The sequence below is a fragment of the Garra rufa genome, chromosome 3 (assembly GCF_049309525.1).
Source record: "Garra rufa chromosome 3, GarRuf1.0, whole genome shotgun sequence".
NCBI classification, from domain to species: Eukaryota; Metazoa; Chordata; class Actinopteri; order Cypriniformes; family Cyprinidae; genus Garra; species Garra rufa.
The window spans coordinates 67813549-67885637 of record NC_133363.1 but is presented as its reverse complement, the minus strand read 5'-3'; the positions used below and the strand labels follow the sequence as shown (position 1 = coordinate 67885637).

General features: G+C 38.7%; 1 protein-coding gene across 1 annotated transcript; it reads right to left on the bottom strand.

Moving 5' to 3' along the window:
* Positions 1–33206: 33206 nt before the first annotated feature.
* Positions 33207–69428, bottom strand: LOC141331478 (transducin-like enhancer protein 3-B). The gene is made up of 21 exons (XM_073836541.1): positions 69090–69428; positions 68416–68618; positions 67610–67710; positions 67306–67369; positions 64039–64083; positions 57841–57903; positions 57652–57756; positions 51871–52075; positions 51688–51704; positions 44447–44566; positions 43689–43739; positions 43449–43601; positions 42905–43037; positions 42603–42781; positions 42051–42127; positions 41509–41758; positions 40479–40726; positions 38717–38864; positions 37355–37505; positions 36939–37015; positions 33207–34807 (listed from the first exon to the last, which is right to left on the bottom strand). Exons 2-21 carry the CDS (start codon positions 68437–68439, stop codon positions 34700–34702), a joined length of 2319 nt encoding a protein of 772 aa, XP_073692642.1. The 5' UTR covers positions 68440–68618; positions 69090–69428; the 3' UTR covers positions 33207–34699.
* Positions 69429–72089: the final 2661 nt, after the last annotated feature.

The following is a 72089-nucleotide window of genomic DNA, read 5'->3' as shown; positions in this document are numbered from 1 at the left end:
CAGTCAGCTGCACTATAAACCCGGGTAGCCTGAGTCTCACCTACGCAAATGTTGCTATGAGTTATTATTATTTATGTATTTATTTATTTAGCGAGAAAAAGCCTGATTTTCACTTTGCTTGGCTGGCTTCACCAATGTTGTGGCTAATTAGAGCAACACCAAAATTCAGTCATAATAGAAAAGCTAGCAGGTATACGCCCTAAAACTCAAAGTATAGATTGTTTGCACTTTCGTCACGATTTGGTCATTTACCTGCATACGTGCACATACTAGCAATACTCAGATGTAAACAGCATGGATTACATGGTTAATGTACTACTGAATATGTTTCTCTGCTAATTTATGCTTTCTAAACCACGGTAAAAAAAAAAAAAACATGTGGAAGCTGCTAAATATAGAGAAGGACTTTGTAAGCAGGAAAGGGTGCAATATTTTGACAAACTAAAGTTAACAGGTGGTAAAGATATGTATGAGCAGTATTAATTAAGATATTAGTGTAATATTTCACCTACCTGCCTGGAAATAATAAGAACAAACACAAATGTTGTCAAGACTCTTGCCTTGGAAATCCTGGTTCAGTTTGGCCACAAACACCTTTTGTTCCTCAGGTTTTTGCACTCATCTACTTGATTTGTTATAACTTTTGGCAGTCTGTAGTTCTCCAAATGTTTTTCCCACTTAGTACAGCCCAAAACATGACAATAATTGACCATTTTCAGCAGCAATAATTAGCTAAATTTGCGAGTTTCGTTCGGTTCAGTAGCATTATTTACAGTCAGTGCAGCCAATATGGCCGATTGATGACTTGTCGTGAAACACTCTATACTTTGGTTTTTATACATATATGCAAAGCTATGTAGATATATGAAACAACATTTATGAGATAGATCACATCAGATTTTGTTTCTGATTTATTTGAAATGTGTGTGATAAGCAATATCTGAGATTTCAGAATTTCCCTAGTCAAGCAGATAGAACTTTGTCTTGGATGCCTAAAATACCATTCTGGATATGTAAAAATTTGAAAGCTTTGATTTTGACAGATAAAATTTTCTAGTGTGCATGTGTTGAGCACCTGTGTTTGTACAATAAAATATAGAATATACACTTGCTATCGTTCACTTCGAAACTAATGTATACTTTGGCCTTAAAGAGCAGGGTTTTTGAAAAATATCCTTTTTGCCGTTTGTAATGTAGCTATACTTCAATGTAAACAGTCTGCAAAGTTAATCAAAACTGTGCATGATAAATAAGGATACTGTTATTTAAAAGAAAGAGTCGACTCTGAATCACCTTAATGAGTCGTCATATTTTCAAAAAACGATTCACTTGCATTGTATATGGAAAGACCAATCACAACAGACTTCCCCAGCTGACCAATCAGAGCAGAGTCTGCTTTTAGAAGAGAGGGGGTTACAGACCCTAAGCTCAGAACTGCTTTGAACAAATTGTTTCAAAATCATTGCAAAATAATTCTAATATTAAATGTATATCTGACCTTAAGATGCATTTAAACCTGTAGGGGACTCCAACACAATATTAGGACACTGTAAAATACCATATGACCTGCTCTTTACCTATCAGCTAGCTAACTAAGCAGCTTGCAAAATACCTATACCCCAAAAATGTGGCACATTACAGCACTCCATGAACAAGTGCACAATGCAAACATACACATGGACCAAAACACAGCAGTGGACAGGATATTCTGGATTATATGAAACATAACCTGCATAATTGTGGTGTTAAATTAGACATAACACATTCCCCTTAACAACCTGCCCCAAACAACCCATAACACAGTGAATGCCAAATCCACTGCTTTTCCATCTCATTTAACAATGCCTTGTCAAATTCACACACACACACACACACACACACACACACACACACACACACACACACACACACACACACACACACATATATACAATGTTAAAACACAAGGCAAAGCATCCCCAGATAAAAAAAGAAAAGCATCTTAGTGCAGTGGAGAGTAAAGTACATGCTGTTTTTAATGTGCTGTAAAATATTGATGTGGAAAGTGTGTGGGGGTTTTTTGCACAGGGAAACACCAGCCAATCCAACATGAGCTTTGCGAGCTACTATTTCACGCTGATCTGAAACCAGCAGCTCCATCTAAATTTGAGTCTTAATTGCAACATGGGAAACCACAGAGATGATCTCAGCTCAGGGTTGTGGGTAAACAGAAGGACCAAAGGGCAGCTAATTTGTTCATAAGAAAAGCCAGAGAGTGGATGTGTCGTCTTACAGTAATGTGGTCTAGCAGTGGCAACCAGATATTTTATGCATGTCTCCCACATACACTTATACAATGCTGTTGCTCACTACTGAACCAGAGTTTGTGTGTTTGACTGGACCGTGAGACACCTGATAGTAGCTCTGAATATCTATCAGCAGCACTATCGGAAGCTCTTACCACTTTATCTTACTCATCCAAGAGCGGTTCTCAAACTGCAACTGATAAGAGGTCAAAGTTGACTCTGATCACCGAGGAGGCATTAGAATGAAACTGGATATGGCCTGAGCTCTTTGTGATCATAATCGTGCAACAGGAGATGCTTTCCTGAACTTAAAAGCTTCAAATGTGATTTGTGCTTCATAAGCAGTGTAATACATCTAATTTATCTTCATTATCCATGTGCATGGACTACAATGAAATCTATCATTGTGCACACAGGTTTTCAGAGGGCACTAAATTTTATCTTGCTCTGCAGCCTGAGGCAGAGGGCACAGGATCCACACTCACACACTCTCACACACACACACACACACACACACACACACACAGAGAGATAAGCCCCTCCATTGACTACTATTAATCCTGGCTGATTTGCATTGTCAGAGCGCCTGTGTTTGAACAATGCTGTTGTTTCCTTGTTTGCTAATTTAGGAACAAACATTTGCCTGTGCAGCAAACAAGCTCTCCCAGGATGTGTTATTAATAGGCTAATTAAGCCAGCAGTAATGAGCAGGATTACAGCTAATTATGACAAGATTTGTTTTGGCGTTCCGTCTGGGAAGAAGCAGTGGAGTGTGTACATCTACCTGGGAGTTCATTACTGCCATCACCGTGCACCTGAGTGCACAGAGTACGCCACTGGGGGAGGAGGGGGAGCTCTGTGTGGATTTATGTAAAGGAGGACGAAGGGAAAGAAACCATGAAGGTGTGAACGGTTAGGGTGGCGGTGTCCTGGGCTATGACATACAATACAAGACAAATAATACAGTTGTGTTGTTCGGTATTCAGTTACTCACCCGGTGAGCTTTTCAGCCATCGTATTGACGAGAGGCGAGACAGACACTTCACTAAACTCCGCCCCCTTGATTACTGTTGCTATAGAGAATCTTAACGAACATTCCATTTGGAACGAAGCAGAATGAGACGTGCATTTAAAGACTTTAGATATGAAAAACAAGTTGCACTCATGCTACTTATGAATGGAAGAAAGTACAACACGCACTATGGCGGAATAGTCCCGTGTTCTAAATAAAAGTGCAAATCAGAGACGCGCATTTAGGACTGCACATGCGCACTGGCAGAGCTGGCTAGATTATGTACAAATAGTAATCCTCTACTGATTTCAAATTACATTACACATTTTAGGCAATATAATCAGACTACTTTTTACTACAGATTACTTGTAGATAATTTTTGACCTAACTCATTTAGCACATTGATTTAAATAGGATAATGTTGTACCATATTGACATAAAAATACAATGCATTTGTTGTTATTCACAACAAGAAGGGCATTAAACAATATATTATGTCAAGGTTCCCCAAACTAGTGTTTGTGAAGGACCTTCAGGGGTTTTTTGAGTTTAATGACACTAATAATTATCTTATAATTGTTAATTAATAATTAATTAAATCATAAAAATGTCAAATTAAAATAAATAATAAAAAAAAACGTACTATATATATATATATATAATTTGTTTACCGTCATGTCATGCAAATATGATTATGTAATTATTAAAAAAAATTATATATATATATATATATATATATATATATATATATATATATATAATCAAGTCAAATCAAGTAAATATATTAGGTGAAAGAGGATCGGGTGACAAAAAAAGTTTGTGAATTTGTGCATTTTAATGTGTTTGAAAGACAAAAGCCATCCAAAGATATTGAAATATATAGTTAACCAACAGAGTTATAATTAAAATAAAAATCAATGTGTTCATCAGTAGTTAATGCAATGTTGAAACAGTTCTTAAACCTTTAAATGATTATGTTAAATAAGTGGTCAAATGCTGTGTCGCTACCTGAATAATGACTTGAAGACTTTCTTAATGTATATAAGCAGTAGGCTATTTTAGAAAGTTAAATTTAAAAGATGATGAAGAGGAATTAGGCAGAATCAATAAATTGTGAATAATATACTGCTATTGTGTAAATGTAATCATGTAATCCAAACAAAGTAACTGTAGTCTGATAAGTATTTTAAAATTGAATTTAATCTAATTACAAGTACTTAATTTTTAGAATCTGATTACGTAATCCAGATTACATGTAATCAGTTACTACCCAGCTCTGCGCATTGGCCCAAAACATTTGAATGCTATTTGAGCATGAGAAACAACATTTATGACAGTTGTTGTCAGATTTCACTGATGATTTCAAATTTGTAATTTAATCGTAAATCGTAAATTCGCTTTGGAAAACTATTTTTGCCTGAAGACTACAAAGGGGGTGGGGCTTCCAGAAAGGCAATCACAATTGTTCATTAGGCCACTCCCTTTTTTTTAACCCTTGACTTTCAGTAAAATGATTGGATATTAAAAGGATAGTTTACCCAAAAATTCAAATTGTGTCATTAATTACTCACCCTCATATCATTCCAAACTCGTAGGACCTTCGTTCATTTTTAGAACACAAATTCGCTCTAAACTCAAATTTACCGTGCACACAGTTGCCAGGTCCAAACTGTCTATTAGCTCCTAGAAGGAAACAACGGTGTGCTGTATTGCTACCGAAAAATCATTGTCCTTACCATTATCTCCATACTGAAATCTCAGTTGGCAAGTGATAAATTGTTTCTGAATCTTAAAATATTAGTATCGAGGACACTGTGGTCCAGAGACTGTACACTGTGAGCTTTTAAAAGCTTAGATTAATTGGAGGCTTGGACCCAGAAACAGTATTTGATATGTCTTAACAAACATAGGATCATATTTTTCATTTGATGCCAACTTTAAACTTTAGCATTGATAAAACAGCAGTTGCTAAAGTAGGATTAAGCAGTAACATTTTAAGAGCGAGACTTAGTGAATGGTCAATAAATTGCTGCATTTATCAATAAACTGAAAGTTTTGTAAATGCAAACACCACTGCTACAGTTTCTCTTCAGTTTTGGCAACAGTGCAATAATCTGAGAAACCAAATCCATGTATTTTATGTTTCAAATATATTTAAAAGCTTTTAATCCTAATTTTTGTAATACCCCATGAAAATATGTGCCAGCTGATGTTACGAGACGTTAAAAAGACATGTGAAAAGACAGAGAGATGACTCAGGGTTTGAATTAAATGCTTACAAAAAAAAAACACCCACATACACATACATTTCTGTAGCTCAGGATAAGAAAACTGAGATTGGGATTTACAGCTAAGCTTTATATTTTCACCCTTGTCTCTCTAAGAACAGCCAACACCAACACAAATCCCTGCATCTCACATGCACTGAAAGTGAGAGAGAGAGAGAGAGAGAGAAGGGAAAAAGAGAAATAAATATACTTTCTTGCGAAAGCTCCTTTTGAACAGATGAATTTATTTGCCTGGATCAAAGATTAGGTCACATGTAGAAACTCAGCACTAGAAATGATTGCTCACATTGTTCCCAGCATCCAGAAAACATAAATCACACAAGCGCACACATTGAACAAGCTTCCTAAATGGAGACTTTCCATTAACCTCTATTGTTCTTAAATCAAGCTAATTATAATTTCTATAGACCAGTCTTAACCCAAATGGACCATAAAAATATTCTAAAAATGATTCTGAGGTCTCTTTATGAACCTATTATTTTCTTTTGAAGACGTCCAGGCTTTTTCTTCTCTATGTTTCAGAAATCATGTCTCTAAAAATATAGATAGTCCATAAATAGACCTGCATGTCCACAAATGTCTCTTACATTTTCCATTTTATTTAAAAAAGAGAAAGGGTATTTGCTGCTATACTCGAACAACAGTTTTCCCAAATAAAACTGCTTTTATTCTTCTCAACATGTGTTCACGAAGATTAGGCCACTGTAATCTTTCAGGGTTTAATAATACACACACACAAACAGAGAGGGAGTGAGAGAAAGTTAAAACAGAGAAATGAAACAAGGCTACACTGCTTCAACAGATGACTTTAATCCTGTTTATTAAATTATAAAGAATCCATGAGGATCAGGAATAGAGAGTCAAGGATTTAAGCGATTTGTGGATTTTTTTGCAGAGTTATTTGATGAAATGGGATTGTAGTGAAGTAGGGGAGCTTTGTGAGCGTGTGACAGCAGACGTGAACTGGGATAAATCGCTTGAGAAACAGAGCACAACCGACAGGATCAGACGCAGACGTTTATTTGTTCCAAATGCATGAGGTATTAAAGGGAATAATTCACTCATTCTCACACAGAGGGAGGCAGATCCAAGAACAGCATGTGATTGATGGAGTACTGACAGCCCATAAAACAAACAGAACAAAAAATATCAATAATCAAATCAGAAATCCGCAGGCTGTATTCATAAACGCAAACAACAAACAGGAATCCGAGACTGATTAATGAAAGTCTATGTAAATAAAATCGGATTTCAAAATGAAAGCACGGGGATGTGCCGAATTACAAAGACTCATTTAAATGGCTAATTTTCATGCCGCTGATTATAGGAGCTTTATATCTCATTGACACGCATTTAGGAACAATGGCGGAGGCAATTTGTGACCTCAGAATAATCTTCAGAGCGCCTTTTTGTGATGTCTTTTAAGAGATACTTGGAGGTTGCGATTTGGAAAGATTAGAGCGAATGAGAATTAGCTGGCTGGTTTTGGTTGGGTGGATTCGCTCGGCTCTTGGGGACCTCTATGTCACTGATAACTTTCACTGAGCTGTTTGCTAAGAGGATAGACTGTGCTAATCCAAGTCAAAAAACATACCATGTGAATTACATCCCCAAACAGATTATTCCACACAGATTAGGATGAAAGCTATAAATCTTGTCATGTCGTTCTTGATGCTGCTATACGCAGAAATCAGAACAAGCAGATGATGTTGAAATAAGTTAACACGTATTAAAGTCAACACTAAGCAAAGAGCCATGAGAAATTCATCACAGGTGTGAAAATTTGATTAGTAATCTGAAGTGCAGTGTAGTGCTAGAGCAGCCGTCTCTATGCCTTCTTGGGTCCACTCTTAAATATAGTTTTAAGCAAGGATCAGCGTTTATTTTGCAAGATTTGCTATGCAGATTTTGTCTAGTCCACAATGTTTTTGTATTTATATTGTATTTAGAGTGTGTTCATGCTCCAGTGGCCTAGAGAAAGAGATGTAAGAGAAAATGTTGTTACACAAGTTAGTGTCAAGTTGAAAAAGAAAGAACATCGCCCTTCTGTCATTATTTACTCACCCTCTTGTTGTTGTTACAAACCTGTATGACTGTCTTTATTCTATTAATAGTGTGAATTTAGGTAAAGTAGGCTGTTTAAGTTTGATTGTACTGTTCTCAATAGGTTTGGACTTTCAGAGCGTAACAATAGCTCTTAATTAAAGGGAGACTGTTTCTCTAAATGATCAAATAGTTTTGGTTGATGCAATATGACAATGTTGGTTGTGGCCACAACTCAAAGGAGGACTGTGTCATGGTGAAAGGTAGAAACCCCTTGGACATAAGATTTTCATTTCCAAATTTTAATGTTGCTCACTAAATGGAAACAAATATTTTTGAGACAGTTCTGTTTTTGTTTCCACAGTTAACGGGGAATAAAATTCTTGTGAGGTGTTTAAATAATGCTGGCCCGCTTTGGCTGAATGTGTTAGATAAAGTGGGCCAATGGGATTCAGGTCCAATGGGCTGACCTTTAATCTTAGTAATTATACTCAAATTCATTAAGTAAATTGACATTCTCTGGTTATTTTATAGTGGACATGTATAATTTACTTTTTTAGAAAACAGAAATGAGACTTAAGTCATGAAATTTAAATCAGAGATGGATGAAAGCAAAAGAGAGAATAGAAAGGCATTAAGGCATTGAGTTCAATATGAGAAGTGAAGAAAGGATAAAAGGAGCAAAATGTAGATGCAGAATATAATTTATATATATATATATATATATATATATATATATATATATATATAGAGCATATGTGATGTGATCTAGGAAAACCCGTCGGATGTCACGCTGGGACATTTTCAGGAAATTGAAAAAATAGGTAGAATGTCAATTTTTTTGTCAAAATTAGGTTTTCATTAAGTTATTATTCTATAACATCTTGTCTATCATCTCTGAAAAATAAAAAATTTACTTGTTTATTGCAGAAAAATAGCAATTTATTGCAGCAAGCAAAAATGGCTGCAAAGGTGCTTTCTCTGAACACCACAAAAACAGTTAACAGTTAACAAAAAAAACACATAACATATGTAAAAAAGGTGTATCAATGTTCCATTCAAGAAAATCATAGCTATCAGCCAACTTAAGATAATTTTTGTTCCATTCAAGCTATTGTTTTGGAAAGGACTTGAACCCAGCTTTCATATGGCATTAAAACCTAAAACAGGTAAAATTTCACCATGTGTCGGGTTTTCTTAGATCGCATATGGTTACCATTTTAAATGTTCTTCTCATTCATTTTTATAGACTTTTTGCTGTTGCGTGTGCTATAGTCACATTTTAACATATTGTTGAATTCATTTTCATAATTTCATCAATATTCTGATTTCTGAATATTCCGATATTCAGATTTAATCAAATTTAATGTCAACACAACATGTTCTTTCAGTTGTCTGGAATTTCACACATGAATTGAATTACTCATAACCTGTAGGTTATATATTTGCTTGATTTGGTCTGATACTATGTGTTAATAAATTGTTTTTTAATTAAGATGCAGAATAATTTTTGATAAGTAACACTGTAAAATGTAATAAGTTGACTTTACTTAGAAAAAGTGAGGAAACCGATTGCCTTAAAATTTCCAAGTAAAGTAGAGTATTAATGTTTAGTTGGCATTACTTTAACACAATTTGTAGGGACAACTTGTTAATCAAGTATACTTAAGTACTGTTGACTTAAAATCATTATTTGAGTTAACTTTCTATTAGTGTTCACATTACTAGGAAAATATTAGGAAACCGATTGCCTTAAAAATCCCAAGTAAGCTAAACTAAAAACAATAAGTTAAGACAAAAAGCAACAACTGAACTTGAGTTTAACAGTTTATTATATATTAAATTTCTTCAGGTACTACAGCGTACCAAACAAAGTCAGATGACCCAACTCTGTAAACAGTTTTTTGATAAACAAAAAACACATTTTTACTCATGTTAATCTCAAACAGCCTCAACTTACATCAGCAGCAGGTTGTTAAGTGACTGTAGTTTTGGTTTCAGAGATTTGTGTCCAAGAGAGAGAAACACTCTCTGAATAAAACCAAAGGTGTTCTTGAGCTGTGGAGGGTACTCCAAATTCAGTGCATATATCAGCCCAAAAAGTAGACACATGGGATGTGGAAGATTCTCAAGATCATCCATCACGATGATTCCTTCCAAGATGATTGCGGTGTTTGAAGCCTCCAAATGCAGTGCTTATGGGGGATCCTGGCTATCTTCTGTTATCACAGTCAGTATCCCAATGGAAATCTGGGGTGTCACATTCACAGTCCTAATTAAAAAAAAGGAACAGCAATATTACAATTCTTGTTACATTATAAATGGGAAATCTCAAAGTATATGTCACCTAAAGAATCAGGACCATCTCTTGGGCCATGTTATACGTACAACTAATAAAAACTGTTGTTAAAGTATATTGTAGAAATTTGACAAAATTAACAGTACAAGGGCTTGATTAAGAAATGTGAAACAAAAGCAGAATTTACTTATCTGGTCCAAATTAAGGAGTTGCCTAAAACATAATCGAATGCCTATTGGCGCTTTTCCACTACACAGTACCAGCTCGCCTCGGCTCGACTCGACTCTGTTTGGTTTTCCACTGTGTAAAAGTTGTACCTGTACCGGCTTCCAGGTACTTTTTTTCGTACCACCTCCGGCGAGGTTCCAAGCGAGCTGAGGCGATACTAAAATGTGACGTGAAAACACAGCAGACTGCTGATTGGTCAGAGAGAATCGTCACTATTCACTGCATCATCATTGCACACGCCAGCAATAGTATCCAGAATAACCCCGCCATTTTTTAAAAGTTTGGCCAGAGATTGCGTGACATATCAAATCCATTACATATTATGGCAACTCGGAAGAATACGCCGTGGTCAAACGAGGAGGTGCAGACAGCGGGTGTGTGTCGCGTAGAAGATTACATCACGGCAGTTTCCTGCAGCGTCGCTATGACAACCAGGTACTATTGTGGAGGTACAGGTACAACTTTTACACAGTGGAAAACCAAACAGAGCCGAGTCGAGCTGGTACTGTGTAGTGGAAAAGCGCCATAAATGTGATGTTTGTGTGGGGGTTATAGTAAAGGTACTTACCAGTGCTTTTGTAAAAAAAAGTTAGAGGCTTCTTCTCCAAGAATGAGTAGAAGGCCACGAAGAAGTGAGTAGAAGGCCATTGCATGTCTCATCATCTAGTAAGATCTGCAAGTAAAAGAATATGTATTATTATCATCATACATCTAAAATAACATTCAAATATAAATCAGTGAATCAGAGTTATCAGTAATGTTTTCGTCAGGCACTGCACACATTTGCCCTCATTCTTGAAAGTTTCATGAAAATATACAAATAAATTTACGGAAAACTGCGTAAACCAGACATTCATGAAAAAGCTCATCTGGATTTCACAAATGATTTATAAATCACAGATTTGACCATCAAACATGTGTCTGTTATTAAATCACAATCATTAAATAGCATGTGGGCCATTCACTCAGCATTATCTCCCTTTCAATAAATTGTCTATATGCAAACTGTGACAGCACTTTGGTGGTGCAGCGTTTTTCAGCTGAGATGCTGATATGGATTATCCACAGTTTAATATATTACACCAGCATCTGGTTTTGCATCTAGTTTGTTCTATCAACAATTACTGAATATACAAATGCAGTCACACAGGCAATATTAACCTCTTCTTTTTTTGTTCAGTAGTTGTGAATGTAGGATGGGAGAGTTACAAATATTTTTGCACACAATTTTAACTAAAAGCAGTTTGCTTAAAAGAATACAGAAACATTGTATATTTCAAACACAATTTACATGTGCTTGGAAGTAGGTGTAAAACCTACTAACATTTAGAAAACACTTTCATGAACCAAAAAATTTACATCAAAACGGAATGAACAACTTACACATTAACTGAATTTTCAAGAATGAGGCCATTCAAAACAAAAACTTGATTAAAAAAATGCAGCCAAAGATGCAGTGATTAGCAAATGTTAGACTGCTCATTTCGATGAACACAATCCAGCACAATCCAACAATTTGATAAAAAAAATATAACATCCAATCTCGCTATGTATCTCTACTTTACTTACTCTGATTATTACATGGTCGATTACTGTATATTAAGCAACTGAAAAAGATAACAAACACGAGATGACTCACCTCTCCATGGTTCTCCCATCGTCAGATGCACTGCCGCAAATCGACGCTACCTATTGGTGGAACTGTGCATAACCACTTATTTCAAAATACTAATTATTGTGAGTAAAGTTTAATTATACCTATTTAGTTTAATCACTTTCAGTGCACAAAAGTTGTCATTACTTTGTTAAACTTAGTAAAGTTAACAAACTTATTCAAAATAAGTTATAATCACTTACTTTTATTAGTAAGATCATCAGTTACATTTTACAGTGAAGGGATGGCCCACTTTACCTTAAAATTTCTTTTTGTGGAGTGCATGATCAAAAAATGTTTATTAGTATGTTTAAAATAACACTTTATATGAACTAGCCTATGTTCAAATTTAAATATTTTAGCTGGACGTTAGTTAACAAAAGTAATAAAGAAAAAAAACATCTAGGTATCTAAATTTCATGTTTTACAAAAAGTGGCCCACTTTACCTAGATTCACCCTATTTTATTACAGAGGTGCTTAAACTCATTGGGGTCCAAAACAGTCGGCATAGACAAGGAGCTGAGCAAATTTTCTCTGTTTTTCACCTTTAATATCTAGAAAAGTTCTAATTTGTGTTAACAAGCAATACCGTAACCTTGGTTCAGAAATAACAGACATGCCACAAGAGCCAGTCATGCATGGCATATTTTTAATGGAGAGCAGTAGCATCATTATCAAGAGAAATTTAGAGTCCAAATTGGGGTGGACTGTAATTATCTGTCGTCTCACACCTCCACTCCCCTTGCACCCAGAGGGTGTGTTCAAATAAAGCGAGAAAGAAGAACAAGGCAGACAGGTGTGTGGTATTGTCTGTCTTGAGCGTTCGAAACAGTGGCACCCAGGGAGTTCCCGGTGCACACATTGGCATAGATGCGCATAACACATACCCACAATGCATCTGGTCACCTAACACCCCACCCAAAAAATAGCTTCACTATTAGATAAACACTCTTTTTTTCCCACCTGTGAATGTGGAGGGAGACAAAAGGGCAGGAACAAAGAGAAGAGTAAGAGGAGGTGTCAGATAGGCATGCTATAGGTCATCAAGATTCTCAAAGGCATTACATCTGACTCACACCTGGGTCACACTCGCTGACATTCTGGGACTGCGGGGAGCAGGTGTGTGCGTATGTGTGCTTTTATGCGTGTTTGTGCAACCACATCGAGCAGATGGCGAGAGCAATAACTGACAAACCCTGAGAGGGAACTGAAAGCACCTAATAATTATCCCTGTGTTTTCTGCCACAAACACGCCAATTAGAATCCCAGCAACACCTTGCCAACACACACGTTTCTATGTCTGACACTGAGACCATGTGTACAAGGATATACTAAAACAACACGCTATTCTGAACAAAGGGCCATTGTTTACGCTGAGAATGACTCATAATAACATGTTCTTGCCTTCTTTTCTCCTCTCTGTGTTTCGGTCTCTCTGTCTTGCGGGTCTCTGGGGGGTAAAAGCAGAGATGTAGCTGTGGATCCCAACAGATGGAACGCTTGTTAGAACAAGAAGTGCACTTACAGGACCCACTGGGCTCCCTAGAGGACCCTCCTCTCAGACTCAAGATACATTCAGATTCAGCTAACGGCAAAGTTCACGTTGCTTTGTCGAATTTTAAGCTGTCAGTATGTTTACATGCACACTTGAAATCGGGTTTTTGTGCAGTCAAGTTGCAGTCTTCATCTGTCTGTCTAACATGACAATGAATAAATTGAATTTTTGTGGTATTATAAACACACCATGCATCACCTCTGTCTTTCAGAGCAATATCAAGGCCAGCTGTAGTCTGATTAATGTGTAGTACAATTTCAGTCATACTAACTGTTAGCATACCAACTGTTTGTAAATGGAAATGCAGTTAAATGAGAATTCTGTCATTGTTACTCATTACATTCCCTTTAAGTCAAAGACTATATAAATACAAAGACAGCTTACTTATGAATGGGAGAAACTGCAATGCACAATATGGCAGAATAGTCCCACCTTCTAAATGAAAGAGCCAATCCTTAATTGGTAAAGTCATTGTGTCACTGCAGCAGCCGTTAGAAGCAACTGCAATTGCGTGCTTATGTCTCGCAGTTCTGACTTTTAAACTTGCAATTGCCAGTTTATATCAATGAAGTCAGTTTATATCAAATGAAGTCAGAATTGTGAGTTTATATCTCACAATTCTGACTCTATAACTCGCAATTGTGAGTTTATAACTCATAATACTGAAGGGTAAAAAAATCTTAATTGCGAGTATGTATCACGTAATTGTGAGATAAAAAGTCAGTGGCTGAAACAAGCTTCCATAGAAAGCTCTAAAATTGACTGATAGGACGTTTTTCAGACTCATTTCGATTGAAATCAGAATGTTCCCCTCTCTGTGTCAGCGTTTTTAGTTTATGGCATTCAAAGTACAAAAAGTGCTGGCAATTATCACATGAGTCAGATCCCTTGACTACATCCACTTAAGATCTGCGTTCCAACAAGGCGAAAAGGCACTTCAAAGCAACGTTTATATGATAGTATCAGAGACTGAAGCACTCTGGTAATCCAACATTAGGCTTGGTTATAAAACCTGTAAAACTGTATAACAATTTAGATAGATAGATAAAGTAAAATATAGGTAAAGAAGATAAAGCAAGAGGCAATTATAGATCTATAAGCAATGCACAGTCTGATCTAGAATCAAAACAAGTGACCTGACTTGGGTCAGTGTAGAGGTTGAGGAGGCTGGTATAAACCGGACACCCCCTAAGGTTCATCCTGATATAAAATCAGAGACAGACATGATATCAGTTCCGCTCCTGTCTGGGAAGTGTTGTTCTGTGTGAAAATGCTAAATTGCTAAATAAACCTCAAGTGATGGCTTAGGTCATTCCAGACAATTTTGTGGTTACCAACTGATCTGAAAAGCTCATTTAAATGTAGATATTTAGATTAATGCCTTTATATTCATGTGTTTCAAACAATATAGCAACCACAGCATGGAGACTGACAGGCTAGAATGTGCTATTCTGCATGCTTTGCTTTACTCAGCTATATGAAACCTAATGCCTGGGACGTTTTTACATAAGCCATCATATGCTCTCTTTCTTTCTGTCTCCACCCACTCTTCTTACTCGCAGCGCTGAAAATTAATCCCCTGAAACTGTCTTAAGGTAAACAGCGAGTGTGAAATCAGGAGAGAGAGCTGCAGGTCTTTTGAGGATCTAGCTCAGCTTCTGAAAAGTATTCTAGACTTTTTATGCAGTGATAAATCATGCAGACATTCAAAATTAAAAACATCACGATTATGTACTACTTTCTTGAGGTATTTTTATGACAGACATTTCAATTATGTAGCAAGTGACTGATCAATACTCTGTCAATTGAGACATATGGCAGGAAAAGGGAATTGGATAACAAGACCGGGAACACAGCAATATGAAAAAAAAAGAAAGCTGAATTATTTACAGACCAATAGTCTGGTCACAGTGGTTAAGGATCTCGGCTGGTGACATGGAGAATGAAACACAATGTGTGATACATGAACTGGACAGATAAAAATGCCTAAAACAATTCCACTTGTGTTGGATAAAATAAAATAAAATAAAATAAAATAAAATAAAATAAAATAAAATAAAATAAAATAAAATAAAATAAAATAAAATAAAATAAAATAAAATAAAATAATGGATAGAATGATAATAGAGGGTTTGCACTTACAATACAACTTAGCCAGTTACCTGGATGCGTGGCCATACTGGCAATAATCAGATGTAAACAACAGCATGGATTCCACAGTTAATGTACTACTGAATATGTTGTTGTATGATAAGAACAAACATAAATTTTGTCAAGATTCTTGCCCTGGAAATCCTGGTTCAGTTGTGACCAACCACAAATGCCTTTTGTTCCTCTTTTTTTTTTTTTTTTTTTTTGCACTCTTTTCCATGATTTGTTATAACTCTTGGCTATAATACTACATATGTTTTTCCTGGTCCGAACGATTAGTGCAGCCCAAAACATGACAATAATTGATAATTTTCAACAGCAATAATCAGCAAAAAATGTGAGTTTCATCTGGTTTAGTGGCATTTTTTACGTTCAGTGCCGCCACTATAATATAATATAGTAATACACTGCTCCTCACCTCTTTATTTTATGGAGAAACAAACACACTTCACAGGTTCTTTACCACAACCTCTTAATTCCCCTTAAATAATTACAACTGCTCTCAGGCATTCAGACAGCCACTTAAACACAATCAGATTAAACAACCTTTCAATATATTTGATTGACTCCTCATCAAACTGAGGCAGCTTAATTGTATGATGAAGTAAAAAAATGACACACTCACATCTAAAAAAAATAGAAATTGTGGGAAAGATTTCCACAATTAAAAATGACAAAGAAGAAGAAGAAGAAAAGAAAATCAGCTGTGCCCTAAAACCCTCCATTCTCATTGGATTTCACATGTACATGTCTTCTGAGAGGGATTGTTGGAGATTTAAGCTAGCATTAGACAAAATACTACTTGAGTCTGATCTGTAAGAATAGCTTCCCAGCACCTAATCAACCCGAGGCCTGTGCTGTCTGTCCGCCTGGGTGCCTTGCCTTTGTTGCACCCTGAATAGACGCTAAATATCCTCCCAATCTCCATCCTGGCTCTGGCTGAGCTCTCAGGACCCAGTCTATTCACATGCTAATGCAGACAGGCTTGATTCCTTAATCACAATCCTGCTGAAATCCAGGAACAAGGAGATGTAATAGGGAGCCATTTCCTCATTGTTATTTCATTTTTTCCTCTCCGTAATTCTCTTACCTTCTCGGTTTTGTCATGAATTGCTAAGCAGGGCGACAAGAGCGGAAAAAGTTGGAGTCTGAGATGAGCTGTTCTTTATTGTAGCACTGGATGGTTAGTGGCAGCGACTCTCCGCATCAATTCAGTGGAGGATTTGATTTGTTTCTGTTGACGAGCTCTGTTAATTTCCTCTCCCGCCTCATTAAGCTCTAACTGCCAATTAATGTCTTTTGTTCTCGGTAATGGCTGCCGCCCAAACAGAGCTGCGCACACACACACTCACGGACACAGGCTTACACAACAATAGGGGAAAAGTATCAGTAGTACACCCCTACAGACGGGAAAAGAGAGCGAGAGAGGGAGTCGTTGATTAATTGGGACCTCAGTGGAACAGCAGGCAGACAGGATCTCTCATTAGCTCCTCTCCAAACTCCACCAGCACTCAGACACCACTCATAGCCCCTCAGGACATGAGGTCATGATCTCCCATGGCAACAGTTGGACAGACTAACAACGCCCTAATTGCAAAGACCTAAACAACGACACCATAACTTTACAAGTTTGCACACATACAAACACTTTGGACTACAAAAGCTTTGGGAATCGACAGTAGTTAAGGAAGACATCAAACAGCCAAAAAAATAGATGGTTTAGGTGGTGTAGTTTGTTTATCTCTAGAGAACCGTTGTGTGTCACAGCACTCATCTCCGCTTCGAGAAATCCTCAACGACGGTCCCATTATTAGCAAAGAGTGGCTTTTTTGAAACACGGGGCTCTTAGATTGTCGAGTGTCGGGGGGAACCACGCTTCACCCTTCGGTCCATTAAGAAACAATGGCTGTTTTTGTTCCGGCCAGGCAATAGAGACAGATACTTTCTGCGAGCGCTCCTATAGGGGCTTTTACGGGAAAATATGATTATGCTGTGATTCGGTTTTCAAAGAGATCCATCTGAAAGGTTTTTGAACCTTACATTTTCAAGATGACCTTAATGAACTTTGGTCAGCCCAACTTCTGAAGGACTGAGAACAGTCATCAACTTTTCATTTGAGCCTGAGAGAGAGTGGGGGAGAAAGAGAGAGCGAGAGAGATCAAAAGAGAGAAAGCAAGAGAGAGAGAGAGGGTTCATACATTTTAGAGCAGTTTTATGGACCTCAAAAAATAAAGGCAGTGGTGTGTTTGTGCATGCAAGTAGACTGCAGAAATCTCATTCGTAATCTTCTCTCATCTTACACAACATTCCCAAACCACGCTATAAACAGTTCAAGAATATTGCATGTAGTTTTTCTTATTTGATAGCTGTATTCGTAATATTGCATATAGCTAGCACCAGCCAAAGCATCTTTCATATATACTGATAGCTTTCACAGATGTTCACTCAAAAAGAAAAAATTCTGTCTTTAATTACTCACCCTCACCCAAACCCATAAGATCTTTGTTCATCTTCAGAACACAGATTAAGACATTCATGATGAAACCTGAGAGTTTCCTGACTCTCCAGACAGCAACGGTACTACCGCATTTAAGGCCCAGAAAGTTCAACTCAGTGGTTGAACCATAATTTTATGAAGCTACAAAAATACTTTTTTGTGCGCAATAAAACAAAAATAACTTTATTCAATCATTTCTTCTCTTTCGTGTCAGTCGCATGTTCACAATGTACCATGATGCACACGTGTGAAGCTACTGACACAGGAGATGGTGTTCTGACGTAGAATCCTAATGCACTGCACCTCGTTTACAAGCAGAAAAAGGCATGTATGCGTTGTGGTACTGCAATTTCTGAAAGAGAAGAAATTGTTGAATAAAGTTGTTATTTTTGTTTTCTTTGCACACAAAAAAAATTCTACGTATTCTTGTAGCTTCATAAAATTACAACTGAACCACATGGACTATTTTCTACCTGATCTCATGACGAAAACATACCTGTGGAAATTTTTTACAAGACACAAAATACATATCAATAAGTACATATCACTGCAGTTTCCAACAGAAATCAACATTAGAGGTGGTAAAACAGAAAGCAGTTGTAATCGTTTTCGTACACAGTTATGACTACAGCTCCATATGTTTAGCTTTCCGGCCGTAACAAGCTTGCTCTGTAGCTCAGTCGGCACGGAAGTGGATTTAAGAAGACGGAAATCTATGGGTACGAATCCTGTGGAAAAACATGACTCACGAGGAAAGAACTGAAAGACACTTTCATATCCCTGCACTGGCTACCGGTTACAGCTCGCATCAAATTCAAGACACTGATGCTGGCCTATAGGACAGCCACCGGCTCATCACCTGCCTACCTCCATTCACTACTACGCATCTACACTCCCTCCAGAAGTCTGAGATCCTCTAGTGAAAGACGCCTTATTGTACCACCACAGAGAGGCACAAAATCACTTTCCAAAACATTCTCCTTCAACGTCCCTGCCTGGTGGAATGATCTTCCCACCCCCCATCCGGAACGCAGACTCCATTACTGTCTTCAAGCGACTGCTGAAAACCCATCTTTTTCGACATTATCTGACTCAATTAAAAAAAAAAAAAAAAAAAAATTATTTTCCTCTCTTTCCTGATCTTCCCTTTCTAGCCCGTACTCATCTAACAACGCCTGTCATACAGTATTTTTGAGCACTTCCTATGTTGATCTGCCTCCTTAGGATAAATCACTTGTTGTATTCCCAATTGTAAGTCGCTTTGGATAAAAGCGTCTGCTAAATGAATAAATGTAAATGTAAATGACACAAGAAACAAGCTAAAACAGCATGCTTGCATTTGCATTTTACACTGAATATGTCACGAAACATACATGGCAGTATGTATTTCGCTTCTCGTGAAAAAGTTCCCACAGGTACGTTTTCGCCATGAGATCAGGTTGACTATTTTAACGATGTCTTTACTACCTTTCTGGGCCTTGAACATGTTAGTTGTGTAACTGTCTATAGAGGGTCTGAAAACGCTTGGATTTCATAAAAAATATTAATTTTCCAAAGATGAACAAAGGTCTTACAGGTTTGGAATGACATGACGTCACCTTAGAATTATAAGGTTCTATCTGACATTTTTGTCAAAATTGAGTTATTCACATATTCTTATTCTCTGACAAATTATTTACATTATTTGATGTTTCTTTTGTAAGCTGTGTACATTTTGGGCCTTTTTTTTAGAAAAAAAAAATGGTTCTATCTACAGAAGTCAGTGGAATGCAAAAACTTTGCAGCTCAATATCTCAAAAATGCTCAGAATGCAGATAGAACCTTATAATTCTAAGGTGACGATGAGGGAGTAATTAATGACTGAATTTTCATTTTTGGGTGAACTATCCCTTTAAACGGGGCATACATTAAATGGACCAGCCTGAAAAATACAGTTAAGAGGGGTTTCACAGTGATGCCAAAGGGTCCCCAAAGAACCCTTCTGTGAACAGTTCTTAAAAGAACCAATTTAGAATCAACTTAGTGTGAAGAACATTTCAATAATTCAAAGAACCAACTAACATCACAGGTCACATGACAAAGCCAGCCAGCAAATGTAGTAAGTCTTAATTTCATTCATACAACTGTACATTTTTAACATTCACAAAGTTCTTCCCTCATCAAATGTAGTACAGTACTTACTGTAATTTCGGATGCACCCCATTCAAGTAGATACTGGTCAAGTAGTTTTTTCCAAGATGGTCATCAAGTGGACTTGGCCTAAATAGACTATATACATGTACAGAAAAAAGTACAGGTATGGGTAAATATAATCTGACACCCTATGTGTCAAATACAGTGTCACTGTCTTCTCACTGGCTTCATTTGATAGTAGACATTAACAAGGCAGAAGTGAATGAGGCTTCAACTTCCTGTCACTAAGCAGCTGTTGCTGTGTTTACATATCAAACTGCTGTATCATTAAACCCCTCCAAAGCACTCCACAGAGAGACTTAATGTGAAAGAGGAAGCTTAAAAACAGAAACAGAACAAGCTTAGCCAGTACAGAAACTTGAATTATAAATTAAATAAAGAGTTGAAAGACAGAATAAAGACGCATCTCTGGGTGTGTAGGTGTGTGAGATAAAAAAATGTAATGTTCATAAATGCTTGAACGGATGAAAGAAAGTCTATGTTTGTTTATTGGCAAACTATAAATAGAAGTAGAGAAACATAGAGAGAATCCTGTACCACATTTCAACTAGGAGTCCTATTTTACTTTTTGTAAAAGTTTCTTATGGAGTCTTATGGATGATCTTAAAATAAAATGATGGTAGCTGCTGTAAGTAAAACCAAATCCGACACTAAATCATCTCCAGATCCAGCACAAGCATTTTCACATCCAGACACCCTCCTCTCTGATTCTCTATCCCCACCACTGATCAGTGGATTACACTGATCAAATGAGACAGACAATATGCCCAACATGGTGGCAAAGCAGCCATCCTGCTGTGCCAGGGACTGACAGAACCCACTCACTCGCCTCTGCCAACCCATAGAGGACATGCAGACAGGGGCTGGCACGGGTCCTGAGCCCTGACCACTGCAGCTTCACGCTCATTATCTCTTCCTGGGATTTCCTGTTAGCACACACGCATGAAACAAAAAGCACACACTTACATGCTGCTAGCATTAGCAAGAAATCGTTTTGGCCTGCTAACAGAGCGACAGAAAAAGAACAGACAGAAATATCCATCCCTCACGTTCTGGAACACACATTTCACACTTGTCCTACATGGAAAGTTGAAAGTTTCAAACATTTGATTTAAAACTGAATATAAAAAGTGGCAATTGTTAATATTACACTATAAAATCGTTATTGAAGTATAATGATATTAAACATGTAAAACTGCCCGTATTTAACTTGACATTTGGATTGCTTCAAACTTCGCCAAAGTTATCAAAACAGTTCTTTTATTCTCCACGCAGTTCTGTTTATGGTGGGATTAACTGCTGTCATCAGAGCTAAAGAACTCTCTTCCATCTGTTTTCCATTTCTCTTCTGATTCTCCTTCTGTTTCTCATTATTCAATTTAATAAAGCAATTAAACAATGCAATTAAAAATAAAAATATGTGGTTAATGAGTCGTTTTGTGCTCCATTAGACATCGGTGCTCTGTCTCACCACTTCAATTAGATAGGTAAAACTATGAACACATTTGAGAGCACAGAGCATATTATTTCTGCTGTATGGGTGTGTCATAATTCAAGCCTGTGTTCGCAGTTTTTTTGCGTGTGTTTTAGGACTCTTGTTTTGTAACGTGTTTCTGTTTCTATTGTTTTCCTGGACACTGTCCCTAGCTGCATCTAATTTTGGAGGCTGCATCCTTTGGAAGGTGCATTTGAAGGCTTCCTATGCCATAGAGGCTCATTTAAGAAACGTAATGGCGTGAACACAGCATAAGAGTCAAATTTATTGCAGTTACTTTTCTTAAATAAGACATCCTTGATGATCTATATGCGACACAGCCTCGTTTGTAAACACACAAATCTGAAGCACACGCAGAGAAAGTGTCTGTCACATGGCATGTGAGAACTAAACTAAGTTCTCTTTCATGTCTTATTGTACTTAAACTGTCAAATACACACAAGTTTATGTTAAAAACACACACAAGTTACAAAAACAGTAGGTTATGTTTGTGAAAGTAAACAGCTGGTAAAGAAATCAGCATAAGAGTCAATTTTATTACATTTTTCTTAAATAAGACATCCTTGATGATGTATATGCGATGCAGCCTGCGAAATGTGACACATCACCTGTTTGCTTTACCGCCTCGTTTGTAATATTTAATTTGAATATTTTAACACTGATGAAAAAGACTTAGGGAAAATATTTAGTTTATAGTGATTGACATTTTCTTGTACTGACCGTACACATACAGTATATTAGAATTACTATTGTCATACATACTATACATGTTTGCATAAATGTAAAGTGCTTACACAAAAATCAAGTTTTCCTTGCAGCCAAATTTCTGATGTAAAACAGTAGTACTGAAGATAAGCAATTATCCAAGCATTAAGTCTCCATTTGCATCCTTGCCTGACAGAGCAAAAGTTCAACTTTTCTAGTCACTCAGAAAAGAAGAACACTTATCCCAGCAGGTTGTCAGTGATTACTTTTTTTTTTCTTTTTCTTTTTAAGTCTCCCTCTGCTGTTTCCTCACTTGTGGTAATGCTGTTAGTTAGGAATGGAAAGATGTTGTACTATGCAATGGGCACTACAAGTCAAGCAATGGGATATTAAAGCAGGACATGTTGCATGATTTGCTTCACTTGTCTTAGGTGTCAAAGGTGAACACACAGGATTGGACAAAGTGGGGAAAGAAGGCAAGCTGACTGTATGGTGACAGGTTATATTCTTCACATATGGTTTCATATAAAGTGCAGTGGAGGGTTTATATTCTAGAGATGTGTATAATTACTTATTACAATATGCTAGTCGAATCAGCAGAAGAGGGATGCACCTTTTTTCTTTTACAGCTTTAATGGATAAGATGACTAAGCCAAAGTCTTTGAAAGAGTGCGAATGATATGTTTGTGAATTCTCTTGTAAAGACTGCGTTCTTCCACCTCCACACCATTGCACATCCCCACCCATTTTGTAGCCTTAGGGCTTCCAGCCTCATAAACAACAGTTTCTTTTCTTCTCTGTCTTACTAGTACCCTCCCCCTCACTTCTGTGATCCAGGGGTTTTTAAACATTTTTGATGTCAGGGACCCCCCAAATTTGACAATGCTCTTGGGAAGGACTATTTTCTAAAAATATAAAGGCATTCTGTGTCTGTGAAGTTTTAGCTCAAAATACCCCACATATCATTTATTACATCATTTTGAAAATGCCTATTTTAAATGGAAGCTGTTTTCGTGCATGTAAACCAGTGTTAATTTGGACAGGATTTTTTTTTAATTTAGTCTTAGTCTTTATCTCGAAACGAAAATGCTTAATAGTCTTAGTCACATTTAAGTCATTTGAGTGTTTCATAACTTTAGTCAATGTAAAGTCAATTTAGTCAATTTTTAGTCATTACTTTTAGTCAAACTGCAGTTTTGGTAGCTATTTTACATGTCTTCAAACAAAAATAGTCATTAATTCCTCTCTCTTCAGACCAAATCAATTAAGTTTTTGGAAAAACTGGAATAAATGTTGACAGTTTTCATTTCTGGATAGAGATATAAATTAAACTCATTTTTTAGATACAGTAGGTTTACTTAACATGCATACAATTATTTAACGTCTTTTGTTGGTTAACATTAATGACACCGATAGGTATTTACTTAGCAATTCTGTCCCTTTAAGATGGAAGCCATGCATGTAATACTGACACACATTCAGTTTCCACCCACTTGTTTACATTCACTTAAGCCATAGCTGACTGTATTTACATGAAATACTCAACATGATAGACATTTGGACTATTGTGCGTGTGTATTTGAGCACTAAGAACTGATCGCGCGCTATATGAAAACTGAAAAATTGAAGCATGCACGAGAGAGAGCACTTCTATCAGCGCAATTCCGCACATCCCACCTTCACTAACTTTAAGTTTAACGACAACAGATTGTGACTCCCGGATAAAACGAGACGTCTGGTCACCCTATCCCTAACCCTTCAGGTGCTGAGGCCATTGTTTCAGATCGCTAGTTCTAGTTTTGGTAGCCTATCTATCCACTGTGGCTGTCATAATGAGACTGAGACTAGAAGACGTGGTATAAATTTCATCAAAGTTTTTATCATTAAATTTTAGTTTTAGCTTGTCAACATCTTGTTTTAGTCACAGAAAAAAATGTTCGTTGACAAAAATTTTTTGTTGTCTTTGTTGACGAAATTAACACTGATGTAAACACGCTATTTCGTGCAATGAACTGTTAAATGTAAATGAACTGCTGCTCCCTGCCACCTTTTCCAGAATAGGGCCATGCCTTTACAGCTCATACAGCTCGTACGTCAGATACTCTGCCAAAAAAAACACGTTTGGTTTAGTTTAAACTTCTGATATAGGGTTTTCTAAACGCACAAATCTGAAGCACACACAGAGAAAGCGGCATGTGAGTACTAAACTAAGCTCTCTTTCATGTCTTATTGCGCTTAAACTGTAAAATACACACAAGTTTATGTTAAAAACACACACAGGTTACAAAAACAGTAGTTTATGTCTGTGAAGGTAAACAGCTGGGATGAAATCACGTTTATATTAGATCTGGCAGCAGTGTAATATAAAGTAAATAAATCAATAAATTCACTGCTCTCTAGTCTCCTCTGAGGCTGGAACTCTAAATAGTGTTCTGTGCTCGTCTGTGCAGCCAAAGACAATTCAGTTAGCATGCTTTCCTCGAACCTTTACCACAGCGTTAGAACTGGTACACTGTTGTCACTTGCGAAAACGAAATGACGGCACCGTGGGTGGAAACGTGCAGATTAAACGGCGGTAATATTATAATAAGATCCCGTCCACATCCCTATCGAATGCGCTAGTTAGTTCACATGCTTGCAGAAAAAGTGTTACCAAAACAAAGTAACATTTTCTGGGTTGGTAGATGCACTGGGGACCTGATTATAGCACTTAAACATGAAAAAGTCAGATTTTCATGATATGTCACCTTAACATATCACCTCAAGTTGCATTTAATTTAGGCATGTAATTTTGTTGGTACAGTGTTGTTAGTGAAGCAGAATAATCAATTGCTGAATTGTTCCCATCAAAACCAGCTTTGCATTATGTTAAACAAACCAAATTGCACTCATCTTCGTGTAAACCTGGGGAATGATAAGCAATACGCAGTCGAGCGTATGAATGGCGTGAAGGTGGAGAGTATTTACTGACAGAAGCAGTTGTGCACCAACCACCAACTGTGTCTCTCACACACACACACACAAACATCACCATCTGCTCCTGTGTGCGCCGTTAGCCCGACGTGAGAACATATTAGCATTGTGAAACGTGTGTGTAGGTGGGTCAGCTCAGTCACGGCAGCGATCAGGGACAGAGACGGAAAAAAAGTATCTCATCAGATTAGGAAGAAAAACGCTTATGGTGTCAAGAGGTATGAATTACAACCAGCCCCATCTGTTCTCACTCTCTCAATGTCATTATCATCAACTCTCTAATTATTCTCATTACGACTATTTATTTTGAGTCACTGTAGTCATTGTCACATGGCAGCGTCATTCACAACATACCTCGGGAGCACAGCGAGATACAAACAGGTCACACTTTACTTGGACTACTGAGGCTGAGGTCTTTAAGAACAACACTGCAACTGAAAATAATGAAAAGAAGATGCTCATGAATATAAAAACATCAGCCTTTAAGGATTTAATGACATTTCTGAGGCAGAGTTGACAACCACCCTCAGTGCACCAGTAACCACAGGAAATCATTAGCAGTAAGAGCTCATTTCAGCTTTAGCTCCGTCTGATTGAGGAGCTAAAGGAGAACTTCATAATCATGTTAAATTAAAGGTCCTTTAGATTTAATCTTACCCTTTCCAATCTCTTAATTACTTATTTGTCCCAATTATTTGCTTTACTGAGCCCATTAACGGCCCTTTTCACCTCAGAATTAACCAGTCGCAGCTGTAATCATGCCAGTGTGAAGCCCTCTTCATTAGAGCACACACACACACACACACACACACACACACACACACACACACACGCTGGAGAACATGTCAGAGGAAGCTCACACTCTTCTGATGAAAACCAGCATTAAAGTCACTTCAGGTGGCGTTTCAGACGAAGAACCCAACTGTGCTGCGATGATCTGTGGCTGTCACACTTTCCTACACAACTCATCACAGAATATGAATCATCATCCAATACTCATGTCCCACTCTTTGTGTGATGTATCACTGCATATGTAATGTAATTTATGTGCAAATAAAATATTTCCTCAAACAGTCACCTTCTCAGCATGGTGCAAATCTTTCATCTCTGCTGTGAATCATCCTGAAGATGCCTGCTCGGCTCGCTCTGCCAAAACAGGATATTAACAATTAAAGCAGCGCCGATACATCATCATTTCTCAACAGCCTAAAATGTTGCTGCATGACGGACATTTATCATTGTAAGAATGAAGATGTGAACTGCATGTGCGGCAATAATAAATCATTGGAGAAATGTGCGATGATTGTGTAAGCTTTGCTGTGTTAAAAAGCGAAGGAAGGAAGGTTAATGTCAGAGTGTTGCTCAAAAGAGCTTCGAAAACATTGTCCGAATAAGGATTAAGGTGAAACCCTCCCAACTTTATCGGTCCATCTGTGCGGAACAGCATGCACTCGACTCCTGCGGTTATTACATCTGATTTTTGTCAGAGAGACGGGCCACAAAACTGTTCGGGGCAGGCCGTTCGAAAAAAAATGGACGGTTTGTTGGCACTGCTGCTAAATGACCTTAGCAGAGAGATTGAGCTATTACACTTTTAATGACCACTGCAGGAAACGTTCCTTTAATCCTGTCTGATTGCTAAAGTTATAAATTTCCACTTCCAACAGGTTTAAAGTTAATGACCATTATGGACATACCTGATGATTAACTTTGTAATAATCACATCCTGCTGCTGTTTCCTCTTCCGTCCAGTCTGTCAGAGAGCACTATGATGAATGGAACCTAATGTTAGTTACGATAGCATTTGTACACATGGACCTGGGCAGAAACAATGCATATACACACATATAACTGTATAATTGATTATGTGTGACCCTGGACCACAAAAACAGTCTATCGATTTTTCTTTTATGCCAAAAATCAAATAAGATCAAAATAAAGATCATGTTCCATGAAGATATTTTGTAAATTTCCTACCGCAAATATATCAAAAAATAATTTTTGATTAGTGATATTCTTTGCTAAGAACTTCATTTAGACAATTTTAAAGGCGATTTTCTCGATATTTAGATTTTTTGCACCCTCAGATTCCAGATTTTCAAATAGTTGTATCTCGGCCAAATATTGTCCTATCCTAACAAACCATGCATCAGTGGAAAGCTTATTTATTCGGCTTTGATGTATAGATTATGTATCAATCTCAGTTAAAAAATATGGACCCTTATGACTAGTTTTGTGGTCCAGGGTCCCATATTGATTGAAATACAGGAAAACAGCAATGTAAAATGTGTAAAAACTTTAAAATATTTAAAAAATTTAAAACAACTTTTCTATTTTAATATATAAGCTGAATTTTCAACAGCCATTACTCCAATCGCAATGTCAAATAATCCTTCAAAAATCATTATAATATACTGATTTGCTGCTCAAGAAACACTTCTTAAATACATTTCTCCATGCCCCTTGGACCACAAAATATTATGCAGTACAACCATTTTTAGCATCGATAATAATCATGTGAAACTAAGGACTGGAGTATGACTGTTGAAAATTCAGCTTCACAGGTATAAATTAAAAAAGAATTAAAATAGAAAACAGTTCATTTTAAAAATATTTCACAATATTATTACTTACTTTTTTATCAAATAAGCAGGCATTAGTGTGGAAGCCCATTTCCACGACAGAATTAAAAAAAAGTTAATTGTGACTTTTTATCTGACAATTTTAACTTTTTTTCTCGGAATTGCGAGTTTACATCTTGAAATTCTGACTTTTTTCTCACAGTTGTGAGTTTACCTCTATCAATTCTGAATTTTATTCTTAGAATTGCATGATACAAACTCACAATTGATATTTTTTTCTCAAAATTGCGTGATACAATCCTGCAATTGGCTTTTTATTTTTACCTTTGAATTGCGTGATACAAACTCGCAATTCTTTTTTTTTTTGCAAATGTTAGTTTGTATCTCACAATTCTGACTTTTTTCTTACAATTGCGAATTTATATCTCGCAATTCTGACTTCGAATTGTGTGATATAAACTCGCAATTCAAAAAGTCACAATTGATGTAAATAAAGTCGTAAATAAAGTTACCATTTTTTTTAGTGCCAGAAATGGGCTTCCATACATTAGATTTTCAAAAAACGTAAATAAAAATTTTACTGACCCCAGAATTGTACTACAAGTGGTTTATGTTTTACATTTAACAAGCTTAACACTGAACACAAAAGCAATGTGGTGAGACTGTCATGTTTGAGGCTTAACGACACAACTTCACCTCAACTTCCACCTGCAAATGCTGCAAGAAACTCATGAACACCACATACACACACCCAACTGCCCACTCGGTGTCTAATCAGACGGATGAAACTAATCTTCTCACACCGACTTCTCCTCCAGTTCAGTAGGAGTCTCCTCAAGAGCCACAGGAAAGATTCCTGAGCACGCTCATCACGCAGGAGGAGAGAGACGGCAGCGGAGGATGAGTGAGGTTACTGTTTCATCTGGCTCAGTAAGCCTAGACTAATTTGAGGCCTGAGTGGAGAGGGCACTTGTGTGCAGGCCTGATGAAAGCTCTTCAGAGGAGAGAAAAGAGTGGAGGATTGTATCAAATCGCTGGTCGCTCTCATAGAGAAGCCCTTCTCTATCTCCCTCTCTCGATAGGGCCTCTTCGCTCTCTCTCTCTCTCTCTCTTCAGCGGTGCCACTCAGCAGGATAGCCCTTTAATCTCCACCTATTCAGCTGCTCCCTTATTAAGAGTGAAACTAGGAAGAAACAAAAAGAAAAGGACAAAATAAAAACACACCTTGTCTATGTACAGCTTTTTCACAGAGCAACAGAAATGAAAGAGATGAGAGCGAGCGAGAGCAGAACGAGAGCCTGCAGGAAAATCAGTATGTTGGGATTTGGAGTGTATCTCTCTCTCTCCTTCATCCTCTCAGCACTCTTTCTGAGGAGAACATCAAACTCAAGGCTGCCAGCTAAGAAAGGTAAGCTTCAGAGAGACCGAAGGAGAAAACAGAAAGCAACCAAAGGAGAGAGAGAAAAAAAGAACTGGCTTCACAAATGCTAAAAGGCACTCCGTCAGAGTTTAAACAGCATTCGCGGGAACTGAATTAGCTCTGGGTTTGAGATTCTAAAAGGGCTTTTGGACAGGGAGGATAATGCAGATGCCTGACTTGCCAAACAAGGAAAAAGAGTGGGTCAGTTCGTCATCATCTGCCGGAGACAAATGAAATCTGCAGAGATTAGTGAAAATCAATAACGCTCATTTGATCTATCTACTTCCTTAATGTACAAAGCCAGCCACTCATTTAACAGGCTGGTACATCAGTCCAGAGCTGAATCATGAGATCTACTGCTGACACTCCTTTGCCAACAGCATGAAGTTCATCATCCAGGTGTATTTAGACAGGAGTGCCCACATTAGCAGTACAGACTGGACTCATGCTAATGTGAAATAGTTCAAAGCTGTCTGTGAGAGACCAATAGGTGTAAGGATAGGTGACCTTAGAATGCACTACACATTTTCACAGATTTAAAGCAAACTTTAAAGGATTAGTTCACTACCGGAACAAATATTTCCTGATAATTTACTCACCCCCATGTCGTCCAAGATTTTTCTTTCTTCAGTTGTAAAGAAATCAATGTTTTGGAGAAAAACATTCCAGGATGTTTCTCCATATAGTGGACTTCAATGGGGATCAATGGGTTGAAGGTGCAAATTGCCATTTCAATGCCGCTTCAAAGGGCTCCACATGATCCCAGTTGAGAAATACAGGTCTTATCTGGTGAAATAATAAGTCATTTACTACAAAATAAATTCTATACTTTTTAACCACAAATGCTCATATTGCATTAGATCGATTACGTAAATAGTGAAGTCATGGACATGCATCACAGAGCTAATTCAAGACAAGCATTTGTGGTTAAAAAGTATAAAATTTTGGGGGGGGGTTCAAGTACATAGCACTGAAACCGCATTGTAATTGTTAGAATGGTCACGGATCAGCAATCTCCACACAAAACTGATTGTGCAAACCAAACCGTAAGTCGTAGAGACTTAAAACTTGGAGGGATGGTAGTACTCACACCGCCGATAACGTTGCCAAGGCTCACCGCAGTCGGCCTGACGGAGGCGCAACTGCAATCAAAAGTATGAGATTGGTCATAACTCCTAAACTGTCAGTTGCAGGCCCAAGTGTCACAGATTCACAGATTCAATCATGAGCAAAACTTTCAGGTATTTTGGATTTCTTGGTAAACCTACTTTGCGAACTAGTCCTAGATTTTTTTTTCACCCAATTGGAAGCAAAGCAGTGCAGAAAGATTCTCTGGAGAGCGAATATCAATAATCATCAATAAAAAGTCTAACTTCTGACGTTCTATCATACGATAGAATTCCTCATTCCGGACAACTTTGCCTCTAGAACCAATGCTGTCAATAAAATCGTTTGTTAAATGATTGAGAAAATGTAAAAAAAACTACTTTTGCAAACTAGTCCTAGGTCTTTCGCTCAATCCGGAAAAAACACTGCAGTACAATTCTCTGGACTCCACTTGATGGTGCTATAAGAGGGAAGCAAAATAAATATGGCTATACCAATGAAACAATTTGACCCATCAACGAAAATCGCTGAGCGTGGTCTTGGTCCAAAGTGCCACAAGTGTCTATAACAGGAGTGCCCAACCCTGTTCCCGGAAAACTACCTACCTGCAGATATTAGTTCCAGCCCTGCTCCAACTTAACTGTCTGTAATTATCAAGTGCTACCTAAGAGATTAGCTGGTTCAGGTGTGTTTGATTAGGGTTGGAGCTGAACTTTGTATAATATAACTTTGTAGGATAGTAGATGTCCAGGAACAGGGTTGGGCACCCCTGGTCTATAAGCACATTTGCATATCTCAAAAAATATTGGCCGCTATTGGCCGACGAAGTTTGAGCACCTATTAGACATGGTTAATGGAGGCCGATTGGAATGAAACTTGGTGGGAATATTTGACTCACAGCCTCAAAGGTCTGTGAGAAATTTGGAAGAAATCAGCAAAGCAATATCACGTTTTTCAAGGGCATAAACACACATACACACAATATTCATATCATACGATAGAACTCCTCATTCCGGACAACTTTGCCTCTATAACCACTGCTGTCAGTCAAATTATTTGTTAAATGATTGAGAAGATGTGAAAAACCTACTTTTGTGAACTAGTCCTAGGTTTTTTGCTTAATCTGGAAAAAACACTGCAGTACAATTCTCTGGACTCTCTAGGTCAATAATTATAAAAAGAAATGTTGAAATTTACCCTTTGGGAAGCTCTAACGGGGTCATTTAGAAAAGGGGCCCAAAATTTACCCAAAATCCTATAAAGCCTAAAGGAAAACTCAAAACGTCACGAAACCTGCTGAGCATGTGCGACAGGTGATTCGAAACAAGCATGCAAAGTTTTAAGGAGATCGGACCACAGCTGGCACTATAACAGTCATAAACAAAACATAATATTTCTATGGTAAATTACCTGTATTCGCAAAAAAAAAAAAGACTTGCTACATAATGTCTATGTGCTTAAATGCCTTAAAACACTTGAACCCTGGTAATCACTGGTGTGTGTATGTGTATATATATATATATATATATATTTTTTTTTTTTTTTCCCCTCGCTAGATAGGACCCTTATATTCCACGGCTGGGATCCCGTAGACCTTTTGATGCTGCAATTTGGACCTTCAACTGCTTGATCCCCATAGAAGTCCACTACATGGAAAAAAATCCTACAATGTTTTCTTTAAAAACCGTCATTTCTTTTTGACTGAAGAGAGAAAGAAATGAACATCTTGGATGAAATGGGGGTGAGCAAATGATCAGGAAATGGATCTGGAAGTGAACTAATCCTTTGATACTTCCAAGTTAATGTAATATATATTCTGCCTAATGTTTTCCAGCTGGCAATAGGCATGCACAGTTTGACACATTTTTAAACCACCTTTAAATGTCACCTAAAATCAGTCTAGACAATGCATTAAAAAGTCCACAGATTTTATCTGGGCTTCTCAGTCTCCAATACCAGTCCTTTTCTCAAAATCAAAATAAGCATCAAATTAAACATGTTTTCCTCATACCTTTGACAGTACAAAGTAGGTTCAAGGCCAAAAGCAAAAGCATCAGTTCACTCTTTAAAGGTCTCACTTTAAAAAAAAATATAAAAAAAATAAAAAAAGCACCCATCAGCGCCAAGTAGAATCTCTTTTAAAAAAATGTTTAAATAACACATTTACTGAAGTGCTATTGTGGGCAGACATTACTAGCAAAGTTCATGGGCAGAGGAAGTGTGAGAAAGTTTAATTTCTCCAAGTTACAGTCATTTTAGAAAATTCTAGAGAAGCAGAATGCAGGAGAAGGTGAAAGACAGACATTTCCTGAAATCACTCCAGAACCACCAGAATAAATCAATTGACAAACACTTCCTGGCCGATAATCCACCTGAGGTGAGCAAATCAAAAGGGCGTGTTGTGTGTGTCACCAGCTGTGGTTGGGGGACCGCAGGGCATATTTGAGTCAGCTGGGTCTGTGGTTACAACAGATAGCTGAGGCAGCAGAAACTATGTCTCTTTTACACACACACACACACACACACACAACTTCATGTCTCAAGTCTTCAGTCAGCCTTTCAGCAGCTTGACACCACGTTGGAACATCCAGATAACATACCCAGCATTCCTGGCCTCTGTCATTAGTCTCCATACTTAAGACATATGGGGTGAACATGACAACAAGCTTGTGACTCAAATCCCACAACGATGCTCTCAATTAAACCAACATCATGACACACTTTACAAAAAAAAAGTTTATTGAATTATTAACAACTGTACATGATCAGTGCTGACACAGTTTGCTACATACTTTGGTGTGAAGTTGAGAGGTTGTGAAAGGCAGGCGGGTCAGGTTCTGTATTGTACTAAAGACGGAGTTTGCCGTGACCGGTTCTGCTGTGGCCCCATGAAGCAGACGCCAGTTCCCACAGTTAAAACAGTCCACATTTACACAAAAAGGGTTAGCCAGGATCAGGTTTTAAAAGAGCCATTCTCTCTTCTCTCTCTCTTTCTCATGCGCGCACACTTTCACACAGAGCTTCCACCAAAGTCAGTGCAGGCAATGAATATATTCATTAGAAAACTGGCTCAACTTGTACAGAAGCGAATCCCCAATTGACTCCAATCACTCACATAGAAAGTGGTTTACATCAATCTGTGAGTGAAAACAGGGCTGCAGGCTCATTAAGGTGGGGCTCTACAGCAGAAGTAAGCTGTCAATCACTTGGGGTGAGTCACATCCCGTTTCAACAACAGCGAACTACAGTGGGGCTGCTTATGGGATCAGTTGGCAAGTTACTCATTGCAATGTGTGATCCACGCAGAGTCAGCATGTTACAATCACACTTCGCTATCCGAATTCCTCTTTCCAACAAGACGCCACACAATGCAAAGGGCACAGAAAAGTAGTACAGTTAGTCATTCTCCAAGTTTAATATCGCTGTCAATTTACAAACATCTCCTCTGGGCTGTTTCCGTCGCATTCCGACTTCCGCAGGATTCCAGTCTGATCCCATTTTCCACGAACAGCACGTAGGCTCAAAAAGCGAAAAAGAATTACTAAGATTATTCTGGAACAGGAAGGGGTTTTCCACGTGAGCCTTTTAGCAAATGGCTAGCCCAGAGAGTGTGCTTACAAAATCGAAATTAAAAAGTGTGTCCTAATCTACATTCATCAAGCATTAAGGACATGAGGACAAAGAAACCCATCACAAGTATATCAGGACATGGAAATATATAATTATATATATTTATAAAACGTCTTTATTACTCCATATATACACTTTTTAACAAATTGTCCAGGGAGCAGGAGGCTAAAATTGAAGCACTGCTTCATATAACATCACAGATCGTTCACTTTTCGTCAAAAGGAAGGAAAGAAGGCGGGGGGGGGAAATACTATGGAAGGAATAGGCACACACAATCCCATGAGCAGACCGAAAGCAAAGGCAAGACAATATTTACTACATTAGTGCCGTCAGGAAGTCCTTGGGACAGTTTAACACGTTTCCGTTCGGATCCGAAGAGGACCGCTCCACTGCTGTAAGAATCCAGGTAGGTTAAAAATAAAAACATCTGGGAACCCATCCCAACGGACCAACCAGTTCCTAACCTGGGTTCCTACTATTAAAGGAGGAAAAGGTGGAGGAGTGATCCCTTGAATCCATTAAATATCAGGCCCAAAGAGAAGCTGCAAACATAGGTCTTTAGATCTCACGAAGCAGTGGATTTAGTAGATCACTTCATACACAGTGGCCTTCTTGTCTCCGGATCCCGTCACAATGTACTTATCATCAGCCGAGATGTCACAGCTCAGGACGGAGGACGACTCCTTTGACTGTGGAGGGAGGAAAGCAGGAAAACGATTAGCTGACATAATCAAACAGAGACTCGGTGACATCATAAACCACAGAGCAGCATGTCAACATCACTCCCTTCTAAATATTAACCGAAGCATTAAAGCCACTCTGAGAAGCAAATAGGTGTGTAGACAACTGGCAACGTATGTGTGTGATTTTTGCCAGAGGCAGGAAGTCTTAAGTCGCTCAATTTAACGGCCATCATCTAATTAAACGCTCCCAAGAATTCCTCTTGTGTTAATAGATTATCATAACAGATTATCATGACAGCAGTCAGACTGAAAGAAAGAGGAAATGTGTGGAACTTCAGGAGGACGATCAAAATCACTATTTTTTTGTGAAAAGTGACAGATGGTGAATGCAAGAGTGTGAAGGGGATTGCCAAGACATTTTAAATTATTTAATTCAGGGAATATTGCCTGGATGTCGCAATAGTAGGATTGAGAATCATTTTAAATACACTGCCGTTCAAAAGTTTGGGATTTTTAATGTTTTTTTTTTAAAGAAGTTTATTATGCTCATCAAGGCTGTGTTTATTTGAACAAAATTATATTTTAATACATTAAAATATAATTTATTCCTGTGATCAAAGCTGAATTTTCAGTACAATAACATTGTATTCAGTGTCACATGATCCTTAATAATTCTAATATGCTGATTTATTATCAGTGCTGGAAACCGTTGCGCTGCTTATTTTTTTTTAGGATTATTTGATTAAAAATAATAATAATAATAATAATAATAATAAATTAAAAATAATAGCATTTATTAAAAATAGAAATCTTTTGTAATGTATACCACCATTCAAAAGTTTGGTTTCAGTACATTTTTGTTTTGAAAGAAATTAATACTTTTATACAGCAAGCAGCACAACTGTTGCCAACATTGATAATTCTAATAATAAATCAGCATATCAGAATGACTTCAAAAGGATTATATGACACTTAAGACAAATTTTGCATCACAGGAATAAATTGTATGTGACCCTGGACCACAAGAACAGTCTTAAGTAGCGCGGTATATTTGTACCAATAGCCAAAAATACATTATATGGGTCAAATTTTTATGCCAAAAATCATTAGGATATTAAGTAAAGATCATGTATGTTCCATGAATATATTTGGTAAATTTCCTAGCGTAAATATACCAAAACTTAATTTTTGATTAGTAATATGCATTGCTAAGAGCTTGATTTGGACAACTTAAAAGGGGCTTCTCTCATCATTTTGATTTTTTTGCACCCTCAGATTCCAGATTTTCAAACAGTTTTATCCCGGCAAAATACTGTCCTATCCTAACAAACCATATATCAATGGCTTATTTAATCACCTTTTAGATTCATCTCAATTAAAAAAAAAATGCCATTATGACTAGTTTTGTGGTCCAGGATCACTTATTACACAATATCACTTTTTTCCCTGTATTTTTGATCAAATAAATACAGCCTTGATGAGCATAAGAGACTTAAAAAAATAATAATAAAAATAACATTACAAGTCTTACTGATTACAAACCTTTGAACAGTTGTGTACAATTGAAATAATGTTCCAGTAAAGCTTTTATTTAACTTTTCTCCAAAAAAAAAACAAGCACAAATATTGCGGAGCAAACTCTCAATAGTAAACAGCAAGAAATATGACAAACCCAGAGTAGAGTAGCGATTTATTTTAAACATTTTATTATATATTTGCATATTTTTTTAAAACAATTTTTAATAGTTTAAAATTTTGGTTTAATAAAGAAATAAAAAAAAGTTTGAAATCTGTAGCTGTTCCACTGACACTACTGATTGTCTGTATTTTATGATGTCCATTATTTTGACAAGGCCATTCAGAATGGCTCAAAAATGGCAACCTTGTTTCCTCAAACTTGCTAGACCATTAAACTCGCAAAATGTTTGTCAACAAAGATGCCATTTTAAGCATTGTAATGGACAATTTTTTGTACAGCAAAAATAAAAGCTATCCCCTAAAGGCCCCATTTACAACAAGGATAAAGGTCCCAAAGAAAGCCTGAAGTGAGAGAATCTATGAATCTTACAATACAAATCACAAAAACTGTATTACAAACTGTAGCAAGGGGGAGGGAATGAGGTATTGATTGACATACCTGGAAAATGCTGGCACCATAGGGAGTCCTCCAGGCATTCAAGAGATTGTCCTTCCCAGTGCTCACAAACCATTTACCTTTAGGAAATGGAACAAACACACATGCACTAATGGGTACAGAGTCAAGGTTGATCTAAATGACTTGATTCACTACAGCTTGACTTATTTGGAAGTAGAGTGGGCCATTAAGAGAAAAAGAGAGAGAGCGAGCGCACTGGAGGTGGTACAAAGTGCAACCTTGCCCCGCTAAAATGGAAAAACACCACTGAATACAAAAGTAAGGCTGAAGAACTCTGTGCAATTGTTTTCCCATGTCATGTCTCAGACATATTTTACAGCAAGTCTATTTTTTTTTAAATTCCATTTATTCTCAGGTGCAAGATGTGCTACATATAAGGTGAAATAACAGTGTCTTACCACAGTAGGCAAATTTGAGGGAGAGGACACAGCTCTCATGCAGGTGCAGCTGGTACTTGTCAGGCTTGGTGTGATGAAGCACCTCCACGTTACTGCTTTCCATACCCACAGCAAGCCACTCGCCCGTCGGACAGTAGCCCAAAGAGAAGATCTGTATCAGAGCACAAAACACAAAGCCCATCACACACTGATCTAAAAGCATATAGACTATTTATGGATAAACAATGGTTTGGATATTTAATGTGTGACCCTGAACCACTAAACCAGTCATAAGTAACACAGGAATATTTGTAGCAATAGCTAAAAATACATATTATGGGTCAAAAATTTTCTTTAATGCCAAAAATCATTAGGATATTAAAGGTTGTATCAGCGATTTCTAGCCTGAAACATAAAGCGTCAAATTCAGCTGACCTTTCATCACGAGCCGCTCGCTGCTTGCCCCATAAATTGTCTGTGAAAAAAAACGTGTCTCTCTGGTCAGCCTAGGGTCCGAGATATGCCAAAAAAAACAATCGGCACTACCAACCTTTCCACACATAAACAGTGTTCCAACCAATCAGCGTCAGGGGTTTGGTGTTGTGGACTTTCGCTCCGCCTCCCTCACATCCCAGCACCAGTAGGAAAGTCCACAACACCACACCCCTGACGCTGATTGGTTGGAACACTGTTTATGTGTGGAAAGGTTGGTAGTGCCGATTGTTTTTTTGGCATATCTCGGACCCTAGGCTGACCAGAGAGACGTGTTTTTTTCAGACAATTTATGGGGCAGGCAGCGAGCGGATCGTGAAGAAAGGTCAGCTGAAATTGACACTATGTTTTAGGCTAGAAATCGCTGATACAACCTTTAAGTAAATATCATGTTCCATAAAGATACTTTGTAAATTTCCTACCGTAAATATATCAAAACTTAATTTTTGATTAGTAATATGCATTGCTAAAAACTTCATTTGGACAACTTTAAAGGTGATTTACTCAATATTTTAAATTTGTTGCACCAAATTGTTTAAATGTTGTGGTACAATGCATTGCATACACATAGATATACACAAATACACTAGTGTTCAATTTTGAATTTTTTAATTCTCAAAATTAACACTTACTCGGAAAGGTTTAGCATATCTACATTATTATGTGAGAACCAAATCAGCATATTAGAATAATTGTTGAAGGATCATGTGACACTGAAGACTTGAGTAATGGCTACTTAAAACTCACCTGTCACCACAGGAATAAATTACATTTTAAAATAAATTCAATATATTTTTGATAAATGCTGCCTTGGTGAGCGTAGTAGATTTCTTTTAAAACTATTACCATTCAAAGGTTTAGGGTTGGTAAGATTTTGTGTGTATTGTTTACCTGTGAAGTAAAGTCATGTTGCTGAAGCTGCCGTCCCTCTCTCAGGTCCCAGGACCGTACTGTGTTGTCCAGTCCACCTGTCCAGAGTTTGGTGCCATCATGGGAAATATCTATACAACTTGCACCATCTGTGTGGCCCTGGAACTGCCTATATACATGGACAAGAAAAATACACATTATCATTTAATGCAATAGAACAGTGTATACATCTCCATCCACAAATAGGGATGCACCGATCCACATTTTTTCACTTCCGATCCGATTCCGATACCTGAATTTGGATATCTGCCGATACCGATACTATTCCGATACCAGAGCTCTATTTGCTTTTATATCACTATGACTATTATCATTATTGTTGATTTTATGTGGCTGTAACAAACTTCTCTACAAGCAAGTCTAAGTATCTCCCAAAAAGCAACTTGAGGTAAGTATGAGGTTAGAAAATGGCAGAAATCCCATCCTGAAAACAAATATGCAACTTTAAGGGTTTAAATTGATATTTAAATTTCAAGACAGGGTTACTAGATACTAGTGCAATATACACTCTTGTTGCATAAAACATAAAGGTTTTCAAATATTTGAAATAAAAAATAAATATTCACACTATAAATAGAACAATGTGCATCTGATCAACATAAATTCAGTAAATTCTTGCTTGTGTAGCAGCAACAAAATAAGGTTTTCAAATGTTAAACATTTTGAATAAAAGTGCAATAAGTGCACTTTTCGGATCAGCAAAAAAACAAACAAAACAAAAAAAGTTTGTTGTTTATTAATTACTGAATGCTTACTTTAAGTACTTCTAATCCACAGCAAAAACTAGCTGAACTAATATAATAAGTAACAGAACAAGAACACTAACACAAATGACAAGTGTAGATGAATACAACATAAAGTTACTAATAAAATCAATAATACTAGTATTCAGGTGCAGAAATTTAATAATTAATTGATAAATAACTAGTGCTTCTCACTGCAGGTATTTATAGGATGCTGTCTCTTTAAGGCCTAACGCACGTAATACTGGCACGCATCTCCTTCTCAGCTGTTTCGGTTCACTGAAGACATAACCGACGCTGTTACCAGAATAAAACAACGGGTATTTAAACATAACTTTGTATGAATGTTTCTGTTCAAGAGACGTTAAAGAGTAATCAGTCTGTGAATCGCGCAGTTTGAATCACGTCTCTCTCTCTCTCTCTCTCTCTCTCTCTCTCTCTCTGTGCGCGTGCTCGCTTCAGGTGTGTGCGGCAACGTTAAAAACAGAAAATAACACGCACGAAGTCTACAAATAATAAACTTTTACTCTATGATGGGTAATATTTAACAGTTAATCTACTAAATAAATCCACGAGGTGCCACCTCTCGGAACAACGGCTTTGCAAACATTGCACGTTGCTGTCTTTGCGGCGTTTCCGACCGTAAAGTATTTCCACACAGCGGACATGTATGACGCTCAATGCTAAACTGCTACCTGCAAACTGAAGATTTCCTGAAAGGAGGCATCTCATCTCTCTCAGTGTCTTATTGGAGCACAGACACGTCACCTAGCCCGGGATCACTTGTGAAGTCATTTCAGCAGACAGCACTGTACGTAGACATAACTCTGGATCGGAAATTTCTCTAGGTTGGATCGGAAATTTCCGATCCATTAATTAAGCTGGTATCGGAACCCGATACCGATACTGGATCGGATCGGCCCCATCCCTATCCACAAAGAGACCTTATTTCATGCAGCATTCCCTGGCACGCTTCCTACCTGACAAGGGTTTGGTTATGAAGATCCCAGACAGCAATGTTTCCATCACTGCAGCAGGAGAAGCAGACCTTGGCGTCAGGGCTGATCGCCAGCGCATAGCAGGCCGGAGCAGAAGAGGTGAGCTCGGCTTTGATACGGGGAGTCTGAGAGGCCAAATCCCATATGGTCAGAGTGCTGGCTTCCCCTCCAACGATCAAAGTACGGCCATCCGGAAGCAGCTTACAGGAACGGATATAGTTATCCCTGTTCTGAAGAGAGAGAGAGAGAGAGAGAAGCGGGGAACACATGTTGAGAGATGGACATTTTTTAAATTCTGCATTAAAAGAGGATTTTGAAAGAGGAAAAGGAAAGAAAAAAAAAAAAAAAAGTGTACAAAACAATTTTTTGTATTTTATAAGAATATGTACAAATATCCCTCTCTAGCCCTTAATAATCAGGCTGAAGAGGTGAACCAATCAAAATGGCAGGGCTGAAAAGCAGCCATTCAGCTCCCTGTTATTTGCTCTGGCTCTCTAAATCCTGTCTAACCTGTGTTTATGAAGGTTAATCGAGGAGGAGAGGCGGCCGATAAGAGGGCACAGAATGGTAAGTGGGTAGGGAAAAGCTTTTAAGGGTTTTTAGTTGCAGCACCAGGATGAAGCACATTTTCAAATTAGCAGGAGAGTTCTAGATCTGTTCCTGAGGGAGATCAATAAGTCCAGGCTTTCAGACAAATTAAATCACTTTATAATGGCCGAACAGCTCATCAAATACACCGCTTTCTGCACTATGGAGCAGGCACAGGTACATGCACACACACAAAAAAAGCAAGTTACACAGATTGAGGGGGATAATGGAGATCCATCCTGGTATTTTCCCCTGGAATAACTACACATAGCCCAAAGATGGGTTCTTTATTTAGCAAGGGGATTAAAGGGAGGATAAAGATTAAAAATAGAAATGTTTAAAAAATGGTTTAAAAAGAGTGGATGGTATTTCATAAAAGGTAATTCTGGTAATTTGTGTGGATTGATTAGACATAAATTTTTACCAGACAGTCGAGTTGCGAGACGGGGCTCTTGCTGCCGGGCTGACTGATGTCCCAGATCTTCACGCAGCCTTTGCCGCCGGTATAGACGTGCCGCGTGGGGTTGCTGATGGTTACGGCACACACCACCTCACCATGGCTGAGTGTGTTTATCTGACGGGCGTGACGGGGAATGCCTGGACCAATCAGAGCATCTGGAGGAAAAGGTACTGGTTGCATCTGTCCATCCGCACTGACGTGAAAGGAGTAGGCCCTGTTTATCAGAACATAAATGAATGAGATAAGAGTAAGAATGATCAATAACCATAACAAATAATCCTTAATAATCCTCAAGAAACATTGCCTATTATCAATGTCACAGTGTTTTTTTATGTGATTATTTAACCAATAGAAAGTTCAAAAGAACAGCATTTAGTTTAAATCTTTTCCAACACTATAATGTCACTTTGATCAATTTAATGCAACCTTGTTGAATTAAATTATGAATTTAAAAATAAACTCTAACAGTAATGTGTTATACATAGTTCAGGTTCAATAACACTTACGGTTTTCCTCCAGGTATGGAGGTCAGACTTGCTGGCAGACCGGGGGCACGCATGTGGGGATGAGGATCAAAGCCCGCCTGCAACACATACATTTTAGCATGAAAGAGTAAAATGTGAAAAATACATATGCTGCAACACAAACAGACACTGACTTGATATTCAGATTTTTTCCCTTATATCAGCTCTATTTCATATTTTAATATATTGTTAATATTCTAGTTAAGCTTTTGTTCACGCTTTATCTCTCCCCTCAAGGCTTTATTACAGACCCCCCAGACAACTGTGTTACTTCCCATGCCATCAGCACAAACACAGAGATGCAGAACAATCGCAGTACAAATGCAAAAGGTAATATTTAACCGGAAAGCTATCCTAACAGCGTATGCATGCGAAGTTTGCCTCCAAGTTATGTAAAAGAGCTGCTGAAGGCCATTCCATATTAACGGAACAGGAGGTGTGTGAGACGGAGTAAGAAAACTGGAACAGGACAACAAGCTTCTGCAAATCTTTAAGAATGTACATGTAATTAAAGAAAAAGACAATAAGTCTAACCATAGGCGAGCGTCCATAGGCGGCAGCGGCTGCGGCACTCATCTGAGGGGAGATGTGTAGGCCAGGGTAAACACCTGGACTGGTCAAGGAGCCATTCATCTCTGGGTGGTGACCCATCATGGCGAACGGAGCCCCATATGGCGCCGCAATCGACAATGGTGTGCGTAGGGCAGGTGCCGCTGAGAATTAGGAAGAGAAGAAAAGCCAAAGTTCATAAACGCATACTCACACTTACAGGTTTGGCTGTGAATGTGAATGCTTGATGAATGGACAGCTATGTAACATGCATATTTGCTACTTACTCAGTGCTTCCATGCCAGGTGGTTTTCCGGGTATGGGCCTGAGCCCAGGGGTGTTGCTGGTACCTGGGGTGGGAGCGTCGTTGCGTGGGGTGGGGGTGTTGGACTTTAAACCTGGGGTGGAGGACTTGTCGTTCTGCAAGATGAAGGAACAGAGATGGAATTAACAGAGCTAAAGCTACATACCACAAATGCTCAAATCCAGAGAGCTCTCTCGCACTAATCCAGTCAAACACTGACAGCTCATTATAGCTGAGGAGGATAAAGCTGAACTTCAGACCGAACCTTTCTGAGACCTCATCCTCTCGCTCATCTTTAATCACTCTCTCTTCTCTCCTCTTCCCCTCTGAGGCTAGCTAAGCGCATTGAGATATTAGCCAAGGCTAGCGGCTAAGCCGCTGTTTGTCTGACAGTAGCTGATGTATTCATGTTACGCTTCAAACTGACATTTACACTGCAGCTATAAAGCTGCAGAGAGGAAAAGGGTTTTGCAAATGTGCAGAGACTTGACACCATAAATGCCCATCCTCTATTCCCTAATGCTTACATGTGGGTGGTCCTTCACTTTAGAAGAAGGGGTGCTCCCAGAGGAGGCCACAGAAGCCGGGCTGTTGGGGGCATCTTTCTTCAGTGCTCTGGCCTTATCAAGTCCATTCTCTGGAGGAGAGTGAGACGGGCTGACCCTTGGAGTGGCTGGATCCTACAGCAGGAAAGAGAAATGTCAGTCACATACAAAAGAGTAGTAGTTTTCCAAGCAAAAACGGAAAACAGATATACTAGTTTTTACCTCGTTGGACACATCCACGACCAGATCGTCACTTTTGTCGCCATCACTGTCCTGTAGTGTATAAACAACAGTTATAAAATTGTGTGATCCAAGAAAATAATGAATTTCTAAAAATAACATGGACATGAGAAATACCATTTGGCTAAAACACAGCTGGCTGTGAAAGTTGGCAGTATGAGCACAATCATAAATTTATAGCATGGCATAGACAGCTTAATATACAATTCCATTCAAAAGTTTGGGGTCAGTAAGAGTTTGTGTTTTACAGCAAAAAAACAGCAAAAACACTAATATTGTAACAATATCAATCTCACAATAATGTTGTGATATAAAGTCCACGTTACAATATTTATTGCGATATTTAAAAAAAAAAAAAAAGAATTGTGAAAAAATTTAAATTTTGTATATTAAATTAATTTTTTGTACATGTTAAGTTATTCTATCTAATGCACTTTGAGAGTTCAAAATTAAGAGTTCCAACCCATGTTCTTAAATAAGAAAACTTAAGTCAGAAAAAAGTGAATTGACTTCTACCTGAACTTTAAAGGAAACTCAACCCTTTTATTTGTTGTATATTGTCTCATTCAAACATTCACACTGGTGTTTTAGGAAGCAATACAGTAGGGAAATCACAATAAACAATCCCTAATTTCAACACTTGAAAGAAATATTTTGAATTTGGACTGCTAGCTGTCAGCAATTAATACTGCACTTTGACAAAATGAATGCCCATTTAAAAAAAATATACAGAATCTTACATATCGGCTCATGTTGTCCTTCTCCTCCACTCTGCGTTTCTTTGGGTCCAGACTGTATTCAGATGAGCCTCTGTGTTTCTCACTGGCCCTCAGGCTGTCTGATGGTGATACTGAATTATTCTGTTTAGAATGAAAAAAAAAAGTTGATCAGCACAAATCACAAATAAAACTCATCACACTTAATGTTCCCTTGAAATAATGCTGCATTTATAGAACATGTACATTTTGCACTCTGTGTCTAATCAATAATTCAGTACAATGTAACAGACACTTTAGGTTGAGCTCATTAGCTGCAGACAGTCAGCTATGCTCAGGATGGCCAGGGCTTTCAGCAGCACAAATACAAATATCAGAGGCGACACAGGGCCACCGGCGGCTTTGAGCGAGCCATGTGTGTAAATTCCTCGCTCGTACAAGGTAAACACAGAGAAGCGAGGGGGTTAAGCCCCAGGCCCTGTTAGATCACCCCGTACTCCCTGGCATGGAGAAAAGGAGAGAGCGTGGGGCCTGCCAAGCAAGCAAGCCCAGGCCCCATGAAGCAAAGCAGGCGGGACAGCTGAGCAAACTATCCCTGAAGAGTGAGGCCTCTAAACCAGCCTGACCACAACACACTTCAAACATTCTGGGCTAACCTTGCAGCCCTGGGCAACCTGCACCAAGCATTACGCCGCCAATGCACCAAACTGGACAGCAGGGTCAAGCGAAAACCGATCCCTGCGGCATGGAGAGGGGGAAAGAGAGAACACCACAGTGAAACGCAAACACCAGACCAGAATAAACGGCCCCTCGCCCGAGAGTTAACCAGCCAGACGACAGCTTGTTTTCCTACCCTCCTGCACATGCCTGCCCCAACTAAAACATAGCAAACAGCCACCCTTTCACCACAACTAGTGAGCCTTAAAAGCGAGTCTATGTAGGCCACTTTTACTCCCCGGCTTTCTGCCAAGACCACTTGCTGCATTTACTGTAGAGCTACATGATTAATCGGAATAAAAGTGAAATCGCAATACGGCTTAGGGCGATTATGAAATTGCACATGCTGTGATTGAATTAAAAATAAATATGCGCAATGTGTTTCGAAGTGTAGATTCCTGTGTACAAGCAAGCAGCAGCCTTTCAAAGTGGCATGTTCATAGTAAATGGTGAACTTCACAAACTCTGCATGAGCTTTGAGTTTGGATCACTTATATTGTGTATTTGAAAACACAACACACACCAATCATTAGGGCACTATAATTTCAGCAATGTGGAAAATGCAGACGGAATCGTGGAATTCAGTCATAAAAACGAAATTGACTGTATAGCACGGAATTTGCCAAATTTGGGGAAAAAAAAAAAAAAAAAAAATCAAAACTGGGTCAGTACACTTAAATCAAAAGGCGATATGTAATAGCGTCTGTGAATATTAACCTGCAAAAAGACTATTTAAATATGAATCCTGCATGTTGTGTTTCTGTATTAATAAATGGCACAGATGCAGTTTTGTTTACTACACGCATACTGAAGCACCCGTAACGCTTGCAGTGTTTTCATCCTCTGCTTACTCAATATATCAGTACAAGAACATATAAACAATCTCTAGAACTGCTCTGAGTCAGTTCATGAGCATTTTAGCATTTCTTTTTAGAAAAACTATCATCGCATCATATATAAACAGAGGTCCTTCACAGCAACCTGTCTAAATTAAAGTTCAGAAAAAATTACATTCAAATGGAATTCAGAAAATTAAAAAAAAAAAAAAAAAAAAAAAACAGTATTTGGTAAAAATGCATTTCATAGCTCCTTTAATATGTAATTTGAACTTTTAATAAATTGCTGTTAATTTGTGTAAGTTTCATGACTTCATTAATTAGAAATGCTTTCTGATTAATATATATATTTTTTAATTTAACCATTAAATTAAAAAAAAAAAAATAATAATATATATATATATATATAAGGAAGATGATTTAGGGCCCTATGAAATGACTTTTATTTTTTCCCCAAATTCTATATATATATATATATATATATATATATATATATATATATATATATATATATATATAGAATTTGGGGAAAAAATAAAAGTCATTTCATAGGGCCCTAAATCATCTTCCTTACAATTATAATGAAAAGCATTTATGAATCAGCTGTTGTCAAAAAAAAAAAAAGATTTAAGGGTTCCTTACATTTTTTTGTCAATATTTGAAACAATAATTGAAAACAGCAATAAATATTAGTATTTCTTTTTTTCAGTTGTTCTGTAAAATAAAATAACTGTTATTATTTTACAGTCAATTACAACAACAATAATTTAAGATTGCAAATGGCAATAATAAAATTGACAAACTGTGAAGCCCTCCAAAAAAGCACAACAAACCTGAAGCTTCTTTTTAAATAATAATAAATACTACATTTTTTTTTTTTTTTTTTTCTTCTCCAAATCCTACGTCCTTACTCTTCTGTATTTGGTGGTTTCAAAAAATGAGAAGGAATATTTCAACTAAACTTAAACTGCATGTAGGTACCATAGGAGAAAGTCACAACAGAAAAGACAGGAAAGGAGAAAGGAAGAGCAGCTGGAGCCACATAGCCCAGAATGCACTGAGAGTGGCAGCGGCTGAGTGGCGCTCCCTCTGTGAGCACGGCTGGGCAGACGGGCACCATCTCTGGGCCAGAGAGTGTGGCACTGCCAGTGCATGATCTCAGTGCCAAGCCCACACTCTCGGTCTGACTGACAAACCTCTATTCATGCAGAGAGAGAAGGGGAGACAGATGAAAAGGAGGATGTGGCCGGGCCAAAGGAAGTGATCTCCAGGCAGAAGGAACTCCATGCTCTCCTGGAGGCAGCACAAAGGAATCCCGGCAGCTTAAACCCCACTCACAAACACTCTACAACAATCTCAGTGTTGCTTTTGTCAGCACTAAGCAGCCCATTTCTCTCCCCACCCCCTTCTTCTGCTAATCCAAAAGTAATAAACAGACCTAGACTGCTCTCTCAGCCTGACAGGGGAGCGTGTATGTGTGCGTCTCAGCTGCCGGTTTAATAGGCTGACCTTTTAAGACAGGCTTAACGTGACTCAATATGCAAAGTCAGAGCGCTGCTATCAGATGACCCGTGACAACAGGAAGTCCTGGCGGGCAGAGAGCAGGATGGCCGCTGCAGCACTAAGCGCTAATCAGCAGCAGAGTCTGATTTCTGCAGGCATGACTGCACCCATTCACACTGCTGCCCATTCAACACACACATACACAAAACTCCTAGGGCTGCAACTAATGATTATTTTAATAATCGATTAATCTGTCGATTATTTTTTCGATTAATCGATGAATCTTTATTCAAAAACAGAACTAAAATCTTTAGAAAGTGCACAAACATGTTGCTCCTTGAGCTGTTATAATAATAATAATAATAAAATAAAATAAAAATGGACTAACACAAAAAACATACACATGTATGCTTTAGGGTAGAGCAGGGCACAAACTAACGGGGTTAATTGTAACACACGTGGTTTAAATATTTCCACACATGCTAGCATAACCAAATTTACTGTATTTACTAGTTGCCATAGCAACACTATGCAGAGAAAAAAAGAGCGCCAAAATTCAAAAGCCTTTTAAAGATATCGCTGAATATTTATTTTACCATAGTAAAAGTACATTTCTGGCTGAAGTAAACTTTTCATTTCAGTTTTTGGTATTCATTTAAAATTAGACAAATCTGCTATTATTTTAATCTCCAATTTGTTATTTATCAGTTTAGATAGTTTATTAATGCTTCGCAAACCAGCAGAAAACCTGTATTATATTCCAGTGGCGCAGATGGGAAACGTTGTAACACTGTGTGACAATATGCCCCGCTGTTATTAAACTATGCTATTCTATGACATTAGCGATGCAATTTACACCATTTACTTCTAAGGATTTTGATAAGAAACCACAAAAAAAGGTGAATAAAGGCTGACAATCAATGTTTAATGTTCAGAAGTTATTATTTCAAGAAATGTAAAGCATTTTGGCTGGTTTATGTGTGTGGTGTTCTATGAGAGCTGTGTGTGGAGGGAGGGGAGTGTTCTTCTAAATGTCTAAATGTGTTTTATCTATTAGTCCACATTGTTTTGAACTACTGTACAGCTGTGTGTTGCGATCAAGGCCGTTCCAAGCATTATTGCGCTGTGTTCATTGTCAAACTCCAAAATTAGATTTTTATTAAAAAAAAAAAAAAAAACGTCATTACTTTATTTGAAAAAGTTAACACGTGTTTTATTGACAAAATATTTTAGTTTGCTGTTTTTTTTTCTCATTCGATTTGATAACATTTTAAGCTGTCATATGGTCGTGTTACAACGTGGCCCTCACGTTACCTACGGGGCATGTTGTCTTGTTTCACTTCCTTTCTTTTGAGGTAAATAACGAAAAACGTATACACTGTAAATATGAAGAGCAGCAATATATTTGTACTAGACAAGTGTGAAAATAATGTGGATAAAAACTGTGCCAAATATATAGACTTTTTTTAATAAACTAACTAAATAAATTATAAAAATACTATCAGTCAAGACAGCGGCTTGCTGTGGTGTACATGATGCATTTCCCATCAAGAAGCCTCTCAAATTAAATTCCTCAGTGCGCATTAAAAAAAGTCATGTGAACATTCGTTTCTTATTTATTTGGTTCCTATTTTTTTTACAATTAAACTTTGTGGAAGTTATTTAACAGTTATTTATTTATTTTTGTTAAGAAATTAATCATTCTATGTTTAATATAGGCTAAGTGAGCTTGTCCTACTGTTTTGTTGTTGTCCATTCAATCAATTGACGCCGAATTGACGCTAATTCGAAAGTAAAAGTAAAATGCTTACGGACATTTACAAGCTTTTAAAAGCGAAGAAAAGTGTGGAAACGAGAGAAAACTATCCCTCAACCTTTTCCCTCGGTGATACCGGTACTGCCCGTGTTGTCACACGTCATTTAACCGGTGGGGAAATTTCCTCACAGTCGCATCCCTACTGCTCGCCATTTTTGGATGGAAACACTGCTTATGAGGCGCCGAACTCTGCTAGCATCAGTGCGCGAGAGAGACCGAGTGTGTCCAGTCCGCTCTCAATTTTTTTTTTATATATATATAATAATAATAATAATAATAAAATGTCTCTGCGGCGCGCATCACAACGAATCGATTATGAAATTCGTTGCCAACTCTTTTAGTAATCGATTTTTATCGATTTAATCGATTCGTTGTTGCAGCCCTAAAAACTCCATTGCCAAGTCAAACCTTTCTGCATATCCAGTTTAAGAGGCAAAATGGGGCAATCCAGCATTTGGGAGATAGGGAGACTGTAAGTGGTTCTATGAAAACCGCAAATAAACACGACAAGAGATATGCACAGAGGGACAGAACGAGAGCTGTAGAGACAAAGAGACAAATGAACGAGTGAAAGAGCAGTTAACAAAACTGATTAAACGAGGCACAAGGAGAAACAAAAGGAGTAGGCAATGAGATATGCTTGAATGAGTCAGGTTTATCTGAGCCAGGAGGCACAGACATGAGGAGTGGGTGAGGACAAATCCTTTAAGACAGAGAGAGAGTCAAAGTCTTTTTTAATTGTGATGAAATTATAGCGCCGCTAATCCCTGGCCTGCGCTTTTGCGCATTTTTTACCTGGATTAAAAGTTGGATTATACAGCAGGCTCCTTTCTCTTTTTTATTATATTTTTTTTTAAAGGCTTAGTGTGGCCTAATGCTGCCTGCTCTGCTCTCCTCATGCTGTTAACGTGCCGCTGACTTTCCTCCTCATCAAACATCAGGACTTAAAGGAATAGTTCAACAAAAGATTTAAATTCGGCCACAATTTACTTCATGTCGTGGAACACAACAGGAGTCATTTTAAAGTACTAGTTGTGTTTTCCATACAATCCAAAGCGAGTTTTTGTAGTTTGGCGGTAGTTTAATAAGTTTTATAACTTAAAAAAAGTCGTTCAAAACAGTCCATGTGACATCAGTGGTTCAACCATAATTTTACGAAGCTATGAGAATACTTTGTGTGCAAAGAAAACAAAAATAATGACTTTATTCAGTGATTTCTTCTCTCCCGGGAAAGTCTGCCGCCATTATTGAGAGCACCACGGCATATTCACGCAGCTTTATAAAATTAGTTGAACCACTGATGTCACATGGACTATTAAACAATGTCCTTACTAGCAATAGCCAAAATTACATTGTATGGGTCAAAATTATAAATTTTTGAATGCCAAAAATCATTAAGATAGAGTAAAGATAATGTTCCATGAAGATATTTTGTAAATTTCTTACCATAAATACATCAACACTAAATTTTTGATTAGTAATATGCATTGCTAAGAACTCCATTTGGACAACTTTAGAGATGATTTTTCTCAATATTTCAAAGATTTTTTGCATCCTCTGATTCCAGATTTTCAAATAGTTGCATCTCAGCCAAATACTGTCCTATTATAACAATATAAGTATAGACAACTTATATTTATTCAGCTTTTAAGATGATTCATAAATCTTAATTTAAAAAAATGTCCCTTATGACTGATTTTGTGGTTCAGGGTCACACATCTTAATTTGCATTCCTAGGATGAACAAAGGTCTTACAGATTTGGAATGACATGAGGGTGAGTAATTAATGGCAGAATTTTCATTTTTGGGTGAAATATCTGTTTAAATGCATTTCACCATGCTGAAATGTTGTGATCCAGGGTATCTCACTAAACACAGAAGAAAATCCTCATTCTCTCATGCTGCCAGCTTTGTAAATACACTAGCAGTGGTGTTGTTTGACAAAAAAAAAAATTGGAAAGGTCTGAAGCAAGACGACATTAGCATAAACATCATAGCTCAAGTGACTTACTGACGGAGAAATGCAATGCTCAAGGCAGTTATTTTTTGTTGGACAGGTAGGGAATTGCTGTGTAAACCCCTTTCTAAAACTCACTAAGATAAGTGTAATTTGCGTCAAACTTAAGAGACAATTTTGCTGATCTTGTTCAACAGACGGCTGTGCACCATTGTGGCATCTGTACTTAAAGTACACCAAAAAAAGAACAATGCGAACACTTGCTTAAACTATTGAAAGCACCTAAAATAGACACAGAAATAAAACCCCATATGACTCGTGTAATGCCTTCTGCACCATACAGTGGTTGTGTAAGAAACAGATAAAAACTGTAGTTTTTGTTACGCATTTTAAAAAAAACAAGTAGAGACAGATATGGAAAAATGACAGAACTCACCGTGCTAGATTCCCGCTCTTTATCCAAGGGAGAATGATGGAGTCGTTAACAGAAACAGATAAAGAAAAAAAAAAAAAAAAAAAAACACCAAGTCAGCATTTACATTTATTTTCTTACCAAAGCATGAGCGTACCGCTTCAGGACATTTGTTTTTGTTTTCACTTGACTGCATATGTGCATTACCTCTGTGCTCCAGATCATGATGGTTCTTCTCATCTTTGACGGGCAGGTGCGCCTGGCTGCCTAGAGCTCCCAGCGCCAGCAGTCCTGACCCTGAGCCTGTGACTGGAGGGATGCCTGGGGGCTGCAGCCCCGAGGGGTGAGGGGGCAGTTGGACCGGGGGTCCGTGGGCAGCGTGAGAAAGGTGTTGAGCCTGGAGCTGCTGCTGCTGTCAACACACACACACATACATCAAGTGGGTCGGAGGGAAAAGGCATATGGACAGCATACACTGAATAAAGGTGACTGGTTAAGCCCCTCTCTCTCACAGGATGCACGGAGAGGAACATTGGCACCCTAACACCTCCATTAGTGGCTGGATCAAAGCAGGACACTCTTCACAAGGACATGTCCTCCTTGAGCTCAGCAGGAACGGCTCACTCCGACACATACTACAGATTTCTAAACATGCACTGCTCTTAAACTACACTACTTAACATGCATCTTTTTTGCAGCAAACCAGAAATACACAAAAGCTTGTCCAATTAAATAAGCTTCGAATAGGATTTATGAACACTCCTATATAATCAAGAAGCAATATTAAAATGAGGGTGCATTACTTTCTGGTATTTGTTTTCTGAGTCAATATGTACACACATTCATTCACATACAATATACACACACACACACACAGTCAAGTGACTTAAGCAAAATGTAGGTAAACATCAAATAAACGGCATCCGCCCATAATATTTCAGAGAAAGTTTACACATAGGTCCGTGGTTACATCTCCTAGGCTACACCACTCCTCCATGCCTTCTTAACAACAGCCAATCAGACAAGCCATTCTCTGTTTGTGTTAATTTAATAGTAGTTACACGTGGTGTCAAAGCAGTGGCTGTTTACAGCTGAAAGACGAAGATGTGATGATGCAACAAGATATAAGATTATTAAACGTGCGTTGCATTGTGTGATTTTAGTTGTATCTGAATCAAATGTGTCTAACATAAAATTTAAGATTTTTTTGTCTTCATCTAATACTACAATTAAAGCTACATTTCTCACCGTACTGCCCTCATTTTTGGATTTAGCTAGACCTTTTGGGTAAAATATCTCCATCCCTTTTGATGTGAAAAGATTAGTATGAGTCCAACCACAGACTACTCAGAATGGCCACTGCGGTGGGAGCAATAGGTGCAATTTTCGCCTTAATTCCCACAATTGTACACAGTAATTATATAATTTATCAACAGACTAATTTTGCTGGATTAACTGTTCTGTGACACATACATCCAATGCCTTCCCAAATCTACAGTAGACAGACATGCCCACATTACTAATAACTGTGAAACCCCATATCAGTCCACATCAGTACTTAACTAATAACTCAAACTAAGCCATAAAGTGCTTAACCAAAAACATACATTTAATTTAAGATACTCAACCATTCAAAAGTTTGGGGTCAATATGATTTTTTTCTTTCTTTCAAATGATCACAAGTGACAGTAAAGACATTTATAAAAGTTACAATTTTATTTTAAATAAATTCAAATTTTAATTTCAACTTTTTTAAATGTGATAAATCACCATTTTAGAATGATTCATGAAGGATCATGTGCCATTACAGGAATAAACTACATTTGAAAAAGTATTCAAATAAAAGTTAATGCAAATATATTTACACATTGTTTTATTTCATTTAAGCAAATAAATTAGGCTTAAAAAACAAAAAAAAAACAGTAGTGCATGTATGAGTTGTGAACAGATAACTGCCAATAATATAAGAAATTTAGATCTAAATCCGTTATGTTTCCATGCAAAATGTAGCACATTTAGTTAATGCATTCAGTTTTTTTTTTTTGAGAAATCAAAATATGTCTGAGCAGTCCTGCAGTGGTCATCTTAATGTAAAGAGTGCTCATAAATGTCTAATATACATTTATAAACCTGCATGAACACATACTATTCTCGAAGTAAACAGCCAATGCTTTGACACCAATGACTAAAGGAAGCACAATGCAGAACAAACACACTAGATAACACTGAGAAGCATTAGGGTCTAAAAAACACTGGGGTCTCCACTTCAAAAACCCAAATATAACACACACAGAATCTATCTTTAGCAGTAGCACTGACCATCAGAGCAGGGTAGACAGCATGAGGCTGCTGCTGATGAGAGAAAAGAGACGAGCATGTCATTACACGCTCACACTGCTCACTCATGAATAACACATCACCACTTCACAAATCCACCCAGGCACATGAATGCTGACCAACACTATTTCAGCAACGAAGGGCGCTTTTGGATTTAAATGTGCGTTTCTAACCTTACCACAGTGTTGAACACCCTTAACCATCCTAGTAAGACACACTGATCCCTATTAGTCTTTCGCTAATAGCATAATAGCGGCAAATAAAACTGGCTAAACACTCGCCTTTATTGTTATAAGTCATGTTTTGAGTCAGACTGAGGCCATTTATGCTGCTAGTGTGAAATCTGAAATGCAAATGAATAGAAACAGTATGCAAAGCGAATCTGGTGTTCTGTATCTAAACAAAGAGCAAACCAGAAGCAAACCTCAGCCGCTAAAGTTTTACATAAAACAAGCATTGCAATTTACAGTGACTTCTACATTAGCTTTTCATGAAATTAAGGACCGGTTTGGGTTTTATTATCACACCTGTATTAGACCGAACCTTTTCATATAAAGCATTTTTAAAAGTCATCAATTCAACTAACGCAGCATTTAATACCAGGTGTAAACAGGGATAGGACTTCTCATAATCAGGTCTTTAAATGTGAGGTTAATTGAAATATTTAAAAAATATATACATTATTACTACTATTAATATAACACTTATATTACTAAGATACACAAGTGTAATTGCTACTCATACTGTTGCTTTTTTGGCACATTTACAGCATCATTAACATAAAGACCTTGTCGGCTGTAACTTATTAGCAAAGCCACAGACATGTACAGCACTGCCACTTTAACAGGTCAGTGGTACCGCAGACTAAAGCTTTCATGGGCGTCTCTTCTCTTGCTAACCCACTTATTTGCCTCTACCCCTCCCTGTGGATATCACTCCCTCTCACAATGTCTCCCTCTCCTTTCACAATCTTGCTTCTCCTCTCTTTCTCTTTCTCTCTCTCTGTGCCAAACGCTGCTGGCTCCTGATTAACAGTGAATCTTTAATGACCCCCCTCCCCCTCTCCGTCAGGGCACACAGATTGATCTCCTGCCATCTCACCAGCCAACAAATAAAAGCTTGTTTTTTTTTTTCCAAGCCTGTGAGGATGTGCGCGAGAGTGTGTGTTAATTCCTGCAACAGTGCGGCAAGTGTCTGCCTGAATACATCTATTTATCCACCATCATGATGACCATGTGACTTGCTAAGTGTGTGTATGTGTGAGCAGAAGCAACAAGCCCTGCCCCCATGCCTCCCCCGCCTCTCGCCAAGCTGCTCTGCTGAATGGCTAGCTGTTAAATGATGGAGCCCCGTCGACAGTTGCATTCAGGCAGATTCGAGGAAGCAATTACCTTGAAAACAGGGGTCAGAGTCTTGGCTCATTTGCCTTAATTGAATTCCAATATCTGGCTCTGGCTGTCCTGACCCAGCTCAGGACCTCCTACCCACTAGCCCAGCCCAGGCTAATCAAACTTGGATAGCCACACTCACCACAGGAGACACGCTAAGTACTTTTACATCCAATAAAAGTTTGATTTTAGTTACTTTGTAGACTCTACTAAAACGGTTGTTTTTGTTAAATGAAAACGCTTAAGGACCATTTACATCAAAAAGTAATTAATCGCCTTGTTTTGAAATGCAAAGCAAGCACACTAGTTTGATATTTAGTATGCTTGTAGCTTGTCTGTTAAGCATAGCATTGTGTGCTTGCTCTGAAAGACAGAGGTGACACAATGCAGATTTAATCCTTCAAATAATACACACTGTGCATATATGGACATAAAGATCATGTCTACAAAAACATGATTAAATGCATGTGTAAGAGTACTTCTGTTCTTAATCTACTGCATAATTTAGATTAAACGCTGCATTAAATTATCTCTGGATTAGAATCAAACACACTGCCTGACAGAATGGCTTTTCACACTTGAAATGGTTAACCCTGGGTCATTCCAAACCCTGGGTAAACAAAATCCTGGATTATCTTGATTCACGTTTCGTACTGCTCATACTTTACCCAAGGTTAAAGGGATAGTTCACCCAAAAATGTAAATTCTGTTACTCATCCTCATATTGTTCCAAACCCGTAATAATTTAGTTAGTCTTCGGGGCACAAATTAAGATTTTTTTGATGAAATCCAAGAGCTCCCTGTTACTCTATAGACAGCAAGGGTCCTACCACGTTCAAGGTCCGGAAAGGTACCAAGATGATCAACAAAATAGCTTCAAAAATAGCTAGTAGCTTCACAAATTACAGTTGTCACTGTTCTTGGTACCTTTCTGGACCTCGAACGTGGTAGGACCCTTGCTGTCTATGCAGGGCCAAAAAGCTCTCGGATTTGATCAAAAATATCTTAATTTGTGTTCTGAAGATGAACAAAGGTCTTACGGATTTGAAAAGACATGAGGACGAGTAATTAATGACAATTTTCATTTTTGGGCAAAATATCCCTTTAACACTTAGTCCTCATCTTGTGTTACCAGCTGTACTATACGTTAACAGACTATGAATATAAGAATTAACTTTTTTTAACACTCTAATTCACACCTTTATCACCATTTGACATTTTCCCACTTAAACACTGTTTATACACGGTGCAGTGTTTCTGTAACTGTGCAAAGTATGATATGACTCACGTGATTGGTTGTCTGTCTGTTGCTAACTCTCTAGTTACAACATTCTAAAACCGCATTGTTTTACACTGCACAAGATGGTCAATGCAGGGTTAACACCACAAAAGCGGTGCTAACCCAGCTACTAAATTACAAGTGTGAAACCTACTTTTACCTGAAGTTAAAAGCTTTAGAATGAGGATGACCAAGGGTTAGGCACAGTGTGAACAGCCTAACACAGAAACTGATTAAATTTTCCAGAAACTTAATGCAGTGATTCAAGTAATGTTTGTGTTGCCCACATCAATAGGATGCTCCTTTACACAAGCTCTTTAAAGAATTTAACATGGCTAATCACAGAAAACCCTGACAGAATTAGACTTCTCCCTTTGTGTGATCAAAACAAGAGCTTAACTACACAAGCCTAAACATGTTTCTTTCCACATGCCTCTCAAACCCTGTGACAAACAGACACAGAGAGAGAGAAGTCCTACACGCACAAATGAACTCAAATGATCACAGTGACTAGACATAAAACAATGGCATAAAAAAGCAAACATCATGGTGTAAACACATGGCATTACAAATTAAAACAAAGTAAAATCAGACCATGAAGGGCAGGGGCAAATCTGCAGCAAGAAACTGATGGGACTAAGACACACCAACAATCCTGATCTCCGCCCAAAACACAAGTATCAACATCTTTAGCAATCACGGATTTGCCCTTGAACTGTTTAAGAGCTGTTGAGGTGATACGTGTTGGATTAAAAGGTTTTACAGTGGAGGATTACATTTGATGCATCACCTTTGACCCAAACCCCACCTGTGGGAGTAGGCTAGTTTATCTTCTTCAGACGCAAATTTGATTTTTATTGCTATATACTATAAATCCAATTGTCGTTTAGGAGCCAGGCATGAATGCATTAGTACACTGAGCTGCATGTGTGCAGGTTTGTCCCTGGCCCTGGTCAAATGAAGGAGAAAGAGGGGTATACACACGGTGAGAGGCAGATTGGGAAGTCCACGTACCCCGATGATGGCATTCAACTCTGTCATTGTCACTTGCTTAGCACGTTCAACAGCCTGTGCAACCTGCTGTTGGTGCTGGAAGAAAGAGAAAAGACAGCTCAATAAACAAAGATGCCACTAAAACAGCTCATTTTATAAATAGAAATGGAGAATATTTACCTCTTGTGACAAAAAAGGCATGATTTGAGCAAGAATTGCATTTAGCCGTTTGGCAATCTCAGTCTGAAACAGAAAAACAGAGACATACAAACAGTACGGTTATTAAATGTTGTCAGCTCTTCTCTAATCACTCAAATGTACTTAATTCACGACGGCACGCGCTCCAACGCTCTCACGTTACTTTCACTTTGCTGAATGCTCTAATCAAGCCTCGGCGCATCTAAACGAGGCATGATGGGATACCTCCAGAATTCCTGATTAATGAAGTAAAAACTTCAGAAACGTCTGTCTTCGCTGATGTTGCCATGTGTCTGATTCGGCGCATAATGAACACGAGGCTCTTTGAGCGCTGATATGGTGTGTGTGTGTGTGTGGCTCACAAAGCCAAACGGCGCTCCAGCACACTGCTACTGAAACAGATCTGGCCAAATCCACAGCTCTGCCAGGCCAAGATGGACAGAAGGCCTGCGGTGCCCATCTGGCCAAGAGATGGAGAGAGGGAAGGAGGGATAAAGGGGGGGGGGGTTGTCTGGCCTCAACCACCCCCCCACCCCCTCATTACCCAGACAGATTATTTCATTAAGATGCTGAAATATGCTAATGCTGATTTGGTGCTGGGAGATTAACGATGGCAATACTGAGCAATTACCATTTTTCCCCATGCTCCCATTCCAGCAGCGCAGGAGGCGAGGAACCGGAGCCCTACAGCAATATTCAAAATGACTTTTATTGATATGGAGAGACGGACAGGGTAATCAGCCAACATGCTCTGGTTCTCCTGCATTACTCACGGCTACCTGAAGCCCCCAAGAGCTATATTTCATCATGAGCTATGCTAACGCTTCAGGATGAAAAGGAGAGAAGGGAAAGGAGAGCGCGAGGGAGGGGGGGTGGGGGGAGAGGAAGTATAGGGCGGTGAACAAATTGATTATAGGTTGGAGCAGATGGCCCAGCAGGTGAGGGAGGAGAGAAATTTCTCTTTCTTTCACTGCAAGCCACATTCCGTTCGTTTCTTGGCAGCGTGACCTCTGTGCCTGTGGGAGGGTGCTGACCCTGGCACTCTGATGGATTCGGTCTCTCTTTAGAGCGGGTGAGAGTGTATGTGTTCTGACCTGTGATGAACTGTCTCCAGGGACGTGAACAAAGGATCTAAGCCCTCTCCACACCCCTTCAGAGTCATTGAGCTATTAATGCTTTTTCACCCCGGCTTTGCTACACAAACACACACTCCTTCGCAAAACAAACAATAATCTGTTGGTGTCTAACCGAAGGGAGGGAATATTCGAACATAAAAATGCTGCCTGCTCTCATAGACCGAGGTTCTTTTTCTTCGCTCACTCCATCAGTTCACCCCCCTCCCTTTGGCTTCCATTCCTGTATGCCACTCTGAGGTTGCCACAGCAACCGGTCCGCCCCTATCTCTCCCTCAGATCATTATGTAAATTGGAGCTCTGCTTGACCATAACAGGCAGTAAAATCATATTACGCGCACAGGGGCAGGTCATTAAATTGAATTTTCGGCCTGTCGATCAGATCAACTCAGCAAATTAATGTGGGATGAAAGGGGGCAGACGGGGGAGGGAGGCAGTAACGGCTTCTCTTTCATGGGTGGGGTGGGGTGAAGTGTGTGTGTGTGTGTGTGTGTGTGTGTGTGTGTGTGTGTGTGTGTGTTAACAGAGAAGATTGGAAAACACTACCCATCTGCCTGAGCCAAAAAACCCTGGTGACTGTCCAAAGGAGAAGATCTTCCACAGTAATTAACAGAAATGACTCTTCCACTGATATACGGCATGTGACTTGTTAATACACAACACTCCATGCACCACAGTATATAAATACAGGGAGCCGTAAGCACCTGCTTTAGCAAAACTGCTTCTTGTTGTGATCCCAGCTTGAATCAAAATGTGACTTGTGGTAAAAATATCTACATTTACATTTATAAAAAATAAATAAATATTTTAGGCAAGACACAAGGGTGAATCTCATAAAAACAAAAATGTGTGCATAATGCATAATGATTCTACAAATATGCTTTGATTTTCTGTGTTGTGACACTGACAATCACATTTTATCTTCTAATCTAATTATGCTACTAAAAAAACAACAACAGCATAATGAGAATTTATTCAATTTAGAGATAATTACCAAATATCAAAAAAGCAACAAAGTAATAATAAATTGAGAGGTAAAAAAAAATGGTGGGAATTTTTCGGTACCTCACGATTTGACTCTTGGGCTCACGATTTCCGATTTGATCAAAATTGTGCACACTGGTCATTTAACGCACCACCAGTATTTTGATTTAAAAACACACTAGTCAATAGTATGGGTAGCCCCCGATTCAGGAAATCAGCGTTTCCTAACTACTAACTTCCTAATAAATCAAAAATATTTTCCATTACTTCCCATTAGGGATGTGCCCGAATGCAAATACAATGTACGGAAAGGAAATGACATGTACTACAGAACCCCTAAAGAGAATAAATACCAGATGGGAGGCAAAAATATATTTCAATGTTTTCGTTCACAATTACATTGTTAGGTAATTATACTGTATATAAATTGCAGAGAGCATCAGAGAGCAGTTATTAATATGCGGGGCTTTGAAACTTGCAATCACATTTTACTTTCGAGATTCGCAATCACACATTCTCTTTATACTATGTATAAATGTACTATGTACACTATGTAAAACTATGTACTACGCTCCTTACTCCATTTATGTGGTAAGTGAAATTTTATATACTTTAATGTAACTGGCTAACACTAACAAGTGGCTAATCATAACGTTTTCTGTGCATTTTTCCAAACATTTGCCCTTGCTGAAAATGGCTCAGAATGTATTATTTTTTCCTCCATTGCTGTTGCTGTTTTGTTCCGACAACATCATGTTGTTATTATTATATTAACTAGAAAATCGATTGTTGAAATTTGTGAATCGATGTGAATTGCTAGAAGACTAAATTGCAATTCATTTGTGAATCTATTTAAAAAAAAAAAAAAAAAAAAAAAGTGTCAAGAAATTACCACAATGCAAATTATCTTTTTTTTTTTTTCGTTTCTTTCCCTTTTTGTGACCTGGACATGTTTTTGTGAGATTCACCCTTGATAGACTCCATAAAACAAGCCAAAACTTACCCACAAACTACATTAACCTCAGCTTAAACCACCGCACCATGGGATAAGAACAGAAAGTGCGGTATTGCTGAGTTCCAGAGGCGTGCCGTAAGCTACTAGAAGAGCTCCCACACAGGCTGATAAAAAAAAAATAGGGCACAGGGAGTGAAAACAAGGCCCTTCAGCAGAGAGAGGCTTTCTGCTCAGCTTCACAATCCCAGGTGCTCAGTGCTGTCAAGCAGCGTGTGAAGAGCTCTCACACACAGCCCTGTCAATGGCACGCCAGAAGCCATTTACCTGTTGCTGTGGGTACGAGCTGAGTGCAGGGAGACACTGATGAGGATTAAATATGCTGCAAAACAACTGCACACTGAAGGAGAGCCACTCACTGACAAATGAACACACACAGACCGCTACACTCCCTCTCTCTGTGACTCAATGAACAATTACACACAAGAGGGAGAGAAAGTAAGGAGTGAGTCTGTATAGTTGAACTTACATTTACATGCTCACTCAAACATAAAAAAGCCACATATAAACATTCCGATGACAGGTGAAGCCATCTTCGCAGATAAGAAACGTTAACAAATAAACCAAAGCACTCAGTGGCATTCACTCACTCGAGTTCATTCCTCCCTGCCTGACACAGGCTCCTCTGACCCTTAGCTTCCCTCGGGCTGAAAGGCTGCATTGAGCAGCAGCCGTCTGTACAGGGTGTCTCTGTCTTGCCCTCGCTGCATATGCAGCACAAATCTTGTTGGAACTGTTTAGTTATGTTTGTGTCTCTCTGTGCATTCATCTGCTCAAGACGGACACAAAGGACACAGACACGACCACCTGGTTCAGTGCACAGAGCTGAGAGACAGATGTGACCCAAACTTTACACACACACACACACACACACACACACACACACACACACACACACACACACACACACACACACACACACACACACACTTTATATTTAACACTGAAGATACAATGTGGCAAAAATGTCCTGTAGGCTTGCATTTGACACAGAATTTTAATATCAGGCATTATGTAAAAACAGATTATTGGTGCATTCCTAAAATAAAAGTAAAGAATACAACCCACACACATTAAACCTGTTAAGCTCAAACAAATTGTGGGTTTTAAACTAGATATAAACAGAACAAAACATTATAATATAACCCTGTCTGCATTCTGTTAGGAATTCACTGGCCTGCCCTGATAATGCAGGGACATTTTGTCACCACTAGACATCTCACTCACATGTACACAAACACTTCTGAAGAGAGACTGCAGTGTGCTCTGAGTCAGTTTGCTTTGGCTCAGAATCAAATCGACCATCATCACCTTGGCAAACAATTCCTGGAATCCTGAATAAATTATTCATCCGAACAAGTTCCCTCCCCGCTGCCAGTCTCAACCCCCCTCCTCGCTCTCTCTCACCCTCTAAGGCCACAGACTGAGCTTCACTTAATGAATCTGGCTTAGTGTGTGCACACACAAAGAACTGACCAAATACGGCCACACCAATGATAACACACACACACACACACACACACACACACACACACACACACACACACACACACACTAGTTCTGCATTCATTCAGCAGCAAGCACTTCAGGACAAAATGAGGAAGAAAATGAAGACAGAGGGAACTGTGTTAAACACAGAGGGACAGCAGATCAGGGGCCTCTGAGGCTCAGTAATTAAAGGGCTACATTGACAAGCACAGCCATCCACTTCCTGCCCCCACACGGCAAGCCCTCCCCCTCACGGTTGTAAAACTCACCATCCTGCCCCCAGGCTCTAATGTACCGCAAGATTAGCGCTGACCCTTGCACCATTACAAACTCTCGAGCGTGTTTACATAAAACAGTTATTTAATAGTACTCCGAATCTAGTGGATCCTGAAAGCACATGACAAATCTGGCACCTAGATGCATTTTCCTCCCTCTCCTTTCTTTTCCAAAAGCACTACATGAAGGGCAGACTATGTGTTATCAGACTGCTGTCATCACTAACTCCAGAGAGAGCAGGGAGTCCATGCTCCGATGAATAATTCATGCGTTTGAGTCCACTCAGTCAGAGCTCTATTGATAAACAAAAGAGAGGCTCTGAAAAAAAAAGCCAGTCGATTAACCTGTTTGCGCAAAGCCCCTGCACCTTCCCTTCCCTCCCTTTTCATTTTCTCTCCGTCTCTCTCACAGCTGGAGATAAGTGCCTGACAGAACCTTTCAGAAAATGCAGTGTCTGTGAGAGAGAGACATGTGGCCCAGACACACACACACACACACACACACACACACACACACACACTCGGAGTAGCTGATGGATTGTGCATGCTGTTCCAATTCACCACCCTCACACTGATACCATTAACCTTGTGAGGCCTCAGGGTGAGAACCATAAAGGGCCTCTTCAAACTGAGCCCTCCTCATATGACTATACATCATATCACTACTAATGACAGAGAGAGATAGAGAAATGGAGGAAATGGGGGTGTTGGATGGTCCCTCTTTTAAAATGCATCAATTTCGTAACCTCACTTGGTTACAAAACCCCAATCGATCAGTCTCAGACAACAACAAAAAAAAAAAACACATACAGGCTGACAACAATTAGGACAGCCAGCCAATTACTAAAAGAGGTTAAATAACATTTCCTGCTGGACGCAGCTGACCTATAGACCTTTATCTGGCTTGGCCTCGTGTTTATGCTTTTATTTTTAGTTCTGTTCCGTGCAGACGCCACTTTTTGCCACTTTTATTTATAGGGGTGGCATAGGAAACAAACAGAAAAAAAGGGAACCAAATCTAGAAATGAATTCAGACTTGCACAAGCCAGATTCAAACATGCACTAACCACCATGCCTCCAACTACTGTAATCAATTTAATCATATGTATCACTACTCAAACTGTGCGCTTGCGTGTTTGTGCACGCAATGCTTGCAAAACCCCTTCCATGTCATTATTATCTTTCTGACCAGAATAATTTGTCATGTCAGAAGACATGCACAATAAAAATGAATGAAACTACACAACGCACAATGAAAAGGAATATGGTGTTTGAGTAGATCACATACCTGTTTATGCATTTCAATGTTCAGCCCATAGGACATCTCATAATACTGCAAAAAGAAAAAATGAGAAATGCATTTAGCACAAAATCGTATAATGGCACTGACTACAGTAGTGCAAGACTATCACCCCTATATATTATGCACCCAATTAACACACACACACACAAAAAGTGTACACAAAACTAGGACTCAGATAATTGGCTGATTATAGGAGTGGAGAGCAATGTTTATGGATCTCTCTGGCAACATTTGTTTAGTGGGATTTACTCACTACTCGCATTTATGAATTATTGGTATTGAGTTATCTCATACCAGTTATTAAACAGTGGTTAACAAAAAAATATTGACAAATCTCTCCCTTTCTACACATTTATTTTCATTGAAAATTTCAGTTTCATCATAGGCATCTCTAGTCTGCCCATTCAAGAGAAAAGCAGTTTTCTATACTAAAAATAGACCGTTCATCTGAACAACTACTGCAAACATTTTTTTTCTCAGAGCATGGCTGTGTATTTCATTACGTTTATCTGGTAGTGGCCTTTTTACCACTCTGAATTCCTCCGAAAAATAATATTTAACAAAGGTGCTGGCATGTTGAGTCAATATCTACTGCATGTTCAAATAAGATAAGAGAGAGTAGAGCTTGGTTAACACTGCTCAACCTGTGCACTATTACATCACATCCTGATGGAATTCAGTTTCCACTCACTGGACTTCTAATAAGAGGTGTTCAGCAACACTAATATTAGTGTAATTCTTGAATTGCACACAAGGGTCAATATTGAGTGAAACTGCAATCATCCTGAAGGTTGATACCGTTTCATCTGGGTCAGGTCTGTATGTAATTTAAGACAAAAACAACTTGACACACCTCCATTAAATAAATGCATGTTTGATTTTTAATTAGTTAGCAAACAACATTACTGTTGTTTACATTCACTGCACATTATCATAATAAGAATTCTTATTTAATCTAAGGCTGGTCTCAGAAATGCTGTTTGCTCCAAATCCAAAGCATATTTAACAGAGCACGCCTGCCTTTCTCTCACTTGAATAAAGAGACACTCTGCACCTCGGGTCATAGTGGATGGAACAAGCTGCCTCCAGGGATTTTAACAACAAATAAAAACACGATTTTGACGATTAATCGGCACCGATAGTTGATTGGCGGAACTTTTCCGGGTTGCGTTCTTTAATGAAGCGGCTCACGCTCCGCTCCGCTGTCATAGAGTATTAGAACTTAAGTCCGACATCAATGCTTAATGTCAGGATTGTTACCATATTAGCCAGCAAAGTTGCAGATTTAAAGACATGATGTGAGAAGAAAGCAAACTGTGTTCATTTAGCCGACAGAAATTCTGCTGCGCCACAGCGCGCCATTCATAGTTTTACATTACATCATATCTGCGCCAAACCTTTGTTAATGTTCATAAAGGCTTGACCCTGGGCTGGAAGATTGAGTATTGTGCATTTAAGCGAAACGTTTGTATTTCTGTAGCTCTAATAAAGTCTGTATGCTTCATATAGAGCTATAATTTATGTTTTAGCCTTTTCTTCAGGCCGCTGAAGCATGGCAGTTACGCGCTTTATTTCACAATGCCAGTTTTCCTTGTTCTTATTTGATTTTAATAACTGATCAACAAAAATATGTATTAAAAATTGAGATAAAAATGATACAAAACGAAATTCGTTTAAGAAGGGATTTTCCACAAATAAAAACGTACTAAATGGTCAAAAAAAATGGTCTGATCCTCTCAAATTCTCCCGGCGTATTGCCGTCCAATTCATACCACGTCCTTTATGACATTTACAAATTACACAAACTTCTTTCGTAATAAACAGATTGAACTGAAACAAACACAAACAAATAATATTTAAACAATGTAAAACAGAAAAAAAAAAACTTAAATATCTACAAAAACATAGATCGCTCTCTCTTTTCGTTTGATCTGTTCTTTAAACTAATATTTGCCGCTTTTTTGATTATATTTGGTGAAATTAACTGTTTTAGACTTCCCCTTGAACTACACACGACGCGTCCTGTGTGTGTGATTGTGTGATACCTGAGAGTTGTCAGCGCAACGCAGCGCTGCACTTTTGCCCGGTTTCATTAAGAGTGGGTGAAAAATGGATTCTCCGATGCATCGCAATGATCCTCTCTTCAACGAGCTTGTGTTTTTCCCCGCATATGGCTCGTGCGCGCTAGAGACGCGGCGGGCTTCATTGCACAGAATTTGCACTGTGAGACACGTGCGCATTGCACGGTGTGTGCTTCCACCCGCAGTGTTTTACTTTAGATATGCTTTCTTTTCTGCCTTTTGGAATGCAGTACTATTAGATGCACTAAACTCCGCACTGACAGACTTTCACTTGCGCTTTGTTTTTGTTCGTCCTAAAAAGCTTGAAAGCGGATGCGGTTAAATGCATAAAATGCAATACTTTTATACGAGACTGATGTACAGTACACACAGTCAGTTATGTTTTCAGAGCAGGACAAAACATCTGATATATCGAAATAGATCTGTGCATTCGTTTGAATGAAGCCTGTTAAAGCAGCCACTGTCTATGTCACTATCTATTGTTTTAAAAAGTAGCCTGCTTGTATAATAAAAAAAATAAGTAAATTTAGCATGAAATAAATTTGATATAAAATGTAATTAAAGTTCATTTTAATTTTAAGTTGGAGGTACTGACATACAGAGATTCCAAATATAAACAAAAAGCATAGAAACTGCAATTTTACATATTGTTAAAATGTAAAGATTGATTCCCACCCCTTTACAATGAGCCCATTTGTAACATCAACTAAGATTGATGAAAGCTGTAGAATAGAAGAGTTGTTCCTTGTTAGAGTGTGGTAATTTAAACATTTACTGCTATATTGTTCAATTTTGAAGTTTATTTTGTTAACATTAATGAACTATGAAATAACTTTAATGATTAATATATTATTAATATTTGTATTAACTTACAAAGTAACTTTTTTAAAAATAGTAGAGCACTATTTTAGTTGCCTTTCAGTATCTATTTTCAAAAACTATCGGTTAATTAATCGGTATCGGCCAGTGTGGTCCAACCTAGCTATCGGTATCGGTAAAAACCAATATCGGTCGACCTCTAATGCAAACGCTATCACACAATAAATAGGGGTAGTGGACACTAAACACCAGCTCAGATAACTGGCTGCTGACCCTATAGATGTTTTCAAAGAAACAAAAGATCAACAGATAGAAGACGTCTGATTGGAAACAAACCGCTGCTTGCTCTTACCATGACATAATGTCGCTGCATCTCTGTCTTCTCATTGGCCAGTTTGTCATACTCCACTTTAAGACTGTAAGAAGAAAGACCCATAATGAGTTCTTAGCTCTAGGTGGTCACATAAACAAATCTTATTGACATATAAATGAGCATAAAACAGAATATGAAAATTTTACATATTATAATATTGTTACATTTTAGGGTTGCACTGATGCTACTCTTGATTTACACAGCACCAGAGCCACCTCAGAGTCTAGTAACAGGTGTGAAATGAATCACACACATAAGTCAAACTATTAACAGCAATATTTACCTGTGGTACTGAGCTTGAAGGAACTGGAATTCATCTTTGATCCTGTCACAAGATTCTGCTACAGTGAATTTAAAGCCTGGCTGACCAGGCTGGTGAGGTGCCTGAAAAAAACATCAATCATTTATGTGAACTGCTGCAAAGCATAAACTTTACATTACCAATACAGCCCAACCTAGTCACTGATGCAATATGCTATTACACCAACGGTGTTTTTGGCATGTCACTGTACCTTTGACTTCCTACCAACCACCATTACCAAAACAACCTACGACCTTCTCCATTACTCCTTTTACGGCAGTCCATAGGTCTCAGGTTTTACTTTCACTGTGTTTTTGAGCAAGTCGTGGATATAACCACGGGTGTCAATAACACATTTCATGCTTCCCGATTTTCGGGGAAATGATATTTCATTGGAGCTGAAATGCGGTTTGTGAGAAGTGCCCAGGCGCTCCCTCGAGCTCGGCCTGTCGGTGGTTTTGAGACTCTAGTGGGAACAGCCTCCAACACTCAGCAGCGGTCGGCGTGACACAGACGGGTCACTGCGTCTAAACAGCCCCGGAGAAAAACTACCAGCTGATTCCCCTTTTTTCCCCACTTGAAAGTAAAATGAAAACGCACTACTGTTCAGAGACAAGTTAACGGACGTCCAGAGGAGTGCATCCTTGTTTAGTTTGTGCAGAAATAAAAGGACGCACCGCGTGAGGGAAACGTCACGCGTCACAATAGTGCACGACGGTCGAAAAGGTAACGCGCTTTTGCGCGGAGCTGCCTGAACACAATGTATCAATATAATTTATGTTACTCACCGGATGCCGGCCCTGCGGATACATCTTGAATGTATCCTTTCTGAGGTGAAGATCCAGGGGATGTGGCGCTCTTCAGTAATCCGAGTAGATGAGCGAGAGCCCGTCCGTCACCCCTCCCTGCACTCGTGGACACACAAAGCCCAGTCCGTCCACCCGATCCACGCGCGTCTCCCACTCCTTATACCCGATTTAACCCCTTTATCCTTCACACAGCCGAGGAGCAAGACAAAAACACAGCGCGTTGGCTCATTATCTCCAATAAGAGTCAAGCATTCAGCTGCACGTCTGTTGTAAACACAGAATAGTTGTGTAGAGCGAGTCAAACACACATTTGCTGCTTGTCATCTGCGCTGCGAGCTGCGACTAACAAACTGCTTATGAGTCTTCTCGCAATAACAAGATTACCTGACTGCTGTTTGCTAGAATGTACCCCAACAAGATTACAGAACAATGTAAAACACGCTAGATAAGACAAAGCAACAGAAGCCCAATCAACTCGATAAACGGCTCAGAAATTATACACTTCGAGTGTCGAGCCTCGAAGTAAACACGGCAAAAGCAGCTTTGCAAATTACAAAACGGGAACGGAGAAAAAGCACGAAGAGTGCCCAATTGCTACATAAACACAGTCTAGATTACAAGTGGATTCTTTTGAAAGTTATCTTCCGCGTTACCTTTCGTCTCCATAAAATCCTTTTCCCCGAATGTAAATATGGCAATAATTCCTTGCACCGTGGAAACGTCGAAGTCCTCCAACTCGTGACCTTATTACGATCAGTATTAGGCGCTGGTTGGGAATCAATCCCAACCCTAGAAAAGCAGCGCCTACAATCGCTTCGAGAATGTTTCCTTCAGTTAAGACTAGGCTCTCGCTTGAGCACAATTCGCCGTATTCCGGTTGTTGGTAAATTCTCCCAATCCCTATTTGCTTGTTTGTTTAAAAACGTCTGATTGTGAAAAGTTTGCCTCGTACGTGCCAGCCGCTCGCAATCGCTTTGCCTAGTTTCCCCAACACTCGCAGTACCACACACAGACTGCCCACTGACACGCGGGCTCAACTACCGCGAGAACAACCTAACGCGACCAATCAAATGTCGAATACGACTTCACCGCGTCTGACCAATCAAACTCGGGATCCCCACGTGGGGCACGTCTGATGTGCGCGTGCTGATTGGCCAATAAAAATCTGACCTCATGTTCGCCATTTTGGCTCTAAATAGGTTGCTTTCCCCGTAGACAAACAACTTACATGAGCGACGATTGTTCGAAGTCTAGCCACCAACTGAAATCTCAAAAGATAATTTGTAGCCTAAGAAATACATATTACAAGAGAAATTGTCTGTTGCGCTTCTCTTCACTGATTTATGAGCAAACGAAAAGCAGTTGCATTAAATTTGGTTATACTTGCTTTGACGTTTCATAAAAAATGTGTCAATGCCATGTTTTCAATACACTGCGAATCCATCACTGATGTAAAACAATATGAGCGACTGGTTTGAGACAAAACATCCTTCAAATGTCCCGTTTCATCCTTTCCAAGGACGTCGGACAGCAGAGTGAAACGAGAGAGCACCCTCATTGCCAATGTATAGTTATGCTACCGATTTTGAATGTAACTCAAATTAACAGCATAATCTGTGAAATCAGCCCTCATTACTTGATTCACGCTGTCTGCTCAGCAACACCCTCCATGCCCACGTCTGCGCCCGAAAAAAAAAAAGCCCCAACCTATCATGTGTTGCTCAGACCCACGTGGGGCGCAGCTCCTTGTTCTGCGCGCACTGGCCAATCAGAGCACTGGCGTGCATCCGATTGGCTTAGAGCGACACGGCTTGTCAGTTCGAGACCTAAGTTGTCAATCAAGCCCACGAGGGGTAGAGCGCTGACAAATGCCTGTGCCTCTCAGCCTCCCGCCTGCGAATAGTGCTTGGAATGGCTGCTTAATTAGCTTCGAATGGCTTTTCCTTCCAGCTCAAACAATCTGTCACTACCATGTGGTAAAAAGAGCCCTGCGTAAAACAAAAGAGGGAAAAGCTAGTAGGGGCTAAATATCAGTTTGATTTTTTTTCTATGTATGCAAGTCGCATTACCACAAAACAAAACATTTATTCCACTCAAAGCTGGTTCAACTGTTTCTGGCTTTATTTGTTTTCAACAAACAGGGGTGGAATCTGATATGCTTAATAATCCTCCACGCTTATTTATTTATTTTTTGATAATATTGCACATTTGCTGTGAAAAAAAAAACATGCAAGGTGGAATATACGTTTAAACAGACTAATTGGACGTGTTTAAAATGTTTGCACTCAGGGACTTCAGGGTCATTTCAATACAAAGATCTGGGGAAAAGCCAACCATTGTTCGATTAAACTGTAAACTGTTGTCCATCCCATTAGGGAGGACACAAATATCTGGAGTGGAACCAAGGATGGAGCATGGAGTCATAATGAGAGACATTATTGACATACTACTGCTCTAACATTTAAGAGAACTCAATTTTGTCATTTTGCTAGTGCAAGTGCACGCATGCAATATTGATTCTTTCTCCTGGAATTAGAAAAATGTTCAAAATGCTAAACTGGGTTAATGGCAGACATGCTTCTATGAGCGGTAAGCTCTCTGCAAGCTACTTGTGTACCATTGGTGTGTGCAGAGATAATAGAGATTTCCTGCTTGCTCAGTGACCCCTCACAAAAACGTTCTGTATAATAGAACAAAAGTGTGAGTCAATGAGTTTTCAACCCGCAGACAAGGGCTACCATAGACGTGTCAAGTCTATTTTGACGACCGTAGTAACAGCTGAAGATGACAGACTGCACTCCGCCCCTCTTTTCAAATGACTGGGCTATAAAAGCGAGTATTTGCCGTATACCTGCAAGAGTTTAATTTCAGCACAGATTTATGCGTTGCTATATAACCATTGCTAGAGGACGGAAGCGATTAGCTATAATTACGGAGAGGAAACGCACAACAGTTTCATATCCGAGTGCCTGTTCGTTCGCACCTTTGTTCTGACAAACACGCTTTGTATTTTCATGCTAATGCCGCTCCAAATGATAGCTGGCAGGATTATCCTCAGTATGTGAGAAATGCTTCTTTCTCGGTCTCTGGCTGCCTGTTTTTTCATGCATGCAAGCTTCCACTAGCTACCTCTCTCTTCTTTGCTTGATTTCCCTGGTAGTGGAGCAGAAAACTAGGTCCCACTCTGCGTGGCGTGCATGTATTGTGGGGCGCCTCTGTCTCTGGATTATTGACGTGCTTTCATACGTGGGATCGGGGCCTGAAAAGAGACATTCCTGCTTACAATAGCTTCAGTGTGCAGCGCTAGGCTGAATGGGCCGTGGTGTATCAGAGAGACTTGTCAGGCTGTAATCAATGCAAACAGGATGAAAAGCCTTATCAAAAGAGACAAACGCAGACATGAGCACTGTCGCCAAATGAAAACAAGAGTAAGAAAGATGGAGGCTTTGGCAGTTGGCCCTGGCCTGCTGTATGCGGAGTATGTGTGTGTGAGAACGCGGGAGAGAAATCGAGCCAATGAGCACTTAGAAATTCTCATTCTGTTCCAGTAAAAGTAATATCTTCAGTACGGGAGCCGTGGCGTAACCGTGCTGACTCACACACAGAGCGCTCGCAGAAATAGCATATATTAGATGCTAATGTGCAGGTAATGG

Bases quoted from the DNA above. Each gene is read 5' to 3' on its own strand.
- LOC141331478 (XM_073836541.1), bottom strand. From the start codon at position 68,439: ATGTATCCGCAGGGCCGGCATCCG. The intron at 57,757-57,840 runs GTAAATATTCTC...TCTTTCTTCCAG, and splicing joins TGCCTTTTTTGTCACAAGAG to CACCAACAGCAGGTTGCACA. The intron at 43,740-44,446 runs GTAAGATTCTGT...TATACACTACAG, and splicing joins AGGACAACATGAGCCGATAT to GACAGTGATGGCGACAAAAG.